We start from the raw sequence: 60,948 nt of genomic DNA on the forward strand, positions 1-60,948 counted from the left end.
GCACCCTTGGAGAGCATAGGAGAAGCAGGTCAAGAATGAAGCTGCCTCTGTACCCAGCTACCTAGCAAGGCACCATTCTGAATAGGAAACAAAAGTAGTGTGACTTGCTTGCAACCCAAAACTGGGAATTACAATTGTGTAATGCTGTTTCCCAAAGCTGGACTTTGTCCAAGACCAATAGCCTGGGTTTTGGCCATTGATCCAAAATTATTGCCCATGCTGGAACCTTAGCTTGTGGCCTCTTTCAGGAGCCATCCCCAGGCACTCAGAGGTCCTTCCCCCTGCAGAGCCATGATTCACTAGAGAGGCTGAGGGAACAGTGCCATGCGCTGAATCACCAGGGCTGTTTCTTACAGTTCCTCAGCACTAACCTACATATTAGCAGAGGAATTGGCCACAGTTCCTGGCCAGCTTCCATCCTTTGCAATTGCATTCTGTTGCCTTGAAACCCCCCCTCCTCACACACATGCACATGCTTCAGAGAGACACAGAAGCTGTCACTGTTTTCTGTCCAGAACTCCTGCACAGTGGTGGAGCTGGCTCATCCTTCACAGGAACAAACTCCATTTCAGTGCCACTGGACATGAATTATGTGCCTGGAAAAACTCCTTGGGACCTTTTGGAAGGAAGATGCAATCTTGAGATGTAAAGTGGTATTAAAATGTCACCTGGTTTGACTACTGGCTGTTTAGGGCCTATGGCTTTGACAAACGAGTTGGCCTTGTGGTGCCGAAAGGCAGATTGCTGACAGTAAGCATATTCCATTTATGAAGTCATAAAAATGTCTATACTGGGTAAATGATTTAGGATTTTGTCCCTCCTTCCTCCTCCTCTCCTTGTCCTGTGGTTCTTCAGCCTTCTCCTCTCCACAGCAGCTCTTCTCCTCCCAGATAAGCCAAGTTCCTTTGCATTCACTTGTGGCCTGCTGTCCCAGCCAATGTATGTGTGTACAGAGGCACATGCTTAGCCCACCTCTTAGGTTTCCCAGCTCTATGCAGGCTTGTGCACTCCTGACCAAGAAATATGCTTCCAGCTCAACTTTTTTCTGCTTCCATTCTCATTTCCCTGACTCTTAAACAACAATTTAGTCCTGTCCTGTCTCATATTTGCCCCTTGATAACTCCTCACATTGAGAGGAGGCTCTCAGAGGAGGACTGAGATGAAGGGAGAGGTGGTAAGTGGGAAATGGATATTAGTCAGCAATAAAGTGTAAAGAACACCCCACCCTTCCTATAAATATCCTATCAGCTCCCCTGCTTCCTAGCAGCACTAATGAGGCTCAACAGGAGTGATGGAGGGCAACAAAGGAATTACTGATGAACAATCAGAGATGGTGCTCTGCTACAAATGGAACTAATTAGCTGTTTTGCATAAGCTGAGAGGGAGGGAGAAAGAGGAGCAGAAAAGCTCCTAGAAGGAAGGCCAGTAGCACTGCAAGCAGCACTTGCTGTTGCTTTCCTGTTCCTTCCCTGTCAAGAGAAGATCACAGGAGAACCAGCACTGGGCAGCTCTCCCCAAGTGGCACAGGCACAGACTGCTGTGAACCAAGACTTACTTCAACATTCCCCAGCCCATATGGCATGTCTTGTGTAATTCTTGTGGGCAGAAAGGCCAATCCAATCATTAGCTGAGGAAGGTGGACACATCTTCCATAAATTCAGAGGCCATGACATGGATATGTGGACCTCCAGAGTACGGTTTACCCTACTTTTAAAGATATCCAAGTTAGATCAGACATGTCAGACTCAAGTGCATTCACCATAGCAGGATGGGTTAATTCTCAACTTGTATATCTTCCGTGCTGGCACCAAGTGTGAGCAAGCAGATAGGAATTTCAAGGGGATTTAGCCTGCTGTAGATGAGAAAGTCAAGTTTCACTGAGGGTGGGCAGCTGTGATGCAGCTGAGGAAAGAGCATGCAGGAGAAGGAGCAAGAGGAACAAGTGTGTCTTGCAAAGAAGAGTTGCTCATCTGTGCCTCAGTCAAGCAGAAATGGGCAAGGGAAGAGAGTTTAACCCCATCTCACACCACTGAGGTTTGATAATGACTTTGTGACTTAAAAATTAGAGTGGCCCAGCGTACTCTTGCAATGCCTGGCAAGTACACAAGGCGGATTCCCCAGCTTGAGAATGTGATGTAGACAAACCACTTTTGGGTCACTTTTTGTTGGCACATTACTGCTATTTCTGTGCTTGCTAATGATGTGAAACTAGAGTGCCCTGTTCTGCCTTCTTTGCCTGGCTGCCAGTCCTTCCAGCACTGCTGGCTGAGGGCAGGAATACCACCTCTGTCACTCTGTCTCAGTCCATGACGCCTTTGCTGAGGCTGTAGGCAACCAAACGAGCTATGATCTCTATTATAATCTGGACAGGGGTCTGCTAATAGCTGGCCTGTGCCCCATTAATGCATTTCCCTTTCACAGAGGCTCCCCAAAGAAACCGAAGATGGTGACAACCTGTGTGGCAAGAGCAGCAGGTTAGAAAGGCTGCAGTGTTGCTCTCGTTTGAATTCAGAAGCAGATGCTATAAATTATCTCACAAATGGAGCTGTAGGAATGATTTTCTGCCTTGCCTCCATAATTTGTTGGCACTTTATCTAGGTACACAGCTGCGGGTGGGGTGTCCTCGCAGGAGGGAAAAAGCACTGTGAAAAAGCACAGCCCACTTACTAACTTATGCTGGGAGAGATGATTACGGGCTGGGCGCAGCTCCACTAACGGAGAGGAGCAGACGAAAAACATTTTTCCCCTAGGGCAGGGTGTGTGCAAGGCAGTACAGACTCCCACTCCTGATATAGTCCTCAGTTTAGGGAGCATTTCTAGGATGAGATGAACCAGTTCTGTATTCAGAGCAGCTTCTGGGCTATGTAAAACCATACCAAATTCAGATGGACCTTGTGCTTCTTTAGCTTTTCAAGCAAAAGGGGAGAATGGAAGGGGATAACATAGTACTAGGCAGATGAAAAATATAGTGCTAAGTTGACTTAAATCTATTTAATTGGGAGATAGATAGACTCCATGCCTCGAGGTGTTTGCAGGGAAATGGCAGCCTTATTCTTCACAGGTGTGTTGGAGATGCTACTTCTCCTTGCGGTGTCCTACATATTGCACTCCAACATGTCAATTCCTTCAGTTGGGTCCAGGAGCATGTGATATGTATACCAAAATGAGATCTAAAGTGAGCTGTGAGGCAGATCATTTATGAGATCCTCATGTTGCTTACAGGATATTCAATCCTGCCACATCTGCTAATTCTGTGTCTCTAAGTGCTACTGAAAGTGCCTCTGCAGGATTACCTTCTGGAAGCTGTGCTTAGTTGCAGTGGAGCACTATAGAAAATCTTTGCAAGTCTTCTTTGACTCTGCATGGAGAATATTGCAAGAAAAAGAGAAAAGAAAAAATGCACTTATCTCAAAATCTACTTTCCATCTCTTCTAACAGCCACCATGCTGTTCTAATGCCTCATCAGAGAAAGAAATTTACTTTTTTGGTAATGTGATGCGCCTTTATGATGACAGAGAGACAAAGCTCTATCAGGCCAGTTTCCAAACACGCAGATGTAGATATGTAGATTTTCTGTGTCTTAACAACTCAGAAGAGAAACCTACGATGGGGGCAGGGACAGAATGCAAACAGAAGGCACAAAACGCCTCATGAGTTTTGTTGTTGCAGTGTGTCACCATCATTGTGGTGGTGGTGGTAGTGATGAGATACTGGCACTTATCTAGGTGGGATGAAAGAGGGACTGGAGCTCCTGCCTTAGCATTGAGAATGGAAAGCCTTGTGTCAGTAGACTGCAAAGAGCAATGGGAGAATGTTATCCGTGGCCATCAGTCTCTTCCTGGTCTGCTTTCTGTAACTGCTTTGCCAGCTTCAGGCTTTGATTGGCACCACTGTCAGCTCCTTTCCCAGAGAAAAGAATGTATCCCGCTGTGTGCATCCTCACACTTCCATACATCCATCCCTTCAGGATCTGGAGGTGCTAAGACTGTTCTGTTGGAGCACAGTTTTGCAACCTGTTTATTTGCTGATGGTCCTGGCACCGGCACCTGAGAGCACATGTACTTGTTTTCTCTAGCTATTGGTACCCTTTAGTCCCCACTTACTTTTTCCCAATGTTTTCTTTCCTAAAGGTTAGATATGCAGAGGCAAAAATAGATAGAAAGACAACAGACAGATACCTCCAACAGAAGCTTTTCCCAGCAAGTTATTTCAGGGTTTGACCCTTAAAATATGAGAGAGAAAGGCTTCTGCTTTCTCCCTCCTTAACTACACTGCAGCTGATCAGTGCAGAGATATCTTCCTTCCAGCAGGTAAATGCTTTCCTGCTTCCTCTATGTAAAATACTCTTGTGGCTAAAGGATGACGGGCTTTTGTTGTTGTTTTTGTGTATTCGTGTGTCTGGTTTGCTGGTTTTGGTCTGCTTGTTTTTCTTTAATTATTTCATACTATTTTTTTTATTATTCTATTTTACATTGGTACTGTTTCTAGTTTGGTAAGAAAGGGTCTTCACTGAAACCACAATAGGCAGAGGAGTGTCAATCAGGATCCTGTGGCTATAAAGTTGCTGCTCTGCCTTTATTTACTGCATCTGCATGATTATGCTGGGTCTCAGCAGCTGAGCTATGTCTACTGATTTCTGCAACTGAACACCTGGAGATCCTGTTCTAGAGATATTCATGTAGCTAAACATCTGGGTGGAGTTCAGGAGCAAAACATTCAAACGCTTCTGTTACAAGAAGCAAGGTGTTTTGACCTCTTGTACCTTATCCCTGTCTATCAGCGGCAAAAATACAGTTATCTAAGTCGTTGTCTCATGATTGGATTTGAAGTTCTTTGGAGCAAAAGTTTTCTTTCACTACATGCACAGCAATCTCTTTTTGGACTTTTGATTATCAATGCTGTTGACAGATAGTTTCAGTTAGTATTAAATCTAATCACTTTTGGTAAGCAATGATCTTATGATGCTCTTTGTAAAAGGATGAAAACTATGCTTGGAGTCCTGTTCTAGTTCTTCTTATATTGGTATTCTGTGTGCTCTTTTTTTTCTTGGTTTTTTTTTTTTTTTTTTTTTTTTTTTTTCATGCTCTGCTACTGGTGCATGAAAGCTGCCATAGACCACCACTTGACATACATATATGTGGGAAATTGGAGGTAACAGATGGGGAAAAAAGTCCTCTTACGCTGGAAGATAATGGTAACTTTGCAAACCAAAATCTGCAGTCAAAAAGGATTTTAACTTTTAAAATTATCTTGAAACCTCAGACTACATTCAGTCACAGAACAAGAAAAGTGAAAGGACAAAAACACCACCACGTGCCTGAAGCTACATAGAAATTTGACCTGTGGTACTCACCTACATTTGTCTAGGGGCTCATTCTCTTTTTATCTGTGAGGCATCAATTTCTGGGGACTATGTTAGATTTGAATGCTTAAATACATCAAATGAAATATTTACAAATGCACCTGGTTGAAGGAGAGGGTCTCTGTAATTATCTTTCATTTCAGTGGCATCTCTGATAGGAAAAGCCCTCTTTCTCTGGTAGATTGCTCAAGCAGAAGCACCATAGGCCCTGTTACTATGGAAACAAAACCTTTTCCTTCTCATGTTCCAATAATATACAGAAGGTTTTTAGGGCCTTTCCCCCTTTTTACTTTGCTTGGCCTTTCAGCATTTACTGTGCATAATATGCTGAAAATGCAATGCTCTTATTCTTCCAAACCAAAACAAAAGAAGCAACCCATAAAATTGTTCCTCCATCTCAAGTGTCTCTCTCTGCCATCCTTCCATCTTATTCCTTGTCTGTCGTTTGATGGCTTAGACTTTTTATGGCAATCTAACTCAGTAGCTGCAATTTGCTTTGTACGATACAAAGCTCCTCTGCCCCTGCCCAAAATCTCTCCCCAAGGGTGATGAAGAAGCCCTGCTGCTGTGAAGCTGTTGTGTAGATTAAGTTTTTGCCTGTTATATAATGCAGTTGAATGTCTTCTGGGGTATTGGGGGTGAGGAGATAGGAGGTGTAAGGATTTCCACTCTTGGGAAGAAAGTGATGAAATGTGCTCTCACAGCAATGATTTCTATCTCTTCAGTTTCAATGCCTTACAGCCTGTGCTACGTTGCCTATAATCTGAGCCGGCTTGCTCTGCTGCATAGAGCTGGGTGTACCAGTTTATTAGCATCTTGGTCGTTCGGTTGAATAACACAAGAGATGAAATTAAGAAGAAATCTAGGAGCAATTAAGCACTGAGCTTTTGAGATTGTCCTCATTGTGCTATGCAGCCCCTTGCATAGTCCATTCCTCAAACAAGCCGTGCAGTTCCCTTTGAACAGAGCAAGTCCCACTGCAGCAGGATCTGCTCCTGGATGGTGCAGAGGGCCACTGCCAGCTCATGAAACATTAGCAGAAAGCCTAGAAAGGGTCTGATATTTGTGGTCACTGTGGTATGGTACCCGAGAATCATGGGCTGCACTTTAGATAAGCATTATTATTAGCACTATTATTAGCACAGCCACTCATCTCTGCTTCCCTCTTCTCCTTATGCAGCCCTCTACAAGCATAATTTTAGATATTTTTGCTCTTTCCCACTAAGCTGGCTATAAAGAATTCAGTGTGTTTGGGTTTTGTTGCTTTTGAGTGTGTGGGAATAACTGTCAGGCCTAGAGGGCAAATAATGTTTTCTAGAAGATTAAAAAAAGAAAAAGGCAATTTATTTGAATACAGCAGGGGTCTGACTGGATATCTTTTGCCTGGACAGCACTGAAGGCATTCTCTGACCCTTCAAAAGAATAATCTAGGACATTAAAAAGCACTAGAGACAGCAAAAGGTACATGTGTTTACCTGCCAAGAATAAGAGCATGAGCTGTATTTTACTTTCATAGCTGAGGTATTGAGATGGGATGACAGGAGAACAGATAAACAACCACCAGATTTGATGGGCTTGAGATCTGCTGCAATAAATAAATAAATAAATAAATAAAATGACGGGAGGGATGCTTACGATTCATCTTGCTCCTCCTTGGTAGTATGGGAATGCCTCCTTAACCAATCCACCATTATCACTAATTCCTGGTCATCTACAGCAATTCCTCCTCGGCCTACTCCTGCAGAGGGCTTAGAAGAAAAGTTACTGGCCCCTGAAGTGGGCTCTGCAAGGATTAAAGCTGTAATAGCACAGCATACACATGTGACTGCCTCCCAGTGAGATTAGTCTCTGCTGTGTTCTTATCTGTGCTCTCAAACTGAGTCGGGCTGAGCTAAGTCATTACTTGGATAGGAGGGAGACTTGTAATTTGTGCAAAAAAGTGGTTTTAATGGATATTCAGCATTGGTGACATTTCCACAGAGTCTGTAGAAAAGGCTGTTCACAAGTCAAAGGTGTACATTTGGCTGTGGGAGGTGCCCTCTTTCTGGGGAGCAGAACCACAACAACGAGCACTTGAAGTCATGAAGGACTTTGCTCTCTGCTTCCAAATGGCACAGTGAGGGAAAAGTGCTACACCGCACTCTGAGTTCACTGCTTAACAACAGGAATGTCTACCCCCAGGGAAAGTGCTTGAGACTACATGATTATGTAATTTCTCTGTAAACTCATAATTGCTTATTGTGTTGCCTTCCAAAGATGCAGGACTGAACAGAGTGTCTCTTATTTTGTAGCAATTACTGATAACAAATGGTTTAGTTAAAGCTTAGTAAAGATACTTTCGGTCAAAGCCTCTGTTTTCCATCCTGGACTGGAACTTATTTTTGGCTGCAGCCCAAGGAGGTGACATTTTAAAGTGTGAGTAAAACTAGCATCACAACCTGGAACCGCATGAGGACAACTAAGATCTACATTTCCTGTAATTCCTTATGTTGTCTGCTGGCTTTTCTCATTATTTGGATCATCACCATTTGGTTCAACAGCTGAATAAGAAAAGCAGGACTCATCTTTCTGCTACAGTTCTGTCTAATGCCTTGAAGAATCGAGGGACTGCAGCTGGGGGCTGAGGTGTGGGGCCACACCAGCAGTGATTAGACCACTGATGGCATGAGTGACACTGAGCTGGATTGCAAAAAGCCGATGGAGTTCAATGGGAAATGCAGTCCTCGTGCTACTGCTAGTTAGTGCAACCGGGGCTTAAATTCCCTTCGTCAGGGATGTCAGAGAGTGATCAGTGCTGGCAGGAAAAGGGGAGCAGTTTAAACAGATGGGATATCTCTAATCTTCTTGTGGTTGTGTCTGAGCATTGCTGCCATGAGGGTGAATAATCTGGGCATCTAAATCCCTTGTCTACACTTGGAGTGTATCCAAATGGATGTCAAGGTAAACAACCACAAATCCTGGCTTGGACCGTCTCCCCTTGAGGCCTCCAGTGATGTCACTGGGCTGGGTGACTGTTTGTGGCCTGTGGTCGCTGCCAAGTGTACACAAGGCTTAATCTCTGTTTAGGGGAGAGCAGCCTTCCCGGCATGGCTTTCAGGAGCTACCTCACGCTCTGGCATCCAAGATGGGCAAGGTCCTACCTTTCTGTGTCAGTCTATAGCCTTGTCTTGCAGTGGAAAAAGGCTCTGGTGCTGATAACAAACAGGACTTTGGGACAGCTGGCAGTGAGTGGGTGACATCCTCTCCCACTTCTTCTGTGCACATCACTTTTCCTTGGTGAGGGTCTGTGCTCTTTAGACAGCATCAGTGTCAAGGCTGTGGGTGCCTAGCTGAGTTCACTCTTACCCCTAGTTCTTCTGATGTGCCTTTAGGTTTTGCACTCAGGCTACTTGGCTTCAAGAGCATAAAACACAGAGATGGGTAGGAAACCAGCCTGATTTCTGTAGAAGATGGAGGCTGCCTGTGAGTGTTGTCTGGCTGATGTAGCAGCACAGAGCAAATATGTCTCTGCCCACCAAACCAGAGCTCCAGTTAGAGGTGCCCAGGGGTATCCAGCAGCTGTCCACCCACCAGCTTGGCACTAGCGGCCTCTTTCATTCCTGAGCCTGTAGCTGTCACACTGCTGTCCCAGGGCCTAAATGCTTCTTGCTTCCCTACCTGTCTAGAGACTGTTTCCTATCCCCTCTCTGCAAACCAGACCACCTTCCTTCTGTACTCTTCAAATCCTGCTCTGTCCCAGAGCATTCTTTCATTCCTTCAGAGCAGTTCAGATAAGAGAAATCTACTACAATCCCACTAGTTATTTTTTTTGTTTTTTTTTTTTCTCCCCAAATGTGCCCCTCTTTTATTTGTTCTTGTCAGTGGCAGTTTCTACTGGTTAGTAGAACTGACTAATGGCTGATCCAGGGAATGTCAAACACTGAGCATTCTGTGAGCATACAAAAAGACAAAGGAAGCACCTGTCAGAGTTCCTCTTCTGTGATCAAAGATCACAAAAACATGTCTGGGGAAGACTGGACCTACATTAGTCCTGTTGTGGTTGACTTCTGGTAGGAATTTAGGGATTTATTATTAGTAGTTCTTAACTCTATTATGCATTTGTTTAAAAACTATGGAAGCTGGGGTAGGCAGGACCAAATTATTTGAGCATTTGGGCAATATTTTTGAGAAGATCTTGATGTTGCCACAGTGAGTTTTGGACAGAAATAAAGATTTGATGGGTAATTTTGGAATAGGATTAAAAATAAAATAAAGTAAAATAAAAGCTGTCTTTTTCAACCACGGTTATTCTATGATTAGAGGATTAGAGATGGACTTGCCCATATCTGAGTAGAGATAGCCCTATTTTTATACGGTATAAAGAGACGAGGGGCAGGCCCAGCAGAGAAGAATGTACAGTCTCTGAAGAAAACAACAAGCAGAAAAACAAATGCAAGGTGAAATAACTGTCCTGTCAACAAAAATGAATGCCTTGATAAGCTGTATTTGTTTTTTGGTGACACATATTAATAATGATTTTTAACATTTTTTGGCCTGCTTAAACACAAGTTTTATACAGATTTAACTAAAATGGTTTACAAAAGAATTGAATTAAGTCAGGCAATCCCTTACAGTGCAGACACCTGTATCATTTTAATTATTTATATTGGCTTAGCTTGTGCCAGTAAATCATCCTTCGTTCGCTGCCCAGCTCCATCCACCAGCAGCCTGTGTGCTTGCATTGCAGGTGGCTCTGCCTTCCTCTCTCCCTCTGGAATGTGACCCCATCCCACTGCAGCAAGAGAGTAGTGAGCTCAGAGAAGGACTGGGGGAAAGCAGCCCTGTCTCCCTGGTGGTCTTCTTGGGAAGTTGATGCTGAGAAGCGAAAAGAGGCAGAGGGGAGGGCCAGGAGCTCTGCAGATGCAGCACCTGCATCAACTCAGAGATGTAGCCTGCAGCTGACTACAGCGGAACGCTGGCTCTCCCAACAGCCATTTTAGTCACAGGAACTGAGCCCCAAGCAGTTCTGAAATTTTTTTTTTAGGAAAGCAAGCAGTGCACATGAAGACGTCACTTCTGCGTATTTTGTCACTATGCTAGCTCATTCCTCCTGTCCCAAAATGCTTTTTGAAAGCACCTTGGTCATAGTGATGATGTTGTTATTTGGTTGCCTTTAGACTCACTCTGATGAGGGATTCCTTGGTAGGTTCTGCAGTGTGAGCTTAGAAAGGAGCAAGGCCAGCAGTGTGTCCTTGTAGTATAGGAAGCCAACTGTATCCTGGGCTGCATGAAAAGGAATGTGGCCAGCAGGGTGAGGGATGTGATCCTGCCCCTCTGCTCTGCGCTGGTAAGACCTCACATGGAGTACTGTGTCCAGATATGGAGTCCTCAGTACAGGAGACACGCGGACCTGTTGGAGCATGTCCAGACGAGGGCAACATGATTAATTGGATGGATGGAACACCTCCCCTGTAAGGACAAGATGAGAGAGCTGTGGCAGTTCAGCCTGGAGAAGAAAAGCCTGTGGGGAGACCTGAGAGTGGGCTTTTCAGTATCTGAAGCGGGGCTATAAGAAAGAAGGGGACAGATTCTTGAGTGGGGTCTATTGTGATAAGACAAGGGGAAATGGTTTCAAACTAAAAGAGGGGAGATTTAGATTGGATATAAGAAAAAAAAAAAAAAAATTGCAGTCAGACTGGTGAAGCACTGGAACAGATTGCCCAGAGGTGGTAGAGCACCTAGAGTGCAACTCCAGAGAGGCTCTGAGCACCTAGCTGTAGGTATCCTTTTCATTGCAGGGGAGTTAGAGAAGGTGGCCTTCAAAGGCCCCTTCAAACACAAATGATTCTATGACTCTATGAAATGCTCCTCTCAAACTAAGCACGGTCATTTTTGAACTGTCTTGTGCATTATGTTTTACTGGTAGCCGTGTGGCACGTGGATACCATACAGATATGATGAAAGGCCGGTGTGAATAAAGGCAGAAAGGTGGGTGGTCTTTCAGCCTCAACCTGTTGCTGACATGCTGACACACAAAGAGGAAGAGATTATGATGGCCAGGGTATGTGGTGGTAGAGCTGTGTGACTTCCAGGGCCATCTGAGGGGATCAGCTGCCTCTTTGTGAATGTGTCCAGAGAAGGGCAACAAAGCATGAAGAGTTGGAGCACAAGCCTGATGGGAAGCAGGTGAGAGAACTGGAATTATTAAGTCTGGAGAAGAGAAGGCTTGGGGAGACCTTACCACTCTCTACAATGACCTGGAAGGAGGTTGTGGTGAGGTGGGAATTGGCCTCTGCTCCTGGATAACAGTGATAGGATGAGACAAACAGAGATAGGATGAGACAGAATGGTCTCAAGTTGTGCCAGAGGAGGTTCAGGTTGGACATTAGGAAAAAATTTATTCTCAGAAATAGAGGTGCAGCAGTGGCACAGGCTGCCCAGGGAGGTGGTGCAGTCACCGTCCCTGGAGGTATTCCAGAACCGTGTGGATGTGGCACTGAGGGACATGGTCAGTAGGGATGGGCTGACAGTTGGACTAGGTGATCTTAGGGGTCTTCCCTAACCTCTGTGATTCTATGATCAGTTATATGATTTTCGTCTAGGAGGCATCTGCACGTGGAGAAACGGGGAGAGAATTAATGGGAACTGGAGCTTTCCTACAGCACGGTAAGTGCCTCTGCTGTCATTGATACCACGCAAGTAGCAGGTCCTCCATCAAAAAAGAGACCGCGTCGTGCAGGGGCAGGCACTGGGACCGGGCTGCGGTACAGCTGCCGCGGCTGAGGGAGGCGCCGGGCCGGGGCGTTATCAGGGGGCGGCGGGCGCCATCTGGTGGAAGAAGGGGCGGGGCGGCGGGCGCAGCTCGGCCGTCCGCTGCACGGCCTGTAGCAGCCTGGTGATGCCCACACCGGGGCCGTTCCATCACCCGCCGCCATCCCAGAGGCTCGGGCGGAGTGTCTGAGCCCCGCGGTGCCCGGCGCCTCACGCTCCATAGTCACCTTTCTCTTGACAGCGCGGCTCGCATCCTTTTATTAATTTCTGCTTCACACTTCCTCTTACCTTGCCTCTCCGCTACAGCCATCCAAGATGTTCTTTCTCACCAGGGCATCTTTGCCAATCTGGTACATATCAAGCTAAATGAGGCATAATTAGGAATAATTATGACATGACATGGTCTGGAATGAGAAGCAGATGGGGCTTCCCCCTGGACGCTCCAGGTTTGATGTCAGGGAGGAGGGGACAGGGACAGAGGAGAGACGTAACAGACTGTAATGAGTTCCTGCTTTTGTCACCTCCACTGGCAGGGGCTGGACTGCAGAGGGCAGGAAGGTGTTTTCACTCGGCCTCTCAGTTATGCCCATTCTGCAGGGTTTTCAGCTGCTTTGTGTTGCGCGGTGAGCTATGCACGAATGTAGAGGTGTTGGGCACCACTGTAAAAGGAACATTTGAGGGAAAACTCAGCCTTCGGCTTCTTTGTGAGTTGCCCTTTGGAACTGGGGTGAGGGAAAGGCCCTTGCTTGTGAAGTTTCTGGCATGTTTGCTTGCTTTTATGCCTATATAAAGGTAGGAGGGAACACAGGGTTTGACTAGAGATGTGTGACACACTGGATGTACACAGCTGTGTGGTGGACAGTACACAAGGTAGGTAAGAGTGTGAGCTGTCATGTGAGTGTTAGTTTCTCGTTAAGAACTGATATCATACAGAAAAATATCCACTATAAGGACTAAGGGAACATAGAACGACTCTCCATCATTACAGTCATATGAGCTGTTAGCAAACTTTGTCTCTGGCATTTTGCCCTCTTACATAGAACCATGAAATGGCTTGAGTTGGAAGTGGCTTAAAATTTCAAATCCTCTGCCATGGGCAGGGTTGGCAGCCATGAGATCAGGCTGCACAGGGCTCCATCCAACCATCTTGAACACCTCCAGGGATGGTGTGCCCACTACTTCTCCGTGCAACTTATATAACTGGGAACATTCCCCTGAGGAGAGAGCCAAACCTTACCACACAAGAGGTGGTAATATTCTGAGATAGACTTCAGTACCAACCAGAGGACTGGTATAGGTATTTATGCATACCTATCTTCATGTCTGGAAGAACAGACAGGAGGCAAGAAGACATACTAACCCAGGTCATGTTGGTTGGGATTCAGGATAGATGGCAATACAGGACCACTGTGCTGCTCTCACCTTCAACAGCCCTCTGCCCAGCCATGTTTCCAAGGAAATATATGACATGCTGAACAACTGGCTTCTTTACAGTCATTGCTGTACAATCTTGGTTGCAAGAGAAGATCCAGAGGGATTAGTTCCTTCTATTTTACTCATACGAGAATAAAAGTCACTGGTTGTGGAGAGTTTAGTGCTTAGATTTTCAAGCTGCTCCTGCCTTCAGTTATATAGATTTGCTGTTCCCAGCAGACAGCCTTTTTACTAAAAAATGTAGGCAAGGGGGTCCTTCTCAAGAATGTTATTGGAGATGGATGCGTGCACTTGGGAGTAGTCAGCAACCATAGGCTAGTTATTCTTGGACGTTTGCTCAATCCGTACCTGCTTATCTTCATCCCACAGAGCAGGTGACACTGCCTATTCTTGTTTGTCTTGTGTTCAGACTCACTGAATTGCCCTCTGGATGCTCCTGTTAAACCCAAATTATTGGTTTTGTCCAGATGCCCAGTTCTTAGATAGCTAAAATTAAAATGATGATTCTTACCCCACAGGTCTAATTCAAATTTGAAAATGATAATTTGATATTTATGTCATTTGGACATTTTCAAAAATGTCCTCACTGATAACTGCAATCATCAGTACCTTTCGTAACCCTTGAGTATGCATAGCTCAAACGTGGCTTCTTCAAGAGCCATTGCTCGGCTTCTCGGAGAGATATTGCTCATGAGCATAATGCTGTTGTTTGCTTATACACTGTGACACATGCTGTGTTCACACACACTGATTGTGCCCCCCTTGGGCATCCTAGATAGCACTTTCCCAGTGATGGCATCTTTCATCATGTCCAGTTTTAAGAACTATTTTCATCAGTAAGACAAACTGGGGAACATTTTATGCTAGAATCATTCTAAGAATAGAAGTCTGCTGGATATCTATGCAAGATGCCTCATGGGTTTATTGCCTTGTGGGCTTTTGAATCTGTTCTTGAAAGTACAGGTAGACACTCTCTTTCAGGCAGATCACAGAGTCTCCTCCGTGCTGGCTGTTTCACGTATCCCCACAGGTTACAGACTTGTAGCAGTGTATGACAGGGTGGGGACAATTCAAGTGAAAGATGGTTATGGAACACAAGTAATTGCTCTTCCTCTGGCCTGCTGGATACTTAAAGTTCAGCATTGGATATCAAATCAGACTTAGAAAAGATATATCTTCCTGAGTTTGACTTCTCATGAGGTCTACAGAAGCCCACAGGTAACTTAGGTAACAAAGGATGAGGAGGAGATGACTACCTCTCTTAGAAACTTTTTAAATAAATAAATACTTCTATCTGTATTTTTAGGTTTCCTGATACCTTTTTTTTCTCATATGACCTCTCATTTCTGTCATTTCATCTCAGTTCAAAAAACCCAGTTTGGCATAAGCAGGTATCCAGTCTGTTTTCTCTTGGTTCTGGCTGGGAGCTGTGTCTAATAAAGAGAAATGATGGGGCAGCTCTGTCCAGGTGGGAATTCTTGTCTTTACTGTTGTCTCAGCACTGCAGGATGACCCTGATAAACAACAGATAACGCAATTTATTTCCACTTTCTCTGTGTCTCGTCCAAATTTTTGGCACTTGGCTGATACAGGGGCATAGCTTTGCCTTGGAGAGTTGGAGGAAAGCATAGCATTAATTGTTTACTAATCAGATATTGCAGAGACTCCTGATTACTGACCATTCCCATGGTGTTTTTGTACCGTCCTCATCATCCTTAGTTATAGCAGTGGGTAGAATGCACCAGTAAGGTTATTTGCTGCTCAGCATATGGCTGAGTTTCACCTTGAGACCTCAGTTCTGTCAGCAGTTTAAAGATTAAATGCCACCTCTCTAAGTGACTGTCAGAATCACCACAAAAATCACCGAGAGGTAAGAGAGATAATCCCTTAGGAGCTTCTCCATTGATCCTCCCATGGTTCCTAAGCAGTGTGTAGCCCTGAACGCATGACTGTCCATTTCTCCAGATTAGTTGATTTAGTTACACATCCCTTGGGCTTGTCGGGGGAAATTTGTATCCCTGAAAAGAAGTAAAAGTCAAAGAAGAGATACTCCAACCCATACTAAACAGCATTACTCACTGCAGTAAAGTGCAGATATCTCCTAGAACTGGAAGGCTGTTTCTGCTGGTCCTGCTGACACCAGCTCCATTTCACTCTCTCCCACGGAACTGTGCATGCTCTGCTGCTTGGTTTATTCACCTGGCATCCAGCATGGCATCTAAAAGCTGCTGTGCTGGAGAAAGAGAATTCTTTACATCTTCACCCAGGTTTAGAGTTTGCTCTCTCCTTAGACATTTGGCAAATGGTTAAGTATATGTGCAGCACCCTTGAGAATTGTAAGACATGCCCTAAATGATGCTCTCCCAAGGAAACATTGTTTTCTCTCTCTCTCTCTCTTTTTTCCTTCCTCCATCTATTGTTTCCTAAAGTATCTACTGTTTTCTGATATACAGCCTGTGAAGATGCAAGGTGATTTGTACTCCTGCATGCCAAGGCACGTAGATAGCATCACATTACTGGGACCATGTTCATGGACATTTTCTCCAGACAACCTATTCAGAAAAATCTTGCCGATTTTTTTTTTTTTTTTTAATTGCACAGCACAAAATGAAATGAATGAGGAGGCTTGATTGTCATTTTGCATACACAGGCATTTTTGTATGAATTAAGGAGCCGACTTGAGCTGATCGTTTCTCACACAAAAGCAGAGCCCTCTGGTGGTCGTTGAAGATTTTTATTTTTTTCTTTATTATTATTTTTATCCAAATACGTAAGGACTTTCGTAAGACTTAGTTCGCGTATCTGTTTTTTAAGATGAAAGTTTGCAACAGTTAATGTAATTTTTTTTCATTATTTTTCCACACATTAAAAATGATATTGTTCTTTTGCCCAGTAATGTCAACTTGGAAAACTGGCTTGGCCTGAGTGCCATATTTACTCTGCAGGCAATGGAAACTGTTGATATGCAGTTAAAGAAAATTCGGGGAGTGTTTTGGAGTTGGAAATCATTTCAAATTAGCATGCACTGAAGCTTTAACTTTGCCATAACTTTTCCTTTTAACCTCCCAGCTCAGAAGCAGATTTTTAACACTCTAAAAAGATGGCTGATGTGGTGGAGAACTGGGAAAGTGATGGAAGAAAGGGAAAGGAGGGACACGTGAAAAGTCAATACAGAGTTCTGAGTTTTCTAGATATATCCTTACTTCATCCTTCTCAGGCAGTTCAGCTGAGGCAGCACAACTGTTTGGTTGGTTTCTCCAGATTCTTAAAGACAAGATTGGACATGCTTGTTTTGACCAGAGAACAATCTCTTCTGGTGTCATGCTGCAAGAGACATCATGATCAGAAGATGATTCTCCCAGCTTAGAGGTGCATCTTGCAGTTCATGTGTACTGATCTCTGTAACAGCCAGCTCTGGAGTTTGTCACAGAGGGTCCTTCATCCCAGCGTCCCTGGGGCATCTCAGCACTGACCAATACAGTTTGAAGAAACAGTCTTATTCTGAATGAATGGGGCTGTGTGCTGGGCTGGACAGTGAAATGGGAAAAATTCAGCAGGAAATAATGAAGTATTTCCTCTTTTGCCAGCCGAGGAAAGAGGAAACAGGTCCTTCAGAGGAAGAGGCAAGGAAGGAAACAGAAAGAAGAAATGAAAAGGAAGGAAGAAAACACAAGGGAAGGAAGGGAGAAAGGGATGGGAGGAAGGAAAGAAAAGGGAGGAATGAAAAGGAGGGAAAGAAAAGGAAGGAATGAAAAGGAAGGAAGAAAAGAAAGAAAAGAAAGGAAGAAAAGGACAGAAAGAAGGATGGAAGGACAGAAGGATGAAAGGAAAGGAAAAAGGAAAAGGAACGAAAATGAAGGCAGGGAGGAGGGAAGGAAAAGCAAGGAAAAGAAAGGAAGAAGGGAGAGAGGAAGGGAGGGAGGAAAGAGGGAAAGGATGAAATGACTGGAGTGTTCAACATGTAGTAAGCTTATATGTGTGTGTTTATGTGCATGCAGATGCAGGGGAGATTGAAAACCTATTCCCAGCTGGCTTGGATAAACTTTCCCATTTTACTTTGGAGGCAAGACAGCTATATAGTCCTTTTGGGATACTGACAGTCAGCAAAAGCTGTGGCAGCTACATGATGGCTCTGCAGGAAGGAGCAGTAATCGTACAACACCATGGTTCAGATGTGTTGCAAAGGCCCTCCCTACTGAGCTCATTGCTCAGTGGTTGCAGGGCAGAATTATGAATGATATGATGCATCTAAGGCCAGCCAGAAAGCAGTCAGAGTAGAGATCTATTGCAAATCTGTGGCCAGTCTGATGCTGTTGCTTCTGCCATCATGCTGAGAACTGTAGCAGATTTGTATTGTTTGCTTTCTGGGAAGGCACCACCCCAATATAATTACTAAAACACTACTTATGTACACTTAGTGTGTAACAGAACATTTGCTGTCTTTATGAATATTGCTCCAGGTGTCTGAAGAAGTAGGGGTGGTGGAGGGGGGAAGTAGGCAGTTTGTATAAATTTTCTCATGGTGTAGTTTGAGCCATAATTTTGTTGTTAATGTAGGTGAAAGCTGTAGAGGCCAGGAAGTAGCCTGGTAGCTTGTGTGCTCTCAGATCGCTGTCCTGATTGTACACTGCATAATCTGAGTCACATTACACTGAATAGTAATAATAGCCATCACCCGCCCTTACAGGCTGCTAATAAAATTGAATAGTTAATCAATTTGAAAATGTTATGATATTGCAAGTCAAGCACATCTGGACCTGGTCTACTCTTGGTAACAAGATTTGGGTGATACAATAGATGACATTAAGATCCTGTCTGTGACATAATGCCAAAGTAATAGTTTTGATGACACTTCTGCCATCCAATCATTTGTATCAGGCAATAGAATCATAGTTTTCTTGCTTGTTAGCATTTTCACAATGATGTAGCTTAGTTTGAACTGGTGACCTTACCTTTCTTTAGTCTTCTAAGCCAGCCTGGCTACATGCTAAAAAAAAGATTCTTTCTTTTCCAATCTCACAGAGAATAAAAATCAAATCCCTACGGAACAAAGAGCCTTGAAGCGCTACAGAGCAGTAGGAAGCCGAGTCAAGCCGTTGGACAGCATGAGAGCTTTGAAAGCCTGTATTAAATTGCAAACTTACTGAAAGACCCTCCTGAAGAGAAGAGATGTCACCTTTCATTCAGAAGTGGAAATTTGTCCTCCTAACTGTGTGCATGCACGTGTGAGAAAGACAGGCAAAGAGGTAGAGGAACAAGGCTGGCTTAGCACCAGACTCCTATCAGGAGCAGAATGCAACAGGTTAAGCAATTTCCAACAGCTGAGCCCGTCTTTGCTGGCTTATGAGGTGCAAAAGACATCTGTCCAAATCCTCTAGCAGGTAACTAGCTTACCCAAATGTTCAGTCTCTGTTACACCCTTCCAGACAATAGTTGGCTCTTTTTCTCTGTTCTGATTATCTTTTACGTTTCTAAGGTGGTAAGGGACCAAGGAGGAAAGATAATTTATATTGCTTCAGAGAAATAATAACACCTTATTTTTGCTTTTGAACATTGTAGAGAACACCATGTCGGAACTTCTCAAATAGAGACAACCTTTGGTTCATCTGTTTGGAATTAGAGGCTAGTGTGGCACAGAGTTTTTCAATTGAAGTCTACAGAAGTAATGTGATTTAAATGCTGCAGGAAAATCATTTAATATTTAGATATTGTAGCCTTCTCTCCAGAACATGAGGGATGTGAAGCTATTGGAGTGTGTCCAGAGGAGGGTCACAAAGATGCTCAGAGGGCTGGAGCACCTCTCCTGTGAAAACAGGCTGAGGGAGCTGGGCTTGATCAGCCTGGAGAAGAGAAAGCTGCAGGGGGACCTCATTGCAGCCTTCCAGTACATGAAGGGACCTTATAAGCAGGAAGGGGACTGACTTTTTACACAGTCTAATCTTGAGAGGACAAGGGGGAATGGCTTTAAACTAAGAGGGAAGATTTCAGCTAGATTTTAGGAAGAAATTGTTTGCTCAGAGAGCAGTGAGGCACTGGCACAGCTGCCCAGGGAAGCTATGGGTGCCCCATCGCTGGCGGCTCAAGGCCTGGTTGAATGGGGCCCTTGGTAGCTGAACTGGTGGGTGGTAGGGAGTGGGACTGTATGGGCTTTCAGGTCCCTTCCAACCCAACCATTCTACAATTCTATGTTTCTGTGATACTATTATTCTACAATTACATGTTCCTTTTCATGAATCAAAATGTCAGAATCCAGCCAAAACTAAAAAAAAAAGAAAAAAACACCATATATATTTCCATTTCCATTTCCTCCCTCCCTTCCCCATAGACAGGCATAGCAGCATTTTCTCATACATCTGCTCATAAGAGGAGCTGGGTACTTTTCTCCGAAGTGGCCTCTGTCTTCCTTAACTCTGCTCTCTTCTTCCAGCTGCTGTGGGGCAAAGGACTGTTTGAACCACTCTCCTGCTGGCAGCTTAGCTCCCACCAGGCAGATGCAGGGGAAGGGCCCTCTTCTGTCTCAGCAGTGACAGCATGAGAATTTGGTCTGTGTATTTTTTAGGGCTGTTGGTTTCCCAATGTTTTTTTCTGACAAAGCCCTTAATTCCTTCTATTGATGTAATAATTGATCTCCTGACAGTACAGCCTGAGATGCTGCTAAGCATTTCAAATGGGCTCAGATGAAATAACATACAATTTCTCTGTTCAACTGTGAAAACACTTCCCTGAAATTATCCTGTAGGTGAGATCAGGTTCCTCATCAGGCTACCTCTGAATTTTCTGTAGCACTTCAGAGGAAAGGGAAGCATCCCACAGGATATTGTTTAAGGATAACCTTCCTGGAGGGATACTTTCTGGTTAATCCTTGCCACTTAGAAGCTGGATTTTACATGCTGTGGTACAAAAAAAATAATTTAAAATCTCATCCAGTGTAAGATGTATAAATCTTGTTCTACATTTTCCTGAATTCTTAGCCTGAATAACGTCTTCCAACAATAAATTCCATACATTATTTAGAAGCCACGTGGAAAACATTTCACAGTACCTGCCTCCATCGTAATTCAATGCTCTTCCATTTCCTGCACAAGGCAGTCATTTTGTCTTCTCCATCCTTTGATATTTTTATCTATTGCAGCCCTCACTTCTTTATTGCCTTTTGAGATCAAGCAATGCTAATCGTTCTCATCTCTCTTTATGCCATAGTCTTTCTATTGCTCTGCTTTTTGCCTCTGTTTCTAGTTCATATTCCTTTCTATAATGTCCTTCTTGACATCCTGATCCAGTGAAGTCAGAGGTAATGTGAGTGGGATGGCTTTGTTAGTGCCTGAGTTTCAACCGGGTGCATCATGGTTTTGTCTTCTGTTATTTCTGTTATTTGTATTCTGTTATTGCACATTCTTATGTGCAAGTTACTGATCCTACCAAGTTTTCATGTTGTTCCACAGTTTGGGTTATTGTTCCATAGGAATAAGTACTTATGTGCTGTAATAACTTTGTTTGTCAAGTCATTTGCAAAAATTTAACAGTAGCTGCTGTTTGCCATCCAAAGTGTGCACTCAGGTTCTCTAGCATTAATTTTACTGGAAGAAGTGAGTTTGTTATCCTTATCAAAATGAAGACAGAGATTTCAACTCAGCTAAATGATTTCTTTGTTTTTAGTCCTGAAATTCTGCATATCCTCCAAAGAGTTATATCCATCACAAGCTTGCTGTTTGCCTGAGAGATTTTACAAAGAGGCAAATTGGTATTTAGCATTGGCTTTTTCTTAAAGAATAGTAGTTTTTGCTGTAGGGACCTAGGTCTGTGTTTAACTGGGGGATCAAATGCTTGAAAAGATACCGATGGCTTCAGCTCTCTGATGTCTGAAACACTGAAAAATGAATCACCAGGGTGGAAGAAGTACTCAATTTTACTTTTCCTCTATAACCCCAGCATGGAGTCAGGTTGGAACCTGCAAATTTATCACTTCAGATCAATTCTGCATACATATCTGCCACGTGAATTCCCTGTTCCTCTCCAGGTTAGACTCCAGGCCTGGAGCGCTGTGTGTGGGCTGCTGCAGATATAGGGAGCTAGCCATTCATGGGTTCTGAGTTTGTTTTCTTCCCTCTCCTTTGGCTCATCTACAAACTTCAGATCTCTTCCCTGGACAGGAATTCCACCAATGTGAGACCCCAAACACTACGTCTCTAACAGATTTTGAGTAAATAAACATGAATAAAATAAAAATGCTGATGAGGACAAAGATTGTAAAAAAAATTCTCTGGAAATAATGAAACCACGGTCAGAAGGACATAGATTGATGTGCCTGTGAGTGAATGTGGGCTGGTAGGAGACTGCTGAGCTCACGGTCTGTCAGACTGACCAGAATTGCCTGATTGTCTCTTCTTATTCATCTTCTGGTTGGTATCCATCTGTTGTCTCTTGTCTTAGCATATTAATTTAGGCTTGTAATTGCATCCGATCATCAAAGGGATAATTTTAAAAAAGCTTTTAAAATAAATGAACATTGGAATTTAACCCATCCATAAAACTTCCCAGTCTTCGTGCTCTCCCTCAGCTCTGTTCCCAGTCCTACTCTTGACCATTCTGTTCTGCCAGTTATACCTCCCTAATCTCCCATTTCACTAATCCATGACACCATTTCTCTGCTCCTGTCCCCATTTCTCACACGTCCTGTTATTGTCACTGCAGTGTCCGGAAGACACCTGCGAAGAGCTGGGACTTCAAGGGTCTGTGACGCCCCTGTGATGTTCCCTTGAGTTATCAATGTGCTCCTATTGAAGGGAAGTTGGCAGATAAGGTTTTGTGCTGTTTTTTTTTCTGCATAGTCAGTGACCGGACATCTGCTGTTTTCTTGTCCTCCTAATTTCACCATTATGACCTCCCACACACATGCAGTAGATGCAATAGCCTTCTTCCTGGGAGCCTCCACTAGTGCCTTGCCTCTGAGATAAGTGCCCCTTGTGAAGATACTGTCCTTGGTCACTTGCAGGTTTCCTTGGGGGAGGGTGTGGGGGTGAGGAGTTGGTCACCTTTATCCAACTAGACTCCATGAAGTTTACCAGTCCTGTCAGTGAATTCTTTGCCAGTGTGACTTTCCTGAGTAGCTTTTACTGTTCTGATGAAGAGGAGCACACAGGAAGGAGTGAGAAGCTGTCCCAAGGACCCTGAGCCTGCTTTCCCTTCAGGCACCATGCTGCAATAGGTGGGATGACTGGCTGACTTGCTTGTACTGTGAGATCTTGAAGAGTCATGGTATTGACAGAGGCTTCAGGTTTTGTATGGAGACATGAGGGGCTGGAGATGCTGGCTATGGAATAGGTTGAGATGCTCTCAGAAACTGTCCTAACACTAAATCTTTGGGCCCAGACTTGTCTGTAAGCTGATGAGCTGTCCATAAGGTGATCCAGTAACATCAATCTGATCCCACAGCATATCCTGTCCTGACTCTCTTCTTCCTGAATAGTCTTCAGTTTCTGGTAAAATCAGGCTGCCATTTCCTCATTATGATCTACAGATATATCAGGATTGTCATCTTCTGAGTGCTATGTATGTGGTGCTTGGGAATAAAATGAGAGTAGAACTTGAAGGGATGCTTAAAGCAATTAGGTACCAATTCCAACAGAGATGAAAATACCAGCCTGGATTAAATATTTGTCAGAACAATTCAAAGTTGTTGCATCTTGAGGGAAATTAATTTGGAGGTGGAAAGGCAAGCTAATCCTAAAACAGTAGGCAAGCACCCTGTCAGAGCCTATGGTTATATATGGTCAACATCAACATAATTACTATGTCTTTATTATTAATTAGCTTATCATTGATTATTAATTAGCATTATCATTAACAGAATTGATTGTAACTTAAGAAACTGAGTTGGGGCATAAATAATTGAATTAATCTTAAGGATGCATAAAATGCTTTAAAAATGCTGGATCTGTATTTCTTAGTGTGTACAGAACACTTTACCTCACTTGTCTACTTCTCATTCAGTCAGTCTGTACTCACGATGGCACTTCTTACAAAGAAAGCTCGAGGGGAAACAAGTGCTTTGGACAAGACACATAGCAATACTGCTGACAAATTACAGGCAGGATGTTGTTGAGATGCACACTCCTGTAGGAAGACCAGGGCAGCTTGGCTGGTGTGGGCAGCTTGGCTCGTGTGTCTGCCAGGAATAGGTTGAAGGTCCTCATTTCTCCCTGGGTGGGTTTGTCCCAGCTCCAGATGTTGCTACCCTACCCCAGCATTGTGGCAGATCCTTCTTGATGCTTTCACTGCTATTGTTTGGCACTGATATCCTGCAAGGGAGGAGAGGTGTTCCGCATAAATACAGTTTCCAAGGTCTTGTCACAGCTAATATACAAGACTTTTTGTTCTGGATGTCAACACTGAACTTTGCCTGTGCATTGGGCTGTCTTTGAGTTAGCTCTGAACCTGTCTTCACAGGCACAAACATGCACACTTGCACTTATGCAATGCCCACTGACAGGAAAGAACATTCAGTATAAACACATAGACACACAGAGCCATATGGACACATGCTCATTAATTGAAACCAAGCCTATGTACTGAATCTCGTTGATAGCATCCAAATCCTAGCCAATCTGCCAGTACTTATGAGATGCAAGACTGGATTGCTTCCATTGTCTGTCACTTAAAAGCTGAAAATTATTTTGCTGGCCTCCAGCCCTTGCTCCCATATTCTTTGAGAAACAGCATTGACATTTTGTTTGAATGCATGTGTGGGTATATTAATATTTTGTGCACTATTCTATGTGTAAGCTATAGCTGATGCTTACTCCTATGCAGATGGTTAGCTCAAAGGATACAAATCACTTAAGTTTATTGTCAGATCCTGCTTAAGTAGATTGAAATGCAGTGAACTCCATGGGAGGGAATTTCTCCTTCTGAGTATACTGCACACACTGAAAAACAGTCTTTTGATGTTAAGTAGACTTAATTTGAGGAGCAGCATTGAGTAACCAGGAATGTCACAATTAAGTATAGTGTGAACCTAAATTAATCGCCTTGGCATCCAAAACCACTCACCGTATCAGCACATGGCATTTCAATGCAGCACCATGCCTCACTGAGCAGGCACAGAGGGAACAGCTTTTGGGAGAGATCAGAGCTCTGAAGCGATAAGAACTGTAGAATGCAAGCCTTTGACTTGTTCACTACAAGTATTGGAAAGCCTGAAAACAATGGGATGGATGTACCCAGGCTGGGCACAGAAGGATTTTCATGTTAAGGCTCCTAAATGTCAGGACAGTTCAGAGTCAGTGCCTGTCTCTCCTGCAGCTTTCTGTGTGATACTGTGGAGAATCAGCTGAAGCAGCCTGTGCACAAACCTCTGCACCTATTTATTGAGACTAGGTTTGCACATGCTATTTATTCTCCTATCAAATGGAAGAACTATCTTATGTGGCCACACACTAGGACATCTTAAAATCTGTCTCCATTGCCTGAGGTGTAGACTTGTGAGCAGACTCCAATATTCTGTGCCATGCTTTGTGGGCAGATGATGTGCATCATGAACACATACATCTTCCAATTGTGACTTGGACATGTAAAATTCTGGCCTGGGATTCAGGGCTCCAACAATCTCTGTGGACAGCACCTGACTTTCAAACAATCCAAACTCCAATTTTATTTCTTGAAATTTTTTCATGATACTTAGTCTGCGTGTCTCTGATAAAAGCCTTTCTTTGGAGGAGGTAGGGAATTGATCAAGAGCAGAGTTGGCAAGTCAAATCTGGCAACAACTTTGCCTACAAGGCAACAGGTAAAGAAGACTGTCTCAGGCATGGGGACTTGGGAAGGTGGTCTGGCAGGGAATGCTGACTTGTGAGCGTTTTAAGGCATCCTGTTCAATCCATTCTCTGCACCAATGTTGCAGACCATAGTTTTCCCAAGGACTTAATATTTTAAAACACGCTATATATATTTGATCCATCTTCCCTCTAAAAGATCATCGTGAAGATTTGCCAATGATTTACTGTGCCCATACTGAGGGGAGGGAAAGCAGATCATTAAGTCTTGAATACAGCCTGCCATCTGGATGGGCTCAATGCGCAAGAAGGCGTAAAGTTGGGATGCAAATGTGCAGCACTTGGTTCTCAGCCAAGACAGAGCTTGTGCTCAATTGTTTAAAAGAAAATCTACACAGACATGAGTTATTGCAGGAGAGAAAAAGGGTTCATGGGAGCCCTTGGGATTTGCTTTGCAGAAAGCACCGCTACAGCTCAAACCCATGGGAGCTGTGCTTTGAGTGCATAGAGCTTTCTGTATCTGGGCTACTGGAGTCTTGAAGCTGGCATCTAGGATTAGTTGTTCCTTTTGACACTTATCTTTGTGTGCTTGTGTTTCCCATCCAGAGGGTTCACACTGGCGAGAAGTTTCCCAGTGTTTCCCAGGTGAGGCATCCTGACCTGATGTGACTGCTGTCTTAAGGAATGTGTGCGGTCTTCCTTCTGCCTTTGTGTGTGGGCAAGAGGATGAATAATGCCAGCCATGCTGAGAACATTACAGTGGTTTGTAGCAACCCCTTCCTTTTCTGTCTGCTTTTGCCATGGACTCTTTGTGTTGCCGAGCAAACCACATAGACCCAACTGTTCTGCACTGGCCACAAGCTGTTTCTTTTTGTGTGTTGGAGCAGCAAGCCACTGTGGTACCCAAAATTAAGGGTCAGCATCACAGATTTTTGGCTGCAATCAGCCTATGACTCAATTCTCTGTCTCTAAAAATGGCTGTCAAATGGTTTGGTTTTGTAGGGGTGACTTGCAGAAAAAAAGTCCTTTTGAGTTTGGGAACTGCTCAGCGGTAATAATGAGGCAAATCAGAAATCCCAGGAGGGAACAGGATTCTGTATGCTATGCAGCACATTGCTGGCATGCAGATAAGTATGGACAACAGAGTGGAAGGAAGAGAGCCTCATCCACAGTGGTCTTTTGTATGATGAATGAGGCAGCAGATCCAGTGGAAAGGAGAAAGGTATAGGATCATGCAATTAAAATTGTACCTCTATTATTATTTCTGTTTCAAAAGTTTGGTTCTACTTCACAAACCATGTGGTATCAATTCAAGAACGGATGGAAATAAATGGCTTATTTTTAGAGTCTCTTGTAGGGTTGAAACATACATTTGATATCCAAAGGTATTTCTAGTCCATATTTGAAGATGATATCATGCTATTCTGTTGCTAGTGGAAACTGTTGATGTGTTTGGTACACTTCAATTACGCATCACTCTGCTCTGCAGTTTGGGAACTGGAAGGCATGCAGGTGGCTTCATTTTAATATCTATTTAAAGTGTAAATGGCTGTCTGCAGTGTCCTTTGAAAAGGCAAAGATTGTGAAAGCTTCAACACTCGTGGAATTAAGAGTGCACACGTGGTAGAAAAGAGTGGTAAATGCGATGCAAGACAGATGCTAATGGCTTTGATGATTAAAGCTGAAGCCTTTGTCCTTTGAGTACCTGTGGGAGATCTGAAAGGTGGTAGCACCAGGAAGCAAGATAGTCCTGAAGAAACCTGTGTGGTGCTTTGCCTGATTGAGGAAAGGTACAGCAAGTCTCAGCCAGCTCACCTCTGCCAGGGTTAGGGATCACAATAGGACAGGGATAAGCGGTATCCATGCTGTGCCAATTAATCTGATGATCTTGAGGGTGGTCATGCAGATAGTAGCCCTATTCTGCATACTGGGAACAGTCAGGCATAAGGTTTTGGAAGACTCAGAAGACAGAAGGAGCAAAGCTTCTCTGATGTTGGAAATCTGTCTTTCCAGACCTGGTGAAGGAGACTTAGAAGCCGTGTTCTCAAACTTCATAAAACAGGGTATGTGAAACCATAAGAGTTGAGATGAATCCATGCATATAAAGGATGCTGTTATAAACAGAGCAACTACAAATAATGAAACTGTCAAACTGCATGTTCTTCTCATCCATTGCACTTTCTCAAACAAAGAGCATTTTGATGAAAGAAGAGCTCCGATTTTGTTGGAATCCACTAAGATCAGTGACCCTGGGAAACAAGTTAAGGTTGTAGGAACATGAATCTATTCTTTAACACTACCCAGCCTGAAGCATGCATGGCTATGTTGTCAGAGCTGACCACCTGAACTGCATCTACAACTAATTCTGCTATGGCACAAAAGCTGTACTAACATTAGGAGGTGTGTTTAACCAGCTAAAATGGTCAGAAATTTAAGATGGGCTATCTTACCTGACAGTGACTTCTCTGAACAAGTGGTGTTTTTATCTATAGCATATGTGTTGGTCTAAGTGGCATTGATTTTCTCCTGGGCAATAAAGGTTTCTTGCATGACTTCCAGCTATTTTTATTTATTTTTTTTTTTTGCAAGTTGTGCTTCCTGCTCCACAACAGGGAGAGGGTAGAAGTCATTCTTGGGAAGAATGAAAAGAAAGAGTCATGGTAGAAAGCATCTGTTTTTCATTAAGCTTTTCCTTAGAAGCAAATATTGCACAAATCTGTTTTTTTTTTTTTTCCCTCTAAGTGGAAAAATAAAAAGGGACAGAGAGAACCAGAATGGGAGAAGTTCAGCTTAGAATGTGTCAAAGCTATATTCGTATGAATGTTCACGGGCCAGTGTGCAGTAACTGCTCCTTTGGCACTACAATCAGACCGGTCTTGCTCTCTGTGTTTTACTGTTTCTGCTCCAAAGAACAATGGATCTGGATGTGGCTATGCTTGATTTTCCATGACCAGTATCTGCTTGATATGAATCTTGACCCAAATGCCCTTGTTTGCTAGTCACTCTGTGAAAGCAGTATGGAAAGGTTCACCTTGGAGGCCTGTCTCAGCACTAGTTGCACAGTTGAAGCAGGCAGCTGCCCAGGACTGCAGCTGGGGAGGTGGTGAGGGGTGAAAAGACCACCAGCCTTACCTTTGCTGGCACATAGTAAGCCTGGCCTGCACAGCTGATTCTGACAGCTAGGCTGGATCAGGTCTCTGCAGTTTTACCACCCACAGATCCCTGAATCCCCCGCTACACCTATAGCTTTTCCCTTTCTCGTCCCAAGCCCTGCTCAGCAGGCCCCCTCTAATTTCCCATACCTGCAGACGCAGCCTGGGAGGTGACAGCTAAGAGAGCTGTGTGCATAAGCTTGAAATGGCTGCTGGGGAAAGGAGGTTTCTGAGTCCATCTGAGAAGTTAGGCTGAGGGGGCAGAAGGAGACACTTCTCCAAATCTTCATAAAAAACTCCCAGAACTCCACAAAGCCAGGGCTCTTTTCTGGACTTCTCTCACTCCTGCCAGAGCTTTGGTGACAGAATCAAGCAAGATATTTATATTTTGCAGAATCCTTTAAGTGGAAAACATATTTTTTTTAATTCTCCCATGGTTAGCTTCTCCTATTCTCAGCTTCATCTGTCTCCTGGTTTTGGAGCTCCAACACACACAATGACTCCCCCCAGAAAAGATAGGAGTCAAGTCTTACTACAGGCATGCAATTATACAGTAGGGACTCCTAGATTTACTGCAAATACAAGCTTTGTCTAATTGTAGCAAGTTCATTGCCAATTGGTCTGTAGTCTTTCCCTTCCAGATCATTACAGCATCCCCTCCATGTTCTGTTTCCAGCCAGTTTGCATCAGCTCAAAGCAATTTTTCTGCCTCAGTTTAACAACAGTACCGAGCAGAGGGAATGGCATTAACTGCAGGACTGGCCAGGAAACTCATTTATCATCTTGAGCCCAAAACTGCTCTCAGTGGCCAGGGAATTGAGCTGTGGTCATCTGTGCGGCCATGAAGGCTAGAGAGGGTACACTCGTTACCCCACCTTTGTAAAGCAGGGTTTCTTCTTCCATTTCCATTTTCCCAGTGGGTTTCTCATTGGTGATAAATGCTCCCATCGTGCTACTTCTTACGCGGTACAAGCTGTCCCAACATGCCTTCTTCTATGAGACGTGCCACAGGCCAGCAGGGGCCTGGTTCAGGGCTGCCAAATGAGCCTGGGGCATGCTCCCATTTCTGAATTATATCACGGCAAAGCAGCACCAGCCATGGCTGGGGATACGCGTATTTCAAATCATCCGGTATAGTCAGCAGAGGGATCACTGGGCTTGCACTGACCTCTAGTGACAACGCAGGGGACTGGGGGCTTTGGTTAACGTGAGGCTGAAAGAGCATATGTAGGTCCTCGTCACTGAGATAGTTAAAACCGTTTGTCCCAGTTTTCATCAGGTCTGCACACGAGCACTGCCTTGGAGCAGAGATCCTACTGCCAAATCCTACTGTCTGTGTCAGCTGCTCTGTATACTTAGACAACAGCAATGATATTCACGCGTCCCAAATTCCAATCACCTGCCCACTGAACTGCTCTTCTTCCCTCAAGCCATTAGGACTGTGATGGTCTTCATGTTTCCCGCAGTGTTTGCTCTTCCTGTCTATTTCTTTTTCATTCATATGCCTGATCTCCCATTTCTTTGTCCTGTTCATGACAGCAGCTGATGACTGATTGCCAGGCCATCTTCTTGGCTTGGTAGTGCTCTGGCTTCTGGGATGGGCCTCCTGTTCATCACCTCTATCTCACCTTCTTCACACTCTGGCTTTCTTACAGATCCTACAAACTGTCTCTAGTTAAAGATGTGAAGTGGAGGGCTTCTGGTTTCTTTACTACAAAGTAGTTTGCTGTTCTGTATGGTTGGTCATCCTCTATGCAATGTACCAGAATGCTCTTCTGCTTCAAAATGCTGTTTAGAAACATAAAATCCCTTAGGTCTATCTTCTATCTCCTCGAGTCTGTAAATAAAATTGGTGAGAGCTTTGGACCTGGTTCTGGGAACTGCTAACCATCTGAAGGACTTGCAGGCTGCCATCACCTCCCAGGGTGCTCTGCATAGGACCAGTCATGGCTATGATGTGACAAGCTTGTGGGATTTTTTGGAGCTCCTTCATGTCTCTGCATGCTGGCCCCTGCCTGTCAGCTCTCAGAGATCATGCCTGCCGCACTGCCTTTTCATTACTTGCTAAGGGGGTGCAAAGGGGGAAGGCTGCCAGCTTCAGCCTTCTGCACTAGGTTGAGCAGAAAGGCAATCAAGTTTCCTAAGCAGTGTAACAGATGACAAGGTGTATATTTATCCCAGATACCCACATACTTCGAGTGAATTGTGCAACATGAGATTTGTCATCATGCATCAGATCACTGGTGTATCTAATCCAGAACCAAGGCTCTGACAAGATCTGGGAGCTGAGCTGCCTGCAGTGATGCACCTCACCAACTGTGTAATGCAGGAACACAGGGTTTGGGATTCAAATTCCTCCACAGTTCCTCTGGCAATCAACTGGTACCTGGCTGCTATTATCTGAGAAGGCAGAGCTGCAAATGTAAATAATCCTAAGATTAGGCAGCCAACTAATGCAACTAAAACAACTACAGTATACATTTCTGGGCTGCCTCCTGGGCTGGATATGTTTTGAATGGAATAATATTTCATGTTGATTTCTTCTAACTTTTTTCTGTTAAATGATTATTGGGCTAACTGCACCCCTGGATGTCAGCAGTAGAGAATTACTGCATTGCTGGAAGTGACCCATAATCTTTTACCACCACTCCCAGCATCAACTTTTGTGCCTCCCATTGTGTTCCCATTCCCTGCAGGCTTGTTTTTTGTGTTATTGTTGGTTTTAGTTTTTGTTATGTTGCCTTTGCTACAAGGGAGTCAAGCCATCCTCCTGTTTTGGCTGTGCTGTCAGGCAGCTGCATTCTGTAATGGTGCTGTTGCATCTGTGTTTTCAGCGCTGTCAGCACTCCTTGATCAGCCCAGACGTCAGTTATTTTGCTTGGCTAGTTTTGGCTTCTGCCTGTCACAGAGCAGGAATCTCCCTCAAATTCTCTCCTACAGCTCTCACAGCATACCTCTGAACACATACAAATCATTTCAAACCTGCTAATGTGAACACTTACTGGACAGTTTCTTCCCAGCCTCCATGGCCTGATGCTGTGGTCAGAATGAGAGTGTCTTTTGTTCTTGCCCCCTGGCTGTCACTTATTTTCAGCAGCTCTCTGCTCTGCTTACATTGTGGTGAGAATGGAAATGGCTTTCACCCATTCCTCCTGAGTGTGTCTAATAAAATGTTTGATGCTGGCAATGCCTTATTAAACCAAGCTTCTCGTGTTTGGGGAATTTCAGTTTACCCTCATTCCTGAAGGGGTTTCAGGAAAGTTGGGTCTAGCAGAGCCTTCCTCAGTGTACGGATTCTGCTAACTCCTGGTGTGTTTTTAATCAGACAGTTATTTGATCTGATTGAGTTAGTGTAGTCAAATGCCATGAATTAATGTTTATAGAAAATCTCTTCCTCCTTGTATTGTGTTGCTTTGTGACATGCAGAAGAAAGACCACGGAGGGAGAATCCTTCATTTGCTTTGCTGTGGAGCTTCAGGCATTTTGTTTCTCTGCCTCTCTTGTATCTTAGACCTCTCTTCCCAGTCCAAGGGCTCCTTTGTGATTTGTCCCTGACTCCATTTTGGTCCAGGCCCTCATGAGGCTTGGTTCCTGAAATCTCTACAATGGCTATTCCTGGACTACCATGACTCTGTGTCTTACATTCTGTGTGGTGTTGGGTCAGTGTATCTCCAGGTTGTGTTGAAGATGCTTTCTGAGCGAACACCAATCATAGGACACAACTGGTACTGCTGTTTACTCCCATCCATTTCAACTTCTTTCTCTGTAATATTTGATTTATTTTTGTGGGGCTTCTGCTTTTCTGTTCGGTGTGTTCTGTCCCACCAATGGCAAATGTCATTCCCTGACCTGCCATGTCCTATTGTAACAGGACTCAGAAGCTGGTAATGAGACCTACTAGATATGAATCAAAGGCTCATTTATGATGATTGTATTTCAGGGACTGGATCAATAAGGTTTGCTAGATGACAAAGAACCCAGTGATTTTTACTGAATGTAGATCAGAGCCCTGATCCTTTAAAAGCCCCTGTGAACCAAAACAAGCTGCCCAGAGTGTCAAGTAGCCTTCATATCCTTGCCAAGCTGCCAGTGACAATGGTGGTGAGGCAGAAGTAGACTATTGTATAAAATATTGAGACAGTTGTCTGCTGTCTGTCTTGGGCATCCCAGTAAAGTTGGGATTGCCTTGTCATCCTGTAAGATGTCATATTATCAGGTGTGCCATGCTAGAAACAGCAGGATATGTATACCAGCTCCTTGACTAGCATGCCCCTGCTCACACTCCAACTGCTAGTGTTGGTGTGTAGACAGAAGACCCTCATTCTCTCGTAGCTAACTGGTCTTTGGTTATCCTTCGTTTCTTGGAGTGCCAGTAGGATGAGGAACAGCAGGATTCCTGGGACGTCCTAAGCCAAAACAAATGTCCACTCATAGCACACCGTGAGCTTTCCCACATCCTACTGTGCATGAGGTCCTTCTTCAGTGGAACTGCACCTGCTACAGATTCCTGTCATGGTTTTGCCCTTGGTTAGCATGTCTCTTAGGTTACCCTATGGTGGGTTAATTGATTTAAAAAGTATGTAGCTCCTAACAAGCAGATTCCTGCTAGGTCTCACCTCAGTGCTCCCATGATTGTACTCCAAGTTTGGTGAGACTTGCCTGTGTCCTGGGATTTTGACTTTTTGCACAAGCTTTGGAGTTGCTACTGTGTTTGGTCAGAAAAATCTAAGGAGAACAGAGCTCTACAAAGTCAAAAGTCCCAGACAAACACCTTGGTGATTTTGTTTTAGGAATCACTTGTGCTGTGGATTGGTCTGTGACAAAATAAATATTGCAGCACTGTAGGCAGTAGCATTCACAGACATGAGATTCTGACAGATCATAGTGAATGCCTCATTCTTGAAGGCACTCAGGTTCAGGCCGGACCAGGCTCTGAGCAGCCTGATCTAGTGTAGATGTCTCTGTTCATTGCAGGGGAGTTGGACTGGGAGACCTTTAAGGCTCTCTTCCCACTCAAATAATTCTATGATTCTATGACCAAGAAAGTACATTTTCAGCTCTCTTGGATGTGAAGTAAAGACTGGCTCTGGGGGCTGAGTGTTACCACTGCCCATGTTATCTGTTTGAGCTTGCAGAAAGCCTGAAAAGAGCCTGAAAATTTGTTCTTTTTCCTCCCTACCAAAATGGGAAATCTTGGAGGCTGACAGGCAAGGCATGGTAGTCCTGTATTGTTCTAAAGGAGTGAGTTTTGATTCAGAGAATACAGCAAATACTTCTGTTAACAAGTATCTGAAATGCTAATGAAGAAAAAATACAAGCAAAATTCTTTATAATAAAGGGAATCAGATTTTATTTTTATACCCTTAAAGTTAAAAATATGCATTTCAAAATATTTACAATGACTATATATGAAATAACCTTTGTTAATGAAACACCAACATACAGTACTAGAGTAAATCCACCAAATTGATAAAGTATACATGAGAAGAAAATGTAACAGAAAGAGAGAGGGAGAGAGAGAGAGACAATTGTATCTGAGCACAAACTGCACCTGTACGTTTTTTGAACTCTCTGCCTTTCAGTTATGGATGGAGCCACAGGAAATTTTAACCTCTTGTCCCTTATGAATTCCACTCGTGACTGAGGTTCTTCAAAGTGACAGAAATGCATTGGTTGCAGCACTAACAATGCCTGACTATCCTCTGCCAGCCTTTCACATGGGGACCTTGAATCAGAGAGCGTTCTCCAAATCTCTCAGCAACCATAGGAGGTAGGTCTAGGAGGATGGAAAAGCACCAGATTAAGTGACTGGCCTAAGGTTGTGCAGCATGGAGCAGAACTCGCAAGTCCTGTCTCATCTCTCCAAGTCTCTTGTAAGGGAATACATTTCCTCTACTAACGTGTAGCATCTGCAATTGAGATGAGCTGCGTCACAAGGTGGGGCTCCCAATTCATACCATGTCCTGAGTGTTCATGTGAAAAAAAAAAAAAAAGCCTACATTTGTTGCGGTGCTGTTGCTATGTACTAGAGCTGAACAGAAGATTTTAGTGCAGACACACACCCAAAGGATTCCCTCCCTGCACGTGCATCATTGAGCAACAGCGCTCTCTATTTTTAGGAACCCTTGTGTATGTCTCCCACCCTCTCTCTTTCTCTCTCTCTCTCTCCATTCTCCATGCTTGTATATTTGTATACTTGCCCTTCATACCAGTATTTGATTCAACCATGGGAATGTCAAATAGGAAACAGAACAGCAAAAATAAAAAATAAAAAATAAAAAAAAATAAAAAAAAAAATAGCTGCCTTGTTCCCGTAGTATTTTTAATACTAATTTAATCTGATTTCTATTGGGTTGTTTCTCAATGTAATGTCTTTCATATATGTGCATACATATATATATATATGTATATATATATAAATGTAACAAAAGTCCCATCCCATTTGTTTCAATAGACAAAAAAGGGAGTTGTAAGCCTGAATGCCCAACCCACCAGGCACGCTGAAAGGCAAGTGGGAAGGGCTCTAGACAGGGAAAAAGATGTAGCCCTCATTTTTTCGGTGCTCTTCAGTCATCACTGCTGGGCTTGAATGTTTGTGAAGTTATGATAGAAAAGGAGAACAGCTGTCTGGGTCACTTGCAGATTTCTGGTGTAGCAGCCCCAGGAATGAGAGATCAGTCAGTTCTGTTCCTCCTGCTCTTTGGTGAATGAGTTTCTGAAGATTCTAGTTTTGTTGTTTTGCTATGGTGGTGGCAGTAGTGGTGATGGTGACTGTTCCTGTTCTTTCTATTTATCCAAAAGTTCTCTCGGCAGAGCAATTGTTCCCCATTCCCAGCAGCCAACCCTCTCCCCAGTACTCTCATCGAACTTATTTTTTCCTAAGAACAAGGTAGAGGATGCCAGTGACAAAACTGAAGCAAAAGCAGATCCAGGCCAATATGAAGCTGTAGCCGTGGTGAGCATTTGTCACCTCTTCTGCCTGGATCACAGACTGCGTTTTTGTGAACCGAGCTGTGTAAATGGAGACTCCAATCAGAATGCAGATCCCTGTAGGAAAGAAGGGAAAAGAAAGAATTGGAAAATGTATAAAAACCAGCATTGCTGTAGGACATTTGAGGTAATATTCTGGATTGAGATTGTAATGCATGTATTATGTCATCTGAGAGAGGGGCTGCAATCCATTAGGCTTATTTCAAAAGAATTTCTCTTGTGGACTTGGTGACATAAGACACTTGGGTCTTGTTTAGTGGATGCCATGGGGAAATAAACTTTTGTGAGGAGGAAATAAGTAATCAGGTAATAAGATCTGCAGACAGTTTGGTGCTATGTACTGAATCCCCTGAGCAGTAGCTATCTAACTGTTTATTTCCCTGCCCTCTGTAATATTGAATGCTTTTTGTTGTTTTATGAAGAGAATTTACAGAACTCACTGGGATTGTCTAATGAAAATCTGGAAATATTTTCATTATTTAAATTAAATTAAAAATATATGGAGATCACTTTCCAGTTCCTCTATGAATCATAGAATCTTAGAATGACTTGGAAGGGACCTTGAAGGTCATCCTGTTCCAGTCACCCTGCTGTGGCCAAGGTTACCACCCACCAGATCAGGCTGCCCAGAGCTTTTTTTATTTTTTTTAAATCAAAAAGTGGGCCACTGAAAGCTTTTAGCTGGCTGATAACTTCCCTGGTGGCCATGAGTGGCAGACATGTGGCCTGTTGTGCTTGCAGAGGCACCGGGAAGCTTGAAGAGCTATTGCCCAGCATGTGTACTTACAACAAACCAGCGTGATGGCTCCAGTGATGTAGAAACGTTTGCCTTTCTCCAGGGTGAACAGCTGGACAATGAATGTAACAAGAGCGATGACGGAGAAAATGATTGAGAGGATCATGAAGGCTTGCGCTGCTTTGAGGGAAGCTGCCAACAGAGCAGATTTGAGAAGGTCAGGGCTCAGCTTTGACAGTGCATTACAAAGCATGGCAAGACATCACCACAACAAAAGTGGAGGTATTACTTACCAGCATTGCCCTCATTGGGTATCAGCGACTCACAGGTGTTGTTGCACCACATCCAGAGTCCCCAGGAGGCATTTCCAGTGGAATTCCTACCCACCATCCAAACCTGAAACACAATGACACAACTGTGTTATGAGGGAGAGAGCCCTGTGCCTCCGACTGGGACCCTTTGCCCTGTTGTGAGATCAGAATCATAGAATCATTAAGATTGGAAAAGACCACGGGGATCATGGAGTCCAATCATCAGCCCATCCCCACCGTGTCCCTCAGTGCCACATCCACATGGTTCTTGAACATCTCCAGGGATGGTGACTGCACCACCTTAACCACAATTAAACTGTAAAGTGGAGCAGCCACAGCTCAAGTGCCACAAGATTGAGAGCTGAATGAGTGGGAATATGCCACTGACAGCTGGATTGGGTGGGAGCTGACACAGGCTTTGAATGTCAAGGGGCATTTAGTCCAGACAAAACACAAGAAAAATCTGTTCCCATGCTACAAAAACAGAAATCGCAGAGGTTATCTGTCCTCTGCCTCGCTTAGAGTGAACCTCCCGGGGCGATGCGTGCAACCGGGCCCCGGCTCGGGCCGCGGAGCCGCCAGGGGTCACCATCGCCCCGGGCACGGCCTCGCCCAGCCCCGGCCCTCTGCTCCGCGGCTGCGGGGTCTGGCGCGGAGCGCCCGGCGCCTCCCCTGTGCCCTTGGCGGCGCTGACAAGGCCACTTGCTCCCGCTGTCGACGTGTGTTTGGGCCGCAGGCTTTCAGTCTCCAGACCCAAGCACCTGTCCCCCTTCCAGCCCTGTCGTTGGCTACTAATGCAGCAGGCGACAACCAAGCTCCGTGGCTCATCCAGAGTAGCCCCTACTTACGTTGGCAATGGTGGAGACGAAGAGCATGACGACGGTGGCAATGTGAACCACAAAGATACCAGCCAGTAGTACCAACATCTTGGATCCTTCCTAAGTGGTGACACCAGTGCAGAGAAATCTGAAGAAGAACAAGAGCAGAAGGAGAAGATGAAGGGAAGGCCAGAATCAAGGAATAGAATCACAGAATCTCTCCAGTTGGAAGAGACCCTTCAAAGCCATCTAGTCCAACTCCCCAACAATGAACAGGGACATAAGCTTTATTTACACGTGACAAAAAAGGCTGATTTTAATTTCACTCTGTAAGCACGTAAGCATAAAAAGCAAACAAACAAAAAACCATAGTTAAAAACTTTTTCAGAATCTGCATGGTAGTTCCTCCAGCAGTTAAACAAAGCCTGGAGGTAAAGGAACCAGACTAGGAAGAGATGTAGAGCAGGGGTGGATAGCTTTGGAGCGCTGTAAAAATAGCCTGTGTATATACATAGGTTGCTTAAATTGGAGTGTGGTTCTGTAAAGTAAAAATGACATACTCCAGGCCTACACTCCAGGAAGCAGAGCTTTTGCCCACGGAGGTCAGGAAAGATTTTCTCTTCCTGTTGTCCCTTTCCCTTTTGCTGTACAGCCTCCTCCAGTCAGTCTGGGACATGGGACAGGTAGTGCAGAATGGAGGAGGGGCATTCCTTGGGTACATCACGTGCTGAGCAGCGGTAGAAAATGGTCTGGGGAACTGCTCATACTCAATGGCCTGATCCCTTATGTAGTGGAGAATAACCAGAATAGAAACACCACTGATGTGTTCTGGGGTAGAGGAAGATGCTTAGGTTTGCAAAGAAGACTGTTTATTTCCCTTTAAAAACTTGAGGCATGCAGATCACATTATTACTGCAGTAACTCGCTTGTAATGCAGATTTCTTGTTTTTCCTCCGTACCCTGCATCTTTTACTTTTTCTAAGATTCATTATCATTGATGAACATGCCACTGCAAAGACAAGGCTTTTGGGAGGGGTATCTACTTTAGATAGCACTCATGACACTATTTATTACGGTTATTGCCTTCTCCCCTGAAAATGTGAAATACAGTGAACAAATCTCAGCTGAGGGAGCAAGTGCAGGTAATTCATGCAAAGTGAGTGAGAATATTTCCTGTCCTCCCAGAAATGTATCAGTAATCAAGTAGCACAACCACAGAAATCAGACAGGAAAATTTGCTGGGCCCACCCTATGAACACTGTAAGACTGCTTCCTAGAAAGTTTCACGGGGCGAAGTTGCTCTATTTCTTGGTAATGATGATACTAAAGTACTACTGAAGAGCAGTGTCAAGCATTTGATTAATGTTGGCTGTCAAGTTATTTGGGTGCAGGTGACTCAGGTAATAAAGTTTGATGCTGTCACCATTTGTACAGGGTGTACAGGGTGTGGTAACTGTCATGGAACAATACAATTATTTTTCATGATGTCTTTCACTCAAACTATGACAAAAAGCTTTTTAAAGTTCCCTATTTTTATTATTTACTCACTGACTCCACCTTTTCCAATCCTGGTTTTTTTTTTTGTTTTTTTGTTTTTTTTTCGGGGGGGGGGGGGTTGCTTTCATTGTGACTGTAAGTGGGAGTGTATTCCTGTAAAATACTGCAGCTGCTCCTTGCACTGCTTTGGATATAGTTTTCCCAAACCACAGTGGGTGGGCAGATTTCTTATCCACCAGTGGCACTTTATACAAAGCCAGTGTTAGCACTGAGTTCAAGAACTCAAGGGAATTGCCTTTGTTACGCATTCCTCCTATTCAAACAAGATCATTCCTTACAAGGACAAATGAGGTCCAGTGACTGGTCCTATATCTACTTAGGAAAATCTTCACCAACAGTGAAGTTTCTCTCACTTGGGAGAACTTAGGGAGTTTAGCCCTGGCTTGGTGAATGCTAGCCTGGCTCATTTGCCTGCTTTGGGGTGTCCTAGCAATATTCCTCGTGCTCTAGAACTTGATTTATCTGGATGGCCTGGATACTGATGATGACTTCTTTCATTGCAGTGCCTCCCTTGATGATCTGGGAGGAAGTACAGCCATAGGAGATCCTCTCTGACTCTAATGATGGACATTTGTGTATGTTCAGCATTGCTAGAAGCCAATTTTTCACTACTATATGCAGGCTACCTCATAAATACATTTGACCTGAGCGTTAAACCCCTTCTTTTCACTGACTGCAAAAGAAATGTGCGTTTCAAAGTGCTGGATGGGAACTGATCTAGATAGCTCCACTTGAGCTGAGAAACCATTGCTCTTGCCATGATGAAGTTACATATCTATCTACAGCAGGAACCTTGAATAGAGCACTTGAATCAAATGCTCTCATCCCTTTGACTGCTCGTCATCCTTGCTTCTCAGCACCTTGGTTCTTACATAGGGTGTAATGAATGCTGTTCTCACCATGATGTACTGATATATATACACCAAATCGTGGCAGATCTTCCTGCTGTGCCTTTATGGAACAGTGGCTAAACTTTCTTTCCTAGATAGGTGTACTTTTCCAAGTTTCTTTAGAAATGAATTCAGCAATTTTTTTTGCTGATTATTTTTGAGGAGCTTCAAAAAAAGACCTGTACTTGAAAGACTGGAGACCTACTTTCATGATACTCTAAAGGACTAGAATAATGCTTTGGAATGCATTTTCTGTATGATGAAAGTGATAGAAAATATGACTTCACAGTGTAAAGAAAAATTCACACACAGAACTGTGGCCAATACGCTAAGAGAAAACCAAATCCTTTGTTCCCTTTGTTGGTTTGTTGGTTTTTTTTCTGCCCAGTTCTCATACTGCTTGAGAGAACTGTTTGCTGAGATGATTTCAATGTACCTCCTTCCTGAGATCATCAGCACCTTTCCCTGAATACACATGCTATCAAATACAACCACCCTGGGGTTATATGTTCACAGCTTAGTTTTGAATCTTTGTGAGTTAAAGCACAAGCCTCCCTCTCCATTCACTTTCCCCTTCTTTCATCCTTCTCTTCCTTTTAAATAAAGCACCAGAGAACAATCTCAAAGGACCAGTGGTTGAATGGCATTGAAATAAAGTCATCTCTGCCTCTGACTGTACGGCATGGACTTTTCCTCCCATTAGACAGAGAAGTTGGCAGAGCACTGAGGACTGACAGGATACTCTTTCCATTTGTTAAGTGTGAGACATCTCTCTCCACTTCAGGGTGTGGTCACATTGCTGGAGCAATAAAACAATTGCATGCAAATGCCTCTTCTAACATTCCCCTTCCTAAACTGCAGCTGGATTTGGAGTTCCTTAGGCTCTTCTTTGATTATGAGTCACTCTTATCCTTCCTAGAGCTGCCAGTTTTTTCCACTGACTCACCCCAAGGCTCTCAAAACCACAGTTATTTAACCCTGCAAGTGTTCAGGACACTGTTAGTTCTAGCACTGCCTCTCAAGAACCGATCAATCAAACAAATCATGAATCCCACAGTGAGCCTTCTGATGCACCTTCTCAAGGTAAGATCCCAACTAATCCAAGAAAAACAGAGCTGAGGCATGAGAGTAAAATGACTACTGAGGTGTAACGTTTGGAAAGAAGCATGCACCTGCTGAACAGCATGGGTGAGTTAAGAGAGATGATCTTGCGCTGATGACAGCAAACTGTGCTGATGGATGAGGAGAAATAACCAGTTCCACCAACAGTAACTGTGAATAACAATCACTGCATCAGCTTTCAACAAACATAAAACAAACAAACAATAAAAACCCACAACTCTAGGGATAATTATTACAGACTTTATCTACATAGACACTACTTGCGCACACATACAGGAGGAAAACACGTAAATCTGCTGCATCCAAATCAAGTTTAAGCAGTCAAGCACTCCTTGAAAAGCCAAGCATTTTCTCATGCAGGCAAAATATAATCACCCCTAAAGTCCCTCTGTCTAATTATGTGTTTTGGATCCTTTTGTCTGGAGATCAGTCCAGAAAAGAGAGTCCTTGCCCTCAGTTTACTGTTTAGCATAGCATCAGAATGGAATGCCAAGTGCCACTTGGAGATATAACAAAGGCCCATAGTGTAGTTCCTCAAATAAGGAGAGTGGGTTACACAAGAGGAAGAGCCAGATTAGGTACTGATTCTGGAGAAGTGTACACTACAGAGAAAAGAAGTAGAGGAGAAGGTGGACGCAATATTTCCACAGGAATGGTTGGGTTGTTTGGTTGAAAAATCTGAGCACTCTCAGATAAGTCTGAAGTATTTCAGATCTGAATATTTCCTGAGGAATGGAATACATCTGACTCACACTCCCATTCTCCTCTCTGAGAGGTTCTTTCTTGGGATGGTACCTCTCTCTCCCAGGATGAGTTGATGAAGTACTGTGAGAGCTGCTGGCTAAGGAAAGAGCATACACTGTCCAGAGAGCATATGATATCTAAACTGCACCTCCTGTAAGCACTGTGGTGGTGAACTCTAACTTGCCTAAAAATCAGATTTTCTGCTGAAATCCCTTGAGTTTGAGATATTCCATTTTTCAACATTCTGGGGAAAAGACTGTGTGCTTCTGGCAAGAATACCAGCAAAAATGCCCATAGATTGAATGTAAATGAGATGGCAGAAATTCTGCCTCCTTTGGCTGCCATCACAGACTGTAAGAAACATAGAAGTAAGTCAGATCACCCAAGTACATTATCTCTAAAGATGGCAATAGTATATGTTTTCCTACATTTAGAGAAAGCACATGAACCTAGCCGCTGTCTGTGATGGCACTGAGTCACTGTAGGTGCAGAAATACTGGTGGTTGGAGTGAGGGCCGAGGCCTCTTGGAAAGGAAAGGCAAAACTGAAGCAGATCGGATGGCAAAAACAAAGTGTATGATACTATTTGAAACAGTTACAAACTCAAACTACCACTTCCGTCACTGCTACATTTCTCAGGGCAAAGCCAACCTACAAATAGCAATGCTGCCCTAACACAGTAGGGGAAATCTCAGGGTAGAATAAAACCTCCTACAGAATTTGTGGATCTGTCTTTGACTGCACTGAGGCCCCAGCTGCCTCCTATGCCCTGGATGCTATGATCACATGCTTTGTCATAATGTGCAATACTAGCATGAATTCTCATCATGCCCAAGGCTACTTAGCTGACTGCAGATGTGACGTTCTCTGTGATATTCTGGTGGCACCGTGACTTTGGACCCATTACACTGATACTAGAAAGCTCATGGCAATTATAAGAAAGCACCTGAAGTGATCTTTTTTGCTTTCAACCTTTGCTCCACTTCTCACTTCAGATACAATTGAATCTGCAGTCCTTGCTGACTCCAGGCTTTTACAAACCACTGTATAAAGGCATGGCTGTTAAGAACCTGGTTTTGACAGACTAGCCTGAGTCAATTTACAAGTTAGATGCTTTTTATGGAGATGTAGATGAGTAGGCTGGTGCCTCTGGAAAGAGATTTCGCATGTGTGGGAAAAAGGTTGGGCAGGAGGTGTACGTGGGTGCACAGAGAACTTTGGAGCCTCTGGTTTGTGGCAACGAGAAGATTTTGTGTATGCATGGGTGGTGCCTGTCTGTGGTGACCACATGGGGTACGATGAGAAGTAGCTGAATGTCAACCAGAAGGAAAGCATAGAGCAGCCTGAGGGGTCACAGCTGAAAATAAACTTAAGTAAATGGAATATTTTGCCTGGTTCTTGGGATGCATTTTCTGGTGGTATGGTCTTCAAGGGATCAGGGGCAATTCTTTTCCCAAGGGAGTGGCAAAGCACGTGAATCACTTCTTGTGGGACCAAACCACTTTCTTGAGAATTCACCCTTGGTAACGAACCTCTGCTTGCTGACAGATGCGGGGGGGGGGGGGGGGGGGTCAGGAAAGATGACACACTGGAGTTTTACAGCTCTCATGCTCATGATTCATCTGAGAGTGAGGAAATGTCAGAGTTCCTAGGGCAGATGCTGAGAAATTGGCATTTTCTCCCAAAGAAGCCACCCTGGAGTGCTCAGCCATGTGACAAAATCAACAGAAACTCCAAAGCTCACTTGGTAGTAGGAAGGGGAAGAGACAGCTGCCTGGGGCCTGGCAGGCAGCCAGCGGCTGCTGTGGGTGGAAAACATGTCACTTTGTACGCTAGACACACCGTGGACTGGGACTGATGGACAGAGAGTAAAGGAGGATGGGAAGGGGAGAGCAAAGCTGACAGCAGCACAGAGGGGTTTCTCCACACTCCATGAAGTGCTCTGAGGAGCACACTCACCCACGATGTGTTTGATGGCCCTTGGGTGGGTTAATCAGATATCAGGAAAGGCTGGGAGTTGCTGGGACTTGCAGGAGTTCAGAGAAGATGCCAAGATAGATGAGAAACACTTGTGGGAAGACTGTCTGGGAGATGATGCGGTATGTGTAGGGGTGTGTGTCTGCTGCATGGCTCCCTGTATGAATGGGATGTGTGTGACTGTGGTTTCTATAGAGGCAGGTCTGAGCTGTGTGCGTCTGCGTGCATCCTCATGCACAGATTCCGCATGAGTGCACATATTTATCTGTGTGAATTTGACAGTGCCCACGTGGGAGAAACCATCTGACAGCTCTGTCAGGAAAGTTCAGGTTACAGTGTGGTGTAAGCAAAAGTGCACATACCATTTCTGCTGGGATTGGCTGCTTATCTTTCTTGTGATAGTCTGTAGATTGAGGTGGAACTGACACTGACTGTGTTTTGTCTTTGAATTAAAACTGCAAATCTCTGATTTACATTGATATTATAAAGATTTCCCCCTTTTTGTTTCAAGAGTGAGTAAAGAGATAGTTCTTCACCAGATAGCGTTCACCTTCTTAAGACTGAAAAATCTCTGAATATGCCAATACAGTCTTTGAGACACCAAGGTTGGTGTGACATAGACATCTCCAGAGTCTGAGCTTTTGGGTCAGTCTGATTCAAAGGTGCCCAGGTTCCTACAAACCAGCTTGGAAAACCACTATGAAGGATTAACTTGTAAAATTGTTCAATGGGTCTTTCTTTCAACCCACAATGCGGAATAGGGTGCAGAGAGAGGATGAGTAAAGTATTGGCTCCTGTGCACAAGGCGAAAGCAAAGGGATGCTGTGCAGCCTGGTGTTGGTCTGTGCTCTTTGTGGAGTAGGGTGAAGGTGGTCATGAAGTTAAACCTCCTGTCTGTCTTGGAAAGGGCTATTTCCAATTGCAATTATTATGGGCTGGCAAAACCACTTAAGACAGAGGTCTTTCGAGTTTATGTTACGTATGGAAAACGATTCCACCAGAAAAGAGAACTCCAGTTGCTGGGGCACACTACATTGGCTAGGCTGCTCTTGCTGGAACCAACTATCATGTAGCTGACTCCATGTTCCTGGAGCTGTTCTTCAGCAGACCCTGACCAGCCAGCTCCCAGCTCTGAGCATTTGCAGCTCACCCCTCTTGCTCCCATGTCTCTCACTATCTCTTCCAAAGGCTTGTTGTAGCCCATAAGGGAGATGTCTCTCAGGAATGAGAAGAATGTGGATCTTGGACCCAGTCCTGGCTGGCAGTTGCTTTCACAACTCCCCACCTTAAGCAGACTGCCCTGTAAGGGCAAAAGGGCAGCAAAGGCCTTCACCCTGGATTTCCTCAAATCCAAACGTGTCTGCCACATTGCAAGAGCTAAGCCTTAGGCATTAGTCACTGCTCACCTGCTCTCAGCCATGCCAGTGCTCAGTCATTCATTGTGCTTCTCTGCATAGCCTAGGACCTGTCCCTAGGAGCTCACCATATGAGTGTCTCCCCATACTTATGGTACAAGTTGATTCTTATGGGGCAAAGGGGTTAAATCTTAGCTAAGAGCTTGGTAAACTGGTCACTCTTTTGGAGAAGGTGGATTCAAAAGCAGAGTTGCCTTAACTTGTCCCTCCCTACCATGTCAGGTTATGGACTACATTTGATCTTACTCAGGGAGAAGCTTCCATGTGATCTGTTTGCCCTCTGCAAACAGTTCAGAGCAAGGAGGATGCATAGAGCTGTAAATTTGGCCATGGTTTCCTTTGTTCATTGGCCAGCTGTTCAAATTCAGGAGGTTCTTTCTAAAATACTTCCAAAAAGAGGTTGAAAAAACCCTGCTCCAGATTGCGGTCCTCAGATGCACTTCTTTGCTGTCCTGCCTGGAGTGTAATAGCAGGAAGAGGTGTAAGAGTGTAGGCACTCTATCATTCCCTCTGGGCAATTTATATGGGGAACTGCTGCTGGACTCTATGCTATGGGATGACTGAATGTGGATGGTGCTGGCAAGGTTTAAGCTTGTGCTTAGGCACATTCATTTAGGGCTGCACTGTAGCTATCAGCTATCAGTCCAGCAAGGCCATGGAAAAAAGGTTTCCTGTGAATGCAGCTTTACCTCAGCAGAAGAGACTCATGGTATGTTGAGCATCCATCTTTAGTGGGTGAGATAGGAAACCCAGTTCCTCACTCTCCCTTTTGGAGATGTAAAAAGCACTTCTGTTGCCCTTACTTCTCCTTACCTCGAAGGAATGGTGCAGAAATCATATCTTTTAGTCCTTTTTCATTACTTTCTTTGCATGTGAACAAGAGGACAGCAAAAAAAAAGAAAGAAAAAAAAAAAAACAACAGGGAGTGCCACGCCCTGCAGGCTGCTCTGTTTTGTACTATGTGATGGTGCTGTCACATCAAAAAATAGGAGCAGAGGAGTGACCAATCCAGTAGTGGTATTTCTTGCTCTCCAACAAGCATGGGCTGAATGCCATGTGCCAGCTTTTCAGCTGGGAGCTGACTAACGGGGAGATGGATTCATGCTCACAGCAAACCCCTGCTCCGTCACATTAAGCAAGGCCTGAGGTGTGCCTTTCACCAAAACATGCTGGCTTCTATCAGCACATCTTCCAGAGCTGTTTCAAAACACAACCTCCGTTCCACCTCAGGGCACCACGCAGCAACTCCTGCACGCACTTGCATTGCACACACAAGGCAAAACTCAAAGACCACCGGCTAGGCCAGCAGGGCCGGTTTGCCAAGCCTCTGTCCCCAGCAGAGCTATAGGCAGCACTAGCTGTGGGATCTCAAATCCCATGCCTGTTAGTGTGACCTTGGGTGTGGCTCAGCTCCACCTCACTCAGAGTTCTCCTTGAGATGGCACATGCCCTGCAGGGATGCCCAGCTGCTGCATGAGGGGAGTTTGGACTGCATGCCAAGTGTCAGCCATAGCCAGGAGAGCCGACTGCAGGGCCTGCCACGAGGAACTGCCTCTAACCAAAGAGCTGCTAGCAAGACTGAGGTGCTGCCATTTGGATGCAGTTCCTTGAGCCTATCCTCAGTCTTCATGTAGTCCCTAAGTTTGACAGTGGTGTGAGACCTGTTAGGAGGGGGATTTTGGCTGGCTCAGACCTCTGTTATCATAGATAGATAGATAGCAAACTCTGTGCTTTTTCACTCTTCATACCATGTTCCCTCCTCTGTGTTTGCTCAGGAGAAAAGACTCACAATATGTGAGTGGACTCTATCCAGCAATGTCAAGTGGCCAGTGCCTGGGCAAGGCTGCTCTCAGAGGTGCCTTGAGGAATTCAAAGCCTTTAGGCAAAAGTTGCTCAGGAAACACTGCCTCAGTCAGCTCCCCGGCCTCTGAAACACAGCTATTTCTCTAGCAGGAGGCATCCGGGACAAAGAGGACATCAACAAATAATAAAATCCACCCTGCTGCCACCCTGCTGTCAGCCTACCTTCACAGCCATTCCAATAGTGACTGCCCACAGCACCAACCCCAGTTCCAGCGATTTGCAGCTGGATTGGGCTAAGCACTGCTTCAGTCTCTTTCTGTCCTACGAAACTGCAGAGGCGGGCGGGGTTCCTGCTATTGGAACTGAAGCCTGGTGCCAGCAAACTGGCTGTGCTGAGCTCCCTTTCTCAGACCTCAAAAAATAGTTTAGGCATTTGACCGCAGGACACACGGCAGACAGATGAAGTGAGAGAAGTGGTGAAGGAGGGGAGGGAGAGAGGGGGAAGTTGTGCGGAGAAAGGCAGGTGAGCAGGGAAAACTGCCAGCCTGCAATCCTACACTTCCCCTCAGCGCTCCATGCTCCTGTGCTGCCCAGGAAGGCACAGTATGCATTCATTCCTACTCACCACATGGCTTTGGCTAAGCAGGGGCTTGGCTACAGGATCTCTACAGGGTCTCCCATAGCAAAAAGAGAGCTTCCAATTGCACCCCAACCTCCCCATGCTCCACTTGGAAAAATGACTGCTGTTCTAAACTAGAGCTTGGCAAACTACTGACAGAGAGGACAGAGAATAGAGTCATGCAGAAAAATATCAGCGAGAGTCAGAAGTGTTGAACGTGCAGTCCTAATTTCAAGCAGGGTTTTCTCATAAACTGTGCCAATGCTGCTCCAAAAGAGTGCAGCAATTCCATGCCACATCTAGACCAGGTGGGGCTTCCCGTGATGATTCCCTGCTGCACATGCCCTGAAGGTGAGAATTACATTGCCAGAGCCAGCATTCTACCCAACGCCTTTCTTTGCCCCGTTACACAGCTGCATTTCAACGCAAATGCTGAAAGGTTAAGGTGCGTCCCGTGCTGAGTTTGTTCACCAAGTTGAAGTGGCAGAATGAAAGGTAAAAGCAGGCTGGAGCTACAAGGAAAAGGAATCGGGCTCCAGTGAGCAAGAGAAGTTGGTAAAGCTGTTGGAGAGAAACTCTTACCGTGCGGTGCTGGCACCTGTGGAAGCAGGAGCGTGGGGGACTGCGGCGCTGCTGTGCCGGAGTGCGGAGCTGTAGTGAAGGGGAGTGACCTGGTGGTGGTTTAAGTTTCCTCTGGTGGTATGGGAGGGTGGTGTCACTTAGCTCTGTTTTAAAGAAGTTACTATGAATCAGTCTGCCTTTAAAGAGAGGGAGGGAAAAAAAAAAAAAAAAAAAAAAAAAAAAAAGTTAGTAAGCTACGCCCTGCTTTGTTGGCAAGGTGTCAAGAGTCTCTGGGAGGAAACCAGCGATTCAAAGAAATGTTTGTAGGGTTGTGTCTGACTCAGAGCACAGTACAGAGACCGCAGCCTGGAAAAAAAGACTGACGCTGATCCAGCTGAGTAATAGAGGCCCACAACAGCATCTGTTTATAAAACTGAACTTCTGGTTGTCATAAAAAAATATTGTGTAGTTACAAATGTGGCAACGTGACTACAACAATACAATTCACTCAAAGAAGCAAACAGCCGGTTGGCATGGGACACAGTGAGGCTGGTGAGTCACCACATCCCTCACTCCAGTGCTGCACGAGGGGACGTTGCCACGGTCAGCCATGTGAGGGAATGCAAATCTGACCTGTGGGATGGACATGGACAAGACTTTTGGAAATACAACAAAATGCAGCGCTGGCCTGGTGGTGACTCTGGAGCAAGATGACCAGATGGTGGTGGTTTGCTTCCACAGGGAGAGCACGGGCAGGAAAGATGGAAAAGGGGGTTTGTGATTCACAGTTTTCTGAGGTCAGCATTTCTCGTCAACTTAAAGACCATTAAAAATAGATTCTTTACAACTGCATGGAATTGACTGGTATAGCTCTCATGGGTGGCAAGAGGAGAGGGGATGTGCTTGAGGTGCTTGCTAGAGAGGGAGAAGGATGTTTGTCAGAAAACATCTGGGTTAAACTGAGATCCATATTGTGATAAAGTTGGTGATCTGCTTCCATAAGGAATCAAATCTTTTTCTTTTTTTGCAAAAGCCAGAAAAGGGAAGAGTGGATAAAATACCTGCCAAAGGTCTTTCCCTCTTCAGTGAGAGAGTGCTTCATTAAGTGAAGTGAATCATTAAGGCTGGAAAGACTTCTAACATTGCTTAGTCTACCTACCACCACTCATTCCCACCATGACAACTAATCATGTCCCTAGGTACCACATCTATGTTTTTATGGAACACCTCTAGGGATGGTATTCCCCCACCTCCCTGAGCAACCTGTTCCAATGAACCACTGCTCTTCCAGTGTTTGTTTTTTTTTTTTTTTTTTTTTTTGTGTGTGTGTGTGTTTTGTTTTGTTTGTTGTTGTTGTCCAACCTGAACCTTCCTGGTGCAAGTTAAGTCCATTCCCCCTCATCCTATCACTGTTATCTGGGAGAAGAGGCCAACCCCCACCTCACCACAACCTCCTTTCAGGTCTTTACAGGGAGCAATAATGTCTCCCCTGAGCCTCCTCCAGATTGAACAATCCCAGTTTCCTCAGCCACACCCCATCAGACTTGTGCTCCAGACTCCTCACAGCTTCACTGTCCTTCTCTGGATACTCTCCAGGGCCTCCATGTATTTTGTGTATTGAGGAACCCAGAACTGAACACAATACTTGAGAAAGCTAGTGCTCTTTGATGTCTACACAGATTAAAAAAACCTTGTTGTTTTTCAGATTATTCCTTTTCTCTAAAGTTATTGATATGTGTTTTGTCCCTGTCTAATTTTAGACTATGGCAACCAACTTAAAAACAGAGCTGTGGATGAGACAGCAGCAAATACGATATATATTGTAGGCAAAGACTCCATGCCCACACAATCCCATGGGAAAATAAAGACAGAATTTTGTTCTGCAAGGGTAAAATAATCCTAATTGTGCTTAACACGTATGGGTTAGAACATGCTTTTTGGTTATATACATGAATATGATACAAGGGAAAGAAAAATATAATTGCTTACCCTGGAGAAGGCTCTGGTATTCGCATTGAGCTACACTGTCCACTTGCCCTTCCTTATCCCCCAGCAGAGTTTATTGGACTGAAAGATGCTCAGCTCTGCACAAATGCTGACCAGAGTTCAGTGACGATGGATCATCCTTTTGGCCCCAGGCCTGCTCACAAGTGGCTGCCACCTGTTATATGGCAGCTGGCTGCAGCAGAAGGGCTCATCTGAGACCCTGAGACACTAACACCTGCATCTAAAACACATGCATATGGGGCAACAACAGTGGAGTCTGCTAAGAGGCAAAGTGTGAAGTGACTGAAGACTGGCAAAGCCTATTTTTCCAGAGAGAGCAAACTCATCATGTACAAGCTGCTCTAGCTCTGTCAGGCAATGAATGGTCAACCTCAAGCACTTTGCAGGGAGGCAGGAGGGTTCTGCGGCGTCAGCAGCAGCTTGCCCACAAAAGTGTTTCCTCCCTGCTCTCCATCTGGGAAAGTTGATGCCTGGCCAGCAGAATAAAGAGAAGTAACCAGACAGGCCACATATACTGTGACTGTTGCCCCAGAGGAGCATTGCTATCCTGGCAGCAATTGGCCTCATTCCTGTTGCTATAGCTGGGTGTGGGAGGGGGTAACAGCAATTGTCAAGCAAACAAAGGTGCAAACAGCTGCTCCTTTTTGGAAGCAATGCTGCATGTGGGCAAGATGACTGACTGTTTAAGTAAGTAAGAGGAGTCCCCCTAATGTCAGGGTACAATGAGGAGCAGCTCAAGTTTCACTGAGCGTATTGGTAGCTCTTTGGATATTTCTACCCACCTTGCATCCTCTTGTCCTTCTGGACAGGGATACAGGGCAGAAGTGAGAAAACTTTCTACCAATAAGTAGAGGTAGGAGAATGTTTCCAGTTGATGAAATCTGTCATGTTTTCTGTAGCTGTTTGTCTGTGGGTGAAGCATGATCCCAATAAGCCTTCTTGTATGTGTGAGGGAGAACCAGCCCTACCCACCCAGCTCGATAGAGGCTGGTCTTTCCGTATACTTCTAGCAACTTCTCTTGTTAGGGTGTGTGGTTTTCACAAGGCAGGTTGCAATGTAAACCATGACATGAAAAGTGTCATTACAGGATCTAAAGTGTAAAGCATGCTTCCAGTTTGACATGCTAAAGTTGGATTGCCTGAGATGCACACGCCATAATTCATGGTGTCCCTTGACCTAAGCATCACTCATTTCACAGGCTTTTCAGGGTGCCTACAGCCAACTAATAGTTGTTTAGGTCACAGCCATGAGAACTAAAGCTGGGGGAATCAAGGCTGGCTTTTCCACAGGCAATGAGGGTGAAGATTTCCCATGCATGCCAAGCCTTTACTGAAGCTCTTCCCAAACACTGCTTTATATCTACTTGGTTTGCCATGTCTTATACTTCTGCAAACATCACTACGGTGCACGACCAGTAGTCCTTGGTAACAAGAAGAGCATCTGCAGTGACATTAGATAAGAAAGACAAACATTAAGATTTGACAAGCCCAGATCAAAGGAAGAATGGGTGATAGGAACTGGGAGATGAAGTGTGGAATTAAGGGTGGGGAAGGGATGGTCGGGCTCATCTGAAAGCATCCAGAACATATTTCTAGAGGGGGGTACCGTGGTTTCTTGCAGTTTCTTTAGATGCCAGAATCAATGCCTGAGGTTTCTGAGTTCTCATGCTCTCTGGGATGTTTTCTGGCACAAATTCAAAAGGACATACATGTACTATTTGAGTGAGCTTTTCTGGATAACAATCTCCACATTGTATATTATGTCATATGGATGTAAACATCGTGTCTTTCAATCTGAAAACACTTAACCCCTTTCCTCTCTCTTGTATGTCTTATTTATTCTGTGCAACATCCCACTTGCTTATTTTAGAAAAGGTAGAAGTTATGTGCTCCATGCTGTTTGCTACTTCTCCACTTATCGTACACATGGAGCAGGTAAGGCTTAGCCTGAGTTGATATGCGGTTTAAAAAGATAGAAACCAGCAAGTTTCATACTGCTTTTTAGTGGTGTAACTGTGTTTGTGTGTGTGTCCTGGGGCTATCCATGTGATACAGTAATTTGCAGAGACATATGGTACATCTCAGAGCCATATGATAAACTGCATTTGTCACGCGTGACCCTGCAGGGCTTCAAATGGGAACATTCATCCACTGGAGAGAGGGCGAGGTTCCCTGATTTATAGCTTTGCTTAGTTTTGAGGAAGCAGATATTGGAAATCCCACCTTCATGGGTTTGGTCATTTCCCTAATAAGTGCTGTCATGTTCCTTTCCCCTTAAAAATTGCTAGACTACCAGCACTTAGGGAAGCCGACTTCACAAGCTCAGTGGTACAATAAAGGAATGGATTGCGGTCGGCAGTAAATAGACGTAACCTTGCTCTTCCGTAACCGTGCTCTTCCGATTTTATGGTTTTTTTTTTTTTTTTGTTTGTTTGGCTTTGGTTTGGGTTTGTTTGTTTGTTTGTTTTTAGTTTTTTTTGTTTTGTTTTGTTTTTGTTTTTGTTTTTTGTTTCATTTTGCTGGCAGGGCTGATCTTTGGCTCAATTACTTTGGTGAACTGCATGAAGAACAAAACCTAGGGAAGTATCTACATCTGATTTATCTGAAATCACTTAGAACTGCCAGCCTGACTGACCTTTTGAAATTGGCTGATAGGCAAATAGTCCAAAATGCCCTGGGTTTGTAGTGTTTGAGGAGTTCGGTGCACAGCTTTGATGAATAGGACTTGCTGTAGTTCCCTGCAGGACTTGTGCCTTACAAATAAGTTCAGTGTCAGAATGCATTGCCTGTATCCTACCTACTGCATCTGGGAAGCCCCAGTGCCTTCTTGTTTCTCAGCAGTAATAAATAATAAATAAGGTCATGAGATAACAGCATTCCTTCCATACTTTTCACGGCAATTAGAACTCAGTTTTGTCCCAGCATGTGAGAAGGGCCAGATGCTTCATTCTCGTGATGGAAGGGAGATGAGGATGGATTATGATCCTTCTGTATGATGAACCCACTGACATCTCCACCTTGGTCTTAGAGTACTGGCATACACATTGTGGTCTCTGCAACAGGTCTATAGATTTTGCCAGACTGAGCAAATAATAATTAACTGGGAACTTGCTGAGGGGGTTGTACTAGCTCTCAGCCTGGTCAGGTAGCCCAGAAATGCTGTGCCTTACCAGGAGCTGTTGGATGGGCTGAATGGGATCCTCAGGTTGAAGTTCTAAACACCTGAAAGAGGCAGTGTGAGCTGGCTGGAAGTGAAAACTGAGACTTAAATCTAAGAAAATGTAACTTTCTTCCCTGCTCTGGGGCAAAAGTTGAGGGCGTGGTAATATGAGGGCCATCTGAAATGAGGTCTTCATTGCTTTTGAGTGGGGGAACTACACTCCCCATCTCTTTTTCCCTAACTTCTACCTCAATGTCTTCCTTTTTTTAGGCTGGAAACACCACAGTTGAAGACATTTGCTTGTAAGCTTGTAACATGCAAATGGTCCCTCTTCCTCAGCAGCCCTGCTTGAGCCGTCACTTTCCCTAAGAGCCTCTCCCATTCCACATCAAAAGGGTAGTGATTAGTGGTATTTTCCACCTGCTCATGAAGGTCTCTCTCATCCATTCTGGCAGCCAAGGAGATTTCCTTTATTGCTTTTTCCTGCTCCTGGCTCATTTCTACTTCTCTCTTCTGTGGCTACTGTTTTGCACAGTTACCCTACTGATTGCTTCACCAACAAGTTTTACTGTGTTAGTGGAGAAAAAAAATTCTGCAAGCACCAAGAAATGGCATGACTTGAGAGCGCTTTGTTGTTTTCCTTTGATTCAGTGCTGACAAAAGGAATTGTCTGCATGACCATCCTGGACTGCAATTGCGTCACTGGCTTAGAAATGGACTTAAGCTAAGAGGCCAAAGAAAAGCAAGTGCCATTTCTGCTGCAGTTGAGGTTTGATAATTGGACATTAGCTGGTGCTCCCATGGGTTCTTCGTTTGTGTCATCTCTACACAATGTTTAATAGACTTCTTAGAGTGTAGATGTTGGTATCCTGGGACATGATTTAATGGTTAATGGTGGTGATGGGTTGATGGCTGGACTAGATAATCTTAGTGGTCTTTTCCAACCTTAATTATTCTATGATTCTAGGAATCTCCTCTGCAAGCAGAGATAAGCTCTTGAAGCATGCATCAAGAGCAAGTATACTTGCCCCTTACTCTCATGCATCAAGAGCAAATGTACTTGCCCCTTACTCTCATGCACTAATTTATGTAGCATTGTAATGTCACTGGCCCTATATGTATGCAAAAAGTGACAGTGCTACACTAGAAAGGATAGAAATGGCAAAAGACCTGGCATATGAATAAGCCAGTATTGTTTACTCAACTAAATCAAAAGGAAAGCTCAGGGAAGGTTTGCTGCAGCGTTGCTGCAGAGGCTTCCCTATTAGTCCCTGAGAGAAAAGAAGGGGAAGGGAGGGGAAAGACACAAAGCTGAATGAACGGTAAGGCAAGAGGAGAAAGAAAGAGGAGAGGCTGAGAAATAAAGGCAGTTTGGACATAGATTTGGTCAGGGCAGGGCAGAAAGGGCTGAACATAATGGGAAATTAAGCCAATGAGGAAAGTGCCTTCGTACTTCAAGCTCCTGAGCAAAGTGCAGAGTGCTGGTAGGAGGCTGGGAAGTCCTCTCCCTCCTTCTGGGGTTGCAGGACAGAAGAGAGGGGAGGATTTCAAAGCTAGCTTTTTCATTCCTCGATAAAGAGGGAAATGATTCTTCTGACTGCAGAGGCATACTTCCCTTCTGAAAGAGGAAACATCCAAATGCATCATGTTACGAGCTAACTTCTGATCTTATTCGCAGCAGAGCAATACTGGAACAACTTGCATTGATCCCATGGCAGTCTTTCTGATTTTGAATCAGAAAGGGACTGAATGAGTGCCATTCTGTGAAGAAAGTGGCGTAAAGCAAGAATGTGGGGGATCTCTCACCTTGGTGGAGAGATTGAGTACTGAACTAGGATCTTCCCCCTTTCTTACTCCCTTCTCTCTTGCTTCTTGCCAGCTGTCCACCGATCTTTTCAGAGAGAACATAAATTTTGCAGTTCTTCTCCTCATATACCTTCTACTTTTCTGTATCCGATGCCTACACAAATGCAAAAATGTTCACTACTGCATTTCTTCTCCTTTTATAATGTACAGTCACCACATTCATGTCTCCCTTGTATTAGAGGCAGGATATGGGCAGGAAATAATAACGCAAGATTCAAACTTGAAAAATGCAAACCTATTATCTAGGGAAAAATAAACCCAAACTTAGCTATTGAAAGGGTGGGAGCCTTTGGAACTTGCAAAAGAAAGAAAGCTGGAAGCAACTTATCAGGGACAGTAATGCTGGAGAAGAGCTTGCAATGTGAGCTCTTAGTGCTCACTTAGTGGGGTAGCAGGCAGCCAGTGTAACTCAGAGTTTTTCAGATGCTCTTGTCCCACTTGCATCCACAAATTTCAGTGCCATATCTCGGGCTAAAAGGCCCTTGAAGTGATGATGACAGTGAAGCCTGAAGGTTCTTATTGCTGAAAGGATTTACCTCAAATCCTGGCAAGGGATTGCTCAAGATCCAGCAGCACTGTCGAACTGTCTGGCTGGTCTGTGATACCTCCACAGTAGAAGTCACAGAATTGCAGATTCATTGAATGTTGAAGTTGTAAGGCACCTCCGAAGCTCATCTTGTCCATCTCCCTGCTCAAGTATGGCCACTCAGAGCAGGCTGCCCAAGATCATGCCCAGGGGGCTTTTAGAGACCTCTAAGGAGGAGATTCCATATCCTCTCTTGGAAAGTTGTGCCAGTGGTCCATCACTTGCACAGCACAGAATTGCTTGCTGGTGTTCAGAAGGAACCACCTGCATTCACCATTGCCTCTTGTCCTGGCACCACTGAAAGGAGCTTGATCCATCTTTTCACCCTCCCTTCAGGTATTTGAAGACACTGAAGATGCCCCTGAATCTCCTTTTCTCCAGACTGAACAGTCACAGTTCTCTCAGCTTTTACTCACAGGAGAGGTGCTACAGTCTCTTCATAATCTTGGTGTCCCTATGCTGGATTCTCTACAGTTTGTCCGTGTTTCTCTGGTATTGGGGAACCCAGAACTGGACACAGTACATCAGATTCAGCCTCTCCAATGCTGAGTAGCAAGGAAAGATTATTTCTCATAACCTGCTGATGCTATTTTGCCTAATGCATCCAAAAATACTATCAGCCTTCCCAAAGGTATCATATCCCTGTGCAGCTGGAAGTGTGGGAAGACATGATCTAGACAGGGAGGAGGAGAAAGGGAGCATTTACCACATTGCCTGTCTCTGAGGATGAAGAGATAGCACAGAGAATTAAAAGCCTGGGCTTTTTGACTGCAAGCATACTTATAAAAAGTGATACTTTGTGGGTGTGGAATGAAAATCAGCCAAGAGTTTTGATGGCACAAGATGATTTTCTAAATTCTAAAAAATTGGACAAAAAAGAAGGAGAATGAATGAATTGAAGCAAAGGGCATTGCACACTGGTAAGTAGTGCTCCCTGGTGAAGAAGGACAATTCCTGAAGGTGGTGTGATGAATTGCTTAAGAGGATGTGGCTAGTAGGGGGAATTTTTGAACCTTGGACGAAGCTTTAGGGTTGCAGTTACTAGGTTCCTGAGAATGAATGTTGCATCCTCTGTGATATGCAAGAATGTGGGTCTAATTTGTAACACTGGTTCAAACTGGACTAAAGGGTGAGGTAAAGAAAAATGATGCAGAGGTTAAATAACCCCCAGCAATCACTTTGCTATAGCTGTATCTGCATAATGAATGGAACAGGGTGAAAAACAAAAGGTTGAGAGGCACCATCATGTTCAGCACTTCCAGAGGAACAGGACGAAGGTCTTCTGAGCATAAGGTCCTATTCTCTTCTGTGTGTGTGTCGGGGTGAGCAACGTGCAGAGAGGGTGATGAGAACCTCAACATCCTATTTCTGTTATTGTGGATACAAAGACAGAAAGCCATGTGTTGGGAAGCTCTATGTGGTACCTGATCTATAACTCAAGTACCCTACAGTTGGTTATATTCCTTAAAATGAAGATGTTATCCACATGTGATGGAGGTCTTTTGGCCTCATGGGCCACTTGCAGAGCAGATATTCCCAAGCAGGCATCACAAACAGCTCCATCTGGCTGCCTGTGGAGTCCTTCTCTCTGTAAGAAGAGTGGTCAGGGTAGAGGAGAAAGGAGGTCCCAATCTTCTTTGGCTTTTCCAAGGTTCACAGCAAGGACAGCCTTATGTATCTCAGAAGCAGTGGCGTGCTGATGGACAGACCAGCTATGATCAGGCACTGAATTCTTGCAGGCTGCACTGCTGCTTCATGGAGGCTCCTCATGCTGCCTCCCACCCATTTGTTCCAATTCCATGCTTACACTTTCATGTCTCAATGTAAAGGTCATTTCCATGCTGTGGATCAAGCACTAGTCATAACGGAGCTCTGAGAATTAGCAGAGACCTCCATATGTCATGGCCTCCAAAATGGGTGATGACAGAGTGAAAATAGGGTGGAAAGAGCAACAAAGAAAGAAGCTGCAAAACCTTTGGTAGCTGACCTGCATCTCTCTCTCAGGGGATTTTATGGCTACCTCTGCTGTCTCCTTTCGAGAGAGCAGATTACATGGATGCACTGAAGACACGAATTCCCAGTCTCTTTTCTGGAAACAGATCCCACCCACTGCTCTCACAAGCAGCAGCTGTTGGTTGTCTTACTCCCTGTATTGCCCAACACCAGTAGCTGATGCTGCTTACCAGAGCATGTCACTGGGTACATGTGTGTCCGTCCCAAAATGACTGGAGAGAGTGGTCAAGCTGGAAGTCACTGAGTCACAGGAGACCCCAGGTATGCTCTCCTGGCAGGGAAGCAGTCTGAAGGTTGCCAGTCAGCCCATGTCTTGCTGGATGCCATGTGCTATTTGTAAATCTGAGCCTTTAGCACAAGAAAGACCAGGTTGTCACTGTAATTTAAAATCCTTGTGTGGTGCAGAGAAATGTCAGCAGGCAGTTACAAATAACGGGAAGGTCTGACATAGACACAAAGAAGCTGTTGTTTTCTGCTTGTCCTGGCTGTCAGTGGTGTTGGGTTGCTCAGTGTTGCTCAGTGAAGCAGTTTTGGAATTCTTCTGCCTTCCTTGAAAGCTGAAGACATGCGAAGTGCAATGTCTCTGTCAAAATAAACGCTTGCCAGGCTGCTGTGTGAAGAACTGGGATGCTGACATGCAACAGGGTGAGGGCTGGCACTGGGCCCAGACAGGGAGCCAGGGAGAATCCTCTGGCGAAGCTGATGTCTTCGTTTTGATAACTTGGTTTCCACCTGCAGGTGTAATCGATACCCAGGTGGTGCAGTGACTCAACTTGCCTGTCTTTGTTGCTGCTGGGTTTCAGCTGCACGGAGCAGTAGGGGGAACAGAGGGGAGGGGAGGGGTTTGAGAGGAATTCCTGTCTCAAGAACCACAGAGGCATTTTCATGCCTGGCATTCTTTCCCCAAGGTGGCCCCTCTCATCCTGGAGACAGTGTGGCACCTGAAACCATGGGCCGTGTGACCACGGGTTATTTACAGCTGCAAAATCAGGAGCAGAAGATTGATTTTTTTCAGATGAGAATGCTAGCTGAGCTGAGGGAGGCTGAGGGGCTGGATGTGGAGGAGCTGGGGTGTTTCAGAAGAAACTCGGCATGATGAGCCTCAGAGTGATTTTGGCTCAGAGAGTTGTGGTTTGCCAGAGGAGGGTGGAGAGTGTGCTGTGCCCACATTTGGCTCATTGACCTGCTTTCTTCTCCATCCCACTTGATGGATGGATCAAGGAGGATCCTTCATATACAAGCTTGTTCATGAGTAGAAACTTGTCCAACGCATCCTTGCCTGCCATCACCAGCTGTCAAAAAAGAGAAGGGTCATGTCAGGAATGAGCCAAGCATTGGGAGCAGAGGAAGTGGAAAGGAATGGTGAAGATCTACACCATGTCCCCCACTTGTGGGATGAGTACCAACCTTTCCCATGCAGTAACTCAGATTTTTTTTTCTGCGTTTCACAGAATCATAGAATCATAGATTGGTTTGAGTTGGAAGGGCCCTTTAAAGGCCATCTGGTCCATCCCTCCTGCAATGAGCAGGGATACCTACAAGGTGCTCAGAGCACCTCCAGCCTGACCTTGGGTGTCTCTAAGTATAGAGCATCCATCAGCTCTCTGGACAACCTGTGCCAGTGCCTCACCACCCTGACTGTAAAAAACCTTTTCCTTATATCCAGTCTAAACCTCTTCTTTTGTGGCTTGAAACAATTTCCCTTTGTCCTATCAAAGCTGTAGTCCTCACATGCTCTGTAGGCCTCACATCCACTCAAACTCAGCAACACAGAAACTAGAGTGTCTGTATTCAGTTACAGCCATCCCTGGATTTGAGATCGAGAACATTAAAAGAATGAGTCTGGATATCACCAAGAATACTCTCACATGCCTCAAGTGCCAATGCACTGCATCTGTAAAAGGTTGGTGCCAGGCAGTCCCATTCACTGGACCTGTGCACTCTCAAAGCTGAGTTCTTGGTGTGGGGAGCTCAGACAAAGAGGACTGCAAGTTAGAGAACAAGCATCAGCGTGAGCAGTTTGAATGGTCGGTTTCGACAAAGAGCTCATCAGAAGTATGTCCCAGGGCTCTGTAACTCTGATGCTATTCAACATACTTGTAACAACTAGGAGAGGAATGTGAATAGCAAGTTAACAGTTTACCTGTGGCCCACAGTTATTCCAGAGAGACAATCTGAATTTAACTGCAAAGGATTGCAGAAAATCTCTTGTCACAGAGGGTCTTGGCCTCCCTGACAGATTACATAAAGCGGCAGCAAATGCAAGGGAATTCCACGGGGAGGAAAACAACCTGACTGTGCTGATACACTGAGAAACTCCAGGTCAGACATTGCCAGCAGAGAAAGAGATCTTGGAATCATTGCAGGCATTTTGCTGAAAGCTCTCTTGAGGCTCTGAGGAAGTCAAACAGAAGCATGAGGAATGCGTACAGAAGAGTATGCCTCCTCATACTGCATGGCTTTCTGAACATTTGGAGGTTTCAAGTGCTTTCAAGAACCACTTAGAAGAGCTTAGAAACACTAGCATGCATAGAGAGAATGTCAGCCATGATCAGAAATAGGAGAGAGAGTCTGGACAGGAACGGATTGCTAGTCTTGGAAATGAGATGCCTGAAAGGAAGCCATGAATGGTATGGGGAACGTCAACAGAGAACGAACATTCACGCAGTCTCCTATCACATAACCTAATGGCACCTGATAAAGTGGTCAGGCTACAGGTTTAAAACAAACAAGCTACGTTCCTTTCCACTTAGGCGTCAAGGAATGATGGAGCTCGTTGCCACAGAATGTTATAGAAGGCGATGCATGAACATAACCATGTCTGTGCAGCACAGCTCCTGTCATTGCTGAATACAACAGCAGAGATACTATCTTTGTATCGCAAGTGCCCTAAGCAGCAGGCTGATGGAAGATGAACTGATGTACTGGGATATAGTTCACTCTTCCTCTCATTCTTATACTTCTTTCCTTAATAACTGGTGATAGCTAGAGAAGAGATATTGGATGTTTGATCAGGGATGGTACAGATTCTACATTTTTAGTAAAACTCTTTTTTTTTTTCTTTTTTTTTTTTCTTACAGTCATCCTCCAAATATCTGTCAGCTGGCCAGATATTGCAGGAGAAGCAGAAAGTGACCAGTGAGCTGGAGAAGACTGCAAACTTCCAGGCGGACAGCTGACATATCTTATGGACATTCCTTGCATTTGTTGCACTGGTGTGCTAGCCACATGATTAACAAGAAACAAGGCCACATGAGTGAAAGTGAGCAAACACTGAGCAAAAACAAATTATTAAAAGGAGAAT

At 44.5% G+C, this 60,948-nt stretch overlaps 1 protein-coding gene across 1 annotated transcript; it reads right to left on the minus strand.

Annotated features, from left to right (window-relative positions):
- Positions 1-35,337: 35,337 nt before the first annotated feature.
- Positions 35,338-37,432, minus strand: EMP1 (epithelial membrane protein 1; the record flags this gene model as incomplete). Its single annotated transcript, XM_079549100.1, has 4 exons — positions 35,338-35,516; positions 36,247-36,387; positions 36,489-36,591; positions 37,355-37,432. 4 exons carry the CDS (start codon positions 37,430-37,432, stop codon positions 35,338-35,340), a joined length of 501 nt encoding a protein of 166 aa, XP_079405226.1.
- Between the last annotated feature and the right edge of the window lie 23,516 nt (positions 37,433-60,948).

Source organism: Tetrao urogallus (assembly GCF_951394365.1).
Source record: "Tetrao urogallus genome assembly, chromosome: 1".
Lineage (NCBI taxonomy): Eukaryota > Metazoa > Chordata > Aves > Galliformes > Phasianidae > Tetrao > Tetrao urogallus.